At 42.6% G+C, this 59,172-nt stretch overlaps 4 protein-coding genes and 3 pseudogenes across 7 annotated transcripts; 4 read left to right on the top strand and 3 right to left on the bottom strand.

Annotated features, from left to right (window-relative positions):
• Positions 1 to 7,602: 7,602 nt before the first annotated feature.
• Positions 7,603 to 8,541, bottom strand: Or10c1 (olfactory receptor family 10 subfamily C member 1). The gene is given in 1 exon segment (NM_001001426.1): positions 7,603 to 8,541. A coding segment is annotated over 1 exon segment (939 nt).
• A 10,266-nt stretch (positions 8,542 to 18,807) lies between these two features.
• On the top strand, positions 18,808 to 25,140 carry Or11a4 (olfactory receptor family 11 subfamily A member 4). Of its 3 annotated transcripts, XM_087596987.1 has the most exons (3): positions 18,830 to 18,932; positions 19,593 to 19,729; positions 23,578 to 25,126. In XM_087596987.1, exon 3 carries the CDS (start codon positions 23,652 to 23,654, stop codon positions 24,591 to 24,593), a length of 942 nt encoding a protein of 313 aa, XP_087453113.1. In that variant the 5' UTR covers positions 18,830 to 18,932; positions 19,593 to 19,729; positions 23,578 to 23,651; the 3' UTR covers positions 24,594 to 25,126. The 3 variants fall into 3 exon arrangements, with proteins under 3 accessions (XP_087453114.1, XP_087453113.1, NP_001001425.1); XM_087596988.1 differs by lacking the exon at positions 19,593 to 19,729 and having other exon boundaries at positions 18,808 to 18,932; positions 23,578 to 25,140; NM_001001425.1 differs by lacking the exons at positions 18,830 to 18,932; positions 19,593 to 19,729 and having other exon boundaries at positions 23,652 to 24,593.
• A 5,692-nt stretch (positions 25,141 to 30,832) lies between these two features.
• Positions 30,833 to 31,762, bottom strand: Or1o2 (olfactory receptor family 1 subfamily O member 2). The gene has a single exon (NM_001001424.1). It carries the CDS (start codon positions 31,760 to 31,762, stop codon positions 30,833 to 30,835), a length of 930 nt encoding a protein of 309 aa, NP_001001424.1.
• RT1-M3-2-ps (RT1 class I, locus M3, gene 2, pseudogene) lies at positions 36,301 to 37,284 on the top strand (annotated as a pseudogene).
• Positions 39,630 to 40,339, top strand: Or11b1-ps1 (olfactory receptor family 11 subfamily B member 1, pseudogene 1; annotated as a pseudogene).
• Or1o2d-ps1 (olfactory receptor family 1 subfamily O member 2D, pseudogene 1) lies at positions 43,043 to 43,939 on the bottom strand (annotated as a pseudogene).
• RT1-M3-1 (RT1 class Ib, locus M3, gene 1) lies at positions 51,028 to 55,167 on the top strand. 2 transcript variants are annotated; one of them, NM_022921.2, is given in 7 exon segments: positions 51,028 to 51,127; positions 51,319 to 51,588; positions 51,791 to 52,066; positions 53,031 to 53,306; positions 53,411 to 53,524; positions 54,721 to 54,754; positions 54,916 to 55,167. In NM_022921.2, coding segments are annotated over 6 exon segments (1,020 nt in total). In that variant the 5' UTR covers positions 51,028 to 51,054; the 3' UTR covers positions 54,732 to 54,754; positions 54,916 to 55,167.
• Positions 55,168 to 59,172: the final 4,005 nt, after the last annotated feature.

Raw genomic sequence — 59,172 nt, 5'->3', positions numbered from 1 at the left:
TGTGACTGCGGAAAACCTCACAGACAGGATGGTCATTTTAACTTTACCCTGATAGCAGACTTTCAAAGGCAGGGGGAAAAGCCATTTGAATATGTTTATTCTGTATGGTATAGCTGTTTCTCAAGATGGCAATATCACATTATGGAGCATACCAGGAGATTTATGAGGCCCATGAAACTTACTAGCATCAGAAAGCACCCTCTGGAGAAGCAGCAGCAAGGAACTGGTGGATGACAAGAAACTTGTTTTATTTATTTTATATATGAGTACACTGTAGCTGTCTCCAGACACAACAGAAGAGGGCATCAGATCCCATTACAGATGGTTCTGAGCCACCATGTGGTTGCTGGGAATTGAACTCAGGACCTCTGGAAGAGGCTCTTAACCGCTGAGCCTTCTCTCCAGCCCCAAGAAATTCCTTGTGGATGCAGCTGCCTGAAAGTTGTACAGGGAATTCCAGTGAGGCAGCTTCAGTGTGTAAAAGAACAAAATAGAGACCAGATTCAGCAGTGTGGGAGTGATCTAGTCACCCTTCCCTGAAGTCCCAGGACCCTTTCTCTTTCTCACTCCTGCTTCAACAAGGGCAGCCCCTACTTTATGAGTAGCCTCGAGTTATAGCCCTGCTCCCTATTTTCTCTGCCTTCCTGACTTCTGGCGTACAGTAGCCCAAATCACATATGAGCCTGGAGCAAAGTTTTGGATCACCTGTTTTCTCTAGAAATGTATGGTAAAGAACTCTCTTTGGCTGGGATTCAGAACCAAACCCCTATTGTGCTGGCCAACGTTCTCATACTGTCTTTTTACCCGAAATAAATCTCAGCCAACGCGGTATAGAATCTTTTGCTCATTTGAAACATCTGAGTGATCGGAAAATTAAAACAAAAACCAGAAGCATTTCTTGTGTTTTGTGGGACCCGGGCAGACAAGAAACAGGACAGACTGATGATGAAGGAGAGAACTGTGAAGGCCACACCTTCTTTTTCATCAGAGCTTAATGAGTTTCAGTGGAGAGAGTCTCAGGGTCTGAATGAACTGTCGGTCTTTCTGCTGCTAGCCATTGGGGGAAGGGGCAGTGTTAAACGCGTGGTTGGTGGAGAGGGTCTTTTCTCTTAGATGATTTATTTGGACCAAACTGACTCTGTTATACCGTTTTGGGGGATGTACTTAAAGTTACTGTTTACAAAAAAATTTACCTCAATTTTCAAGTGTAACAATTTCGGAGCAGAGTCGGCTTCCTTTCTCAGCACTAACACAGCAGATATCACCTCCATTATGGTGGACGCATGCTGCCACCATGTGGCTAAACGATGCAATGATATCTTTTGTTCATGCTGCCACCTCGTGGCTAAACGATGCAGTTCTGGAGGACGCTCAGGTCTTGAGCTCATTGAAACTTAGGGAAGTAGTCCTTGGCGTTTTATCTGAGTTGTACCCACAGAATTCTTGATTCACAATTCACAAGATAATTTTCACATGTAGGTTCTCTGGTGCTGATGTGCCAGGAGCCAAGCGCGCTCTGTCTTAGGAATTTTCTTAGGCTCACTTTTATAGTCTTTTGTCTCCGGGAAACCTAGCCAGTTATCTGTTCTTATCACTTTTACAGCCTCTGTCTCTGGGAAACCTAGCCAGTTGTCTGTTCTTATCAGGGCACCCACAATTTACAGTTTAGGATTGCAGGAACCAAAAGAACGATGGGATGGCGGTGATGGTGATGAATTGGTCTTGGGCCCTGCATGGCCTTCCCGCTTGCCGCTGCCCTGAAATAAAGTTTGAGAGCTTGATCAGACAATCGACTCGCTCTCCTTCTTTGCGCCTTTTGTCTACCATTCTTCCACCCTCTCCCTAGGTCTCTGCTGAATCCTCTGCAGGTCGGGGCACTGATGTTGCTGACAGGTCGATAGTTCTGAGCTATTATTCATTTTATTACCATAGGCTCCTTCCTGTCTCAGTCCAGATGAGAGGTGACTATACAGTTGGAATATGTGCAATCTGTTGAAGAGGTGGCCTGTTTTAGTGCACAGCAAAAACTCAAACTGTCTATCTCCCATATAGATTATTAGGAAAGATCAAAAGAGCCTTGGGAAACAAGGAAAGAAGGTGAAGCCTCCGATGACAAGTTAGCTTGTTCACTGGGTAAATGGGGACAGAGTTGGACTTGGTAGACATCCAATGTTTTTATTTATTTATTTTTATTTTTAGCAGTCTGTTCGTTTTCCAGATCTTCCTGCTAAGCTAACGGCTTAGGCAATGGATCTTTTGAACAGTTTTAAGTAAAACACGATGTGTGATACAAAGGGAGAGATTTTTCACGAGTTTTTGGGAGAGGTGTTCCTCACTTGATCAGGTAGCCCAGCTGATGATTTAGTGCTCATGAGTGACTTGTAGACCCACTATGTCAGGAAGCTGCAGTCTAATAGCACTCATTCTGGGGAGCTACATTCTCTGAGGGTGGGGACACCCAGGCATTGATCTGAGACTGCTGTTTCCAAATTAGAGGTTGGGTGCTTAGGTGCAGCTCACAGGTGAGAGAGAGAGAGAGAGAGAGAGAGAGAGAGAGAGAGAGAGAGAGAGAGACTGCATTTCTGGAGGCATCATCTGATGCCTTTTTTCTTAATTCTGGTGGACCTTAATTGCTGTAAGACAGGTCCTCTCTGTGTCTTAACTTTCGAATGTCTATAGTCTGCTGGAAGTCTATGTGGACTCAAGAGACAGAAAGCTTTCTCCATGCCTTATTTCCTGGTTAGAATCAGAATGAATGAATTTAAAACCCTGTTACCTATCATGACTGGTGATTACCATGGAATCACGTGGACATACTTAGATGTGGCTCAGGACTGATGGAGTTCAAGTTCCTTTAGCAGTGATGGTGGAGAAGGAGGATTCACCACACTCTCTGAAATTGTTCTTTGTGAGATGTCCAGCTACGGGGAGCAGGGGATCCCCAGGAGGGTAAGCACAGAGCAGATCTCTAACCTAGCACAGCACATTTAATTCAGACTTCTGTTTGTTTATCATGGTGATAGGTGGCATTTGTTCTGGGTCATTGGAAATTTTGTAGCAGCAGAGCCTAGGGTTTCAGTCTATTATTATTATCATCATCATCACCATCATTATTATTGTTCTTCTTCTTATTATTATTAATTTTTTCAGAGACGGGGTTTTATGCAGCCTAAGCTGGCCTGGTATCAAAGACAATCCTCCTGCCTCAGTGTTCTGAATGCTGAAATTGTAAGTGTGAGTCATTGGATCTTAACTTCAAAGCATTATTTATTGTATGTGCATCTTGTTTGTTTGTTTGTTTATTTAACATCCCAATGGCTTCCCCCTCCTTGTCCTCCCTCACAGAGTCCCTTCCTGAATTCTCCCTCCCTTTCTCCTCTGAGAGGGTTTTCCCCTCCCCTCCCCGACCCTCCAGGTGTCTTCTCACCCTGATGAATCAAGTCTCTGCAGGGCTAGGCCCAACCTCTCCCACTGAGGCCAGACAAGGCAGCCCTGTTGGGAAGTGAATTCCACAGACAGGCAACAGCTTTAGGGAGAGCCCCTGCTTCAGCTCTTGGGGGACCTGCATGGAGACTGAGCTGTACATCTGCTACATGTGTGCTGGTGGGGGGGGTCTCCATCCAGCCTGTGTATGGTTTTTGGTTGATGGCTCAGTCTCTGAGAGTTCCCAGAGGTCCAGGTTAGATGACTCTGTTGATCTTCCTGTGGAGTTTCTATCCACTTCAGGGCCTTGAGTCCTTCCCCTAAGTCTTTCTAAGATTCCTTGACCTCTGTCCAATGTTTGGCGGCTATGGGTATCTGTTTAGTCAGCTGCTAGGTGGAGCCTCTAGAGGACAGTTATGCTAGGCTCCTCTCTGCAAGCATAACAGAGTATCATTTATCGTGTCAGGAATTGGGCTGGCTATTGGTTGGCCATTTCCTCAATCTCTGCTCAGTCTTTGTCCCTCCATTTCTTTTAGACAGTACAAATTTTGTGTTGAAACTTTTGGCTTCAACCTCTCTTCTACCCCACCACCCACCAGAGAGAGGTAAGGGAGGAAGATGGCTAATAGGACAAGAGGGATGTGGACCTGTTTAGAAATAGTTCTTTGGGGCGATTCCAATCTTCATCGTCAGAAGTCCAGTCTACTAGCAAAAACACCAACCAAGAATCAGCAGCAGTGGGTCAATTCAGAAGAACCATCAAGACTCAGCCAATCGGCACAAGTTGACCGAAGTGTCAAGAAGCAGCCAGAACACCACCAGAAGTTCTTGGGTGCTTTTCTCTCTATGAAGATCAGCCAAGAAGGCACGCAAACCAGTGTCAGAGCATCGTCAGCAAAGACTGGCAAGGTGAAGTCCAACGATGACCAGCAAGGTGAACCAATGCCAGAGGGTCCTACTGTCTGTTGGGTTATACTCACACTCTTTCCAAACATCACTTGCCCTCCCAAGTGTCTGCTCCAGTGAATCACATGCCCTTTCACTAGACACCTTCCAGAAAAAAACATCCTCTCAGGTGTCTGTTTCAGCAAAACATCCTCTCATAAGACAACTTCCAGAAAAACATCACATGGCACAACTGAGCCTTGACAATATTACCACTTCAAGGTTCTGCAACCCCTTTATTATGCATCTCAGCTAAGGTCATCTGCATTGACTCTTAGAAGCCTCCCTTATCCCAGGTCTTTAGCACTTCCTAGAGACCCCCTCACCCCAGTAGCTGAGTTTGCATTCATGCTCCTGTATCTCCCCACACTTGATCCTGACCCCTCCAGTCTCCTGTGTGTGCATTTTTGTGGTCATACGTGTGCTCATGAACCACATAGCACATGCGTTGAAATCAGAGGACAGCCTATGGGGGTTGGTTCTCTCATTCTATCTTGTGATCTCTGGGGATTCAAATCAGGTCCTTGTGCTTGGTGAATAGCCCTCATCTGCTGAGCCATTTCTTCAGTTCCCAGTCTCAACCCTTAACCCAGGGCTTTCCTCACTCAAAGCCAACTCCTGTTCTCATGTGATGTGACTATTTTTACATCTGTGTGTAACAAATACTTGGTATGTAAGAGTAAAAACCTGGACACATCCCATGTTTTCATCAGCAGATGGAGGCAAAAATTGAGGTCTTGTTTGATGGGCTACTACTCAGAAGTGAATATACTATACACCATAACATGGATGGATGGATCTGAAAACAATCGCATTGTTTGGAAGTAGTCAGACCAAAAAGTCCATTCATACAAACCTCCAGAAAAGGCAAACTGATCTGTAATGATAGGACGTAGGCGAAAGATTGTTTGCAAATATGTATTGTGGGCAGTGGGGCATTAGGAAAACTTTGGGGGATATGCATGTTGTTTAATGGTTGTGACAATGGTTTCATGGAGCGTACGTTTGTCAACATTTATCAGACTACTTAAATATATCCAATCCACTACAGGTTAATGATGCCTCCGTAAATGATTTAAAAAGTAATTGTTAGCAGGGCCTGGTGGCTTTGCCTTTAATCTCAGAACTAAAGAACTGAGAGGGCAAGACCAACCTTAGTTATACAGTAAGACCATGTCTCAAAAAAGAAGACATTTCCAATATGACAAGAAGAGTACTGTTGTACCTATCGTGGTGACGAGGGTTAAGTTTTCCTATGGGTTTCATAAAGCTCTTCCCCAAGGGAAACCAATGGCAAAATGCCAAAGCACCAGTTAGCTAGAGAGGCCTCTGAAGGACGTGTAGGTGGAGGAAACCAGGAGGTGGATATGTTGTATTTTAAATATTTAGTTCTGCAGGCACACTTCACTCTGGAATTCAAGTGACCAGGGGCAAAGCTATGCTGCAAATTCTTCAGGTAGCTCTTCTGTGATGTCATTCCTCTTGGTAGATGTTCTACAGCTATGAGACACCAAGGGCACTGAGGCTTTACTCACTGACAACATGGGGGAGGCCATGCCATCTTCCTGGGAACTGGCAGGGTAACCATCCATGTGTAATTTTTATTTCAGTTTTAGGGATTGAGCTCAGGGCCTTGGGCTTACTAGGGGAGAACTTTACCATGGAGCCAACACCCCAGTCCCACTGTAAAGGTTTGAATGCCATATTTCCCAAATTTACATTGTTTGATGACAGTTTCATGGGTGTTAGCATCTTCTCCCCAGACTGTCTGCATAAAATCACCACCCTGTGTTTACTCAGTTTTCACAGTGTCAAGCAGGGCAACAAGCACATAGAAGATGGTGAATGAGTGTCGGGAACAGTAAAAGTCACGTGGATTTTATTTTACATTTTTCTTCTTTTAAAATTAAATTTCTTTGACAACTTCATTCCTGTATATAACACATAACACTTAACATATAACACTCCTGCTCATCATATCTTAGGCATTTTAATTATAAGTAATTATTAATGTCCTCGTGATCCTCATGGAGACTCCTATTTCAGTGTCCTGGATGCTTTTGGTTTGTCTCACTGATAGGGGTCATTTTCCTGCAGCTTTGTGCGACATCTTTCTCTACTTCCCTCTCAGTTTTCTAATTACCAACCCCATCGACACAAAAATACCCTTATTCCCCGAGCAAAGGCACACACCGTGAGATGGACATTACTTCCTGTGCAAATCTATCTGACTTACTACTAGAAAATCTTTGTAGAGGTACCCATGTAGCGTGGGTTCTCACAGGCTCCCAGAGAAACTGACCTCCTTGTAATCTCAGCTTTATGGATGAGGAATTTAAAGTGCAGACAGATTATCTCATTTGTTTGCGATCACATAGCTAATTAGTTAAAAAAAATGAGGATTTAAATTCAAATCAGGTGTGGTAGTCCACACCTAAAATCTCAACACTTGGGAGGTAGAGGTGGGAGAATCAGGAGTTTAAGGCCAGGTTAGATGAGTTTGAGACCTGCCAGAGTTCTAGCAGCCTCTGTCTAAAAACAACCAAACCAAAAAAACAAAAATGAAAACAAACCCACCCCCAAACAACAACAAAACACAACAACAAAACAAAACAAAAAATTCCAAACAAACAAAATTTAAGTACAGTAATATTAATCCTTTCAAACTCTGTGCTGTATTAATTTGATAAGATCTAACTTCCATGATTCTTTCTGATCCCCTTTCACTTTTTAAGAATTTTGTTCTTACCAGGGACAGATTTATCCTTCTCCTCCTCTTCCTCCTCCTCCTCCTCCTCGATCGATGTGCTTACTTACGTGTGCTAGCTATGTACAACTATGTACTAATCCTGAGCTAGTATACAGTCTGGAAATAACCCTATGTTTCAGTGCCAGATAACTTCCAGGTCTATTGCTCTGTATATAGATGAAAACTTTTTCACCTCCATAGTCTGGTGTGTGTATGTGGTGGTGGTGGTGGTGGTGGTGGTGGTGGTGGTGGTGTGTGTGTGTGTAATTTTTCTCCAGCCTGTGCCTCCAGACTGCTGAAATTAAAGGCATGCATCACCACCAGCACTGGGCCAATTTGTTCTTGTAAAATCAACTCTTTGCAACAGAAGACAGATCCGTGGATGTTGAGAGAGTCAGTAGCTCTTTAAAGATAAGTCTGTGTTCCATGTCTCCTCTCCTTTGATCCTCGTTAATTTGGAACCCGGAGTCATCTCCCACCCTTCATCAAATCTCTGCGGGCCCCATTTTCTGGATGCTTCTTTTTAGGGCGGCCTTGACGTCCGCGTTCCTCAGGCTGTAGATGACAGGATTGAGGATGGGGGTGATCACAGCATAGAAGAGGGACAGCAGGGGGTCCGTGGTTGGATCATAGCTGGCCTTAGGGCGGATATAGATGAAGATGGCAGTGCCGTAGAAGAGAGACACCACAACCAGGTGGGAGGAACAGGTGGAGAAAGCCTTGCGGCGACCAGCAGCCGATGGGATGCGGAAGATGGTGACCAGGATCCTTCCGTAGGAACTAAGAATGAGGCCAAAGGGGCACAAGATGATAAGGGCAGCAGCGAGGATAATTTGCAGCTCGTTGAGCGAGGTGTCTCCACACACCAACTGCAGCACCGGCTGGATCTCACAGAAGAAGTGAGGGACCGCGTTGGGGCCACAGAAGGGCAAGGAGAAGATGAAGGATGTGTGGCCCAGCCCCACTAGAGCCCCGCAGGACCACGCGGCGCCCGCGAGCTGCACACACACCCTGCGGCTGAGCAGGACCTGGTAGCGCAGGGGCTCACAGATCGCCGCATAGCGGTCATAGGCCATGGCAGCCAGCAGGCAGCACTCGGTGGCACCAAAGAAGAGGAAAAAGAACATTTGCAGAGCGCAGCCGGAGCGCGGGATCTGGCGTCTGCCTGTGAGCAGATGGTGCAGCAACAAGGGAACTGTGACCGAAGTGTAGCAGATCTCCAGGGCTGAGAGGATGCGGAGGAAGAAGTACATGGGGGACTGCAATGCTGCGTCTGTTGAGACCAGCGCCACGATGAGGAGGTTGCCTGCCACCGTGAGCAGGTAGACGACCAAGAAGAGAGAGAAGAGGATGCTCTGCAGGTGGACCAAACGCGAGAAGCCCACCAGAACGAACTCAGTCACCAGGGAGGAGTTGGTGCCCATCTTGCCCTAGCCTTTGGTCAAGAGGGAGGGGCGGAGAGGAGCCGCCACTGTGTGTGCTTGGAAGGGGTAGAGATGACCTCTCTGCCTGGGGACTCCTTTTTCTTTAGTATATCAGGGCCTTAGAACTGAGACATCTAGGCACAAGCCCATGTTATACCCAGGTTACCCTAGGGACCTTGGGTGCATATTTGTTTCTGGTTTCTCTGCACTGTTTTCATCCTCAGAAGTACACACTGAATTTAGAGTCTTCTGCTCTTGCTCAGGATTTGTCTGCCCGGTCTCTCTCTCTCTCTCTCTCTCTCTCTCTCTCTCTCTCTCTCTCTCTCTCTCTCTCTCTCTCTCTCTCTTCCTTTTATTTTAGGTCTTAATTATATCCAGAAAGGCCCAGAATTCACCATATTTCAAACTGGTCTGCAATTCACCTCGATCCTCTTGCCTCAACTTCCAGAGCACAGAGATCACCATAAATCATTACACCCAGCCTTTCCATACTTTTTTCCCCCCCGTCGTGGTGGAGGTGGACATTTCTTTCCCCGATGAACCCAGAATTTGATTATGGTAAAAAAAAAAAATCCTATTCCAAGTCAAGGGAATTTCCTGTCCTGTTTTTCCTCTAAACTCGTTATCTTTTTTTCTCCTCTCTCTCTCTCTCTCTCTCTCTCTCTCTCTCTCTCTCTCTCTCTCTCTCTCTCTCTCTCTCTCTCTCCTCTCAGTGCTTCTCTTCTTTGATCCATTCTTTACCATCTTCCAGAAGCCTCTCTTTATTTGCTATTATCTTACCTCAGCTAGAGCTCACAGTCTCCATTTGGCAGGGAAGACGAAATAATCACCTCTCTCAGGCAGCTGCAGGAAATAAAGCTATTAGCTGATTAGAGGAGTGAAGAGCTCTCTCCTAAAAGTGCAATGGAATACAAGGTCTCTTTCAGTTGCTCATCTCTGCACCTTGGTGCTTCTCAGACTCATCCTTTTATATCACGATTCATACAGAGTGCCCAGACCCTGTCCACAAACCGTGTGGATGCAAACACCAACATGTTGCAGTCCTAAATCTACAGAAGAGTAAATTAATACTCTCAGAAGCCAGGTTCATTCAAGGTTACAAATGCATCATATATTATGTACATACACAAACGTCATTACAAATAACAGGAAAGTCACTACATATAATAAAATATACACAACTAAAAAGACAAACTTAAGCAGGTACAAAAATTTGAATTTATGCTATGCAAAAATATAAATGCCCATTAGAACCATGAGCCCACACATTGGTCCTGCTGCAGGTCGGTCTCTGATTTATTTTATCCTGGATCTCCCAGTGTTTTCCTGTGCATCTTCTGCATAACGCTTTCCTACTTGGGGAAATAGTCACTGATAAAGGCAGGTAGTACCTGATGACTGACTTATTTTTTCACCCTTCTGCAACATGGGTCCCTCAGCAGGAGGTTTTTCTTTATGTCTCTAAGGACCCGAGTCTCCCAGTACATTTTTGTTTTCCAATCGGGAGAGCCTCACACAACTAATTAACGTTATCTTGGAGTCTGTTCCTCAGGTGTCAAGAAGCGTAGGATGACCTGGGAGAACCTTCTGCAGACGACTTCAAGGGTTGTGGGTCTCTCTCTTAGCTCTCATATACTATTCTTGGTTATCCATTTTTATTTTTCCCCCTATTCTTTTCTTCTTTCCGTCATCGTAGATATCACTGCATCTACAAAACCAGCAATTCTACTTATCATCAATACATTATTTATTGCCATTGTTCGGTAATGACTTTACTGGGTGTGAGTGTACATGTGTACATGCGTTCAGGTGTCCACATAAGGAGGTCAGAAGTTGGTGTTGGGTGTTTTTGTATACTGTATTTTACCTTATTTTATTTTTTATTTATTTATTGAGACAGGATCTCACTGAGGTTCTGGCTAGCCTAGAGCTCATTATGTAGACGAGGCTATCCTTAACTCTTTTTTTTCCCTTTTTTTTTCTTTTTTTCGGAGCTGGGGACCGAACCCAGGGCCTTGCGCTTGCTAGGCAAGTGCTCTACCACTGAGCTAAATCCCCAACCCCTACCCTTAACTCTTTTAAGACCACCATTACGCCATTAAACAAGTCAAGAAGGGCAGGGAACCTCTTTGCCAGTGTTTGCTGCCCAGATTACAGACCTCCTCTTAAACTATACTTGCAGAATACTAGATTCCTCCAGCCATCTTTCTCTTCCTTGCTTTTCTCTCTTACTCCCTTCCTCTCATTTATCCCTAACTCCTTTTCTCTTTCTGTCTCATGTAGCCCAGGCTGCCTACATATTCTTTATGTAGCTGAGTGTGGTTCTGAACTCTTCTCTGGTCAAAGCCTCTACCTTCCAAACGTTGGGAATACAGGCATGCACCCTTACGCTGGGCTTTAGCAATTTTACTCTCTAACGTGATAAATATTGATCGATATAACCCACATAAAATTTTAGAGTGCCTTAACTCGTAAGAGCTGTGGAAGGCTTCCTAATTTGAAAGGAGAACGTGCTGGGAGAATCAACCCCCGAGAGACCTAAAGAAAATCCTCCTGCTGAGGGGTCCATTCTAAAGTATAAGCCAGTCATCAACACTACACAGGTGATGTCCAGTAAGGAGTTTGTATCCCTATGTCAAAAGACAGTTGTTTTGAATGTCATAATCACAAAAGTTTAACATCTCTAGAGTGTAATTTTGGAAATATTTTCAAAACCACTCTAAAGTCATTTATTTACATTTTCGAAGGAATATCTAGTTTAGGAACATAAAACATTGGAAAACAGGCTACTTTATTTCACAAGATAGGCAAAAGTGTACAAAATTTTGCATGTATAGCACTCAGCTCAAAAACCTTCATGAAGCTCACACAGGTATAACACTTATGAATGTATATTGATACAGACATTAGTCAACAAGCAAAGTATCTAAACATATTGCTATGGCTGGCAGCTGTGTGCACAGAGCTTTATACCTGTAAATATAATGGTTTTTGACTTTCAGGGATGTTAGGCTTTAGAGATTTTGATCTTTCAGGATTTTGGCACTAGAGTTTGTGCCATTCACAAGTTTCCAAGTTACAGTCCCCACCGATGGTGAGGCAGCACCTCACGCAGGTGCTCATAAGGCCTGGAGCCTTCTTGTTGACCCTTTAGTATAAAGCACATGGAAGATATAGCACACAGTTATCATTGTGCTAGTCTTGGAGATGAGGGCTCAAGTCTCAGATGCCGAAGGACACAGGGAGGTCCTGTTGAGGACACACTTCCTGGAGACTAAAAATAAACAATTATTTGCCTTGCTAGCATTTAACATTTTTGTTCAGTTAATAGGATAGGTTTGCTTCTGTATGTGGTTTGCTCCTTCTCACAGTTTTCCCATTCTCTCTCTCTCTCTCTCTCTCTCTCTCTCTCTCTCTCTCTCCCCCTCCCCCCTCCTTCCCTTCCCCCCTCTCCCTCTCTATCTGTTCTACATAGCGCTTTACATTCTTATAAAATTATTTGAGGAAATTCTTTCCTAAGCTTACCAGTTTTACATTCAAAATCCTCCCTTTCATAGTATAGTCGTCTGTCTCTGCATTTGAGAATTATTTTGTTGGACATAGTTTATCTGCCCTTACTTCTCACTTCTTCCCATCCCTCCATGCTCATAATTCATACATTTGGTGTTTTCCTGACAGGATCTTCTAGGTTCTGTCTGTGTTTTGTTACTGTTTCACGTTTGCCATGATCTACTGATGATCATGATGACTGTTCTAATTACTCCTCTTTGTCTTCAAGCTGTGACATTCTGCCTGACACTTCTTATTTGACTTATTGAGATTTTATTTCCAAAATTCTTATTTGCATTTTTTTGCAGTATTGGTGCCTCTTTGTTGAATATGTTTTATTGTTTCCCCTATTGTTCTTCTTATTTCATTCATCTGTTTATTTGTATATTCTTTTAATCCATTCAGGACTTTACCCATGCCCTCTTTGAAACAGGGTTTCTCTGTGTATCCCTAGCTGTCCAGGAGCTCCCTTTGTAGAACAGGCTGGCTTTGAACTTACAGAGACCCATCTGCCTCTGCCTCCTCAGGCCTGGGATTAAAGGCATGCACCACCTTTCCCCTTCTGAGTGAGATTCATGCATTCTCTGTTAGGACTTCCTTATTACTAAGCTTCTTTGGGTCTGTGTTTGTAGCATGTTTATCCTGAATTCTATGGCTACTGTCCACTTATAAGTGAGTACATACCATGCATGTCCTTTTGAGTCTGGGTTACCTCACCCAGAATGATATTATCTAGTTCTGTCCATTTGAAAAATTCATGGTGTTCTTGTTTTTAATAGCTGAAAAGTATTCCATTGTGTAAATGAACCATATTATCTGTATCATTCTTTGGTTGGGGGACATCTAGGTTGTTTCCAGTTTCTGGTTATCAAGAATAAAGCTATGAGTATAGTGAAGCAATGTCCTTGTGGTACGGTGGAAAGTCTTTTTGGTATATGCCCAGGTATAGCTGGGTCTTGGGGTAGGGCTATTCCCAGTTTTCTGAGAAACCACCAAATTGACTTCCAAAGTGGTTGTACAAGTTGCACTCCCACCAGCAAAGGATGCTCCTTGCCAGCATCTGCTATCACTTGATCTTAGCCATTCTGATTGTGTATTGACGGAGTTTCAGGATTGTTTTGATTTGCATTTCCCCGATGACAGGGGACCTTAAATACTTCTTTAATAGCTTCCCAGACATTAGGATTCTTTTGCTGAGAATTCTCTGTTAAGCTCTGAACCCCATCTTTCAAATCGGGTTATTGTTGGAGTCTAACTTCTTGAACTTTTTATATAGTTTGAATATTAGCCCTCTGTTGGATTTAGGGTTGATGAAGATCCTATTCTAATCTGTAGGCTGCCGTTTTGTCTGATTAACAGTGTCCTATGCCTTACACAAGCTTTTCAGTTTCATGAGGTCCCATTTGCTATTTGTTGATCTTAGAGCCTGAGCCATTGGTGTTCTGTTCAGAAAGTGGACTCATATGCCATTGAGTTCAAGGTTATTACCTATTTTCTCTTCTATTATATTTAGTGTATCCTGTTTTATATTGACATTCTTGATCCACTTGGACTCGATTTTTGATAAATATGTATCTATTTACATTCTTCTACATGCAGACATCCAGTTAGACCAACACCATTTGTTGGAGAAGCTTTCCTTTTACTATTGTATGGTTTTGGCTCCTTCGTAAAAAACTAATTGTCCATAGGTGTGTTGGTGTATTTCTGGAAATCTGATTCTATTCTGTTTATCAACCTGTCTGTTTCTGTATCAATACCATGAGGTTTTTATCACTATTGCTCTGTAGTACAGCTTGAGATCAGGTATGGTTATTCCTCCAGAAGTTCTTGTATTATTCAGGATTGTTTTAGCTGTCCTGGGTTTTATGTTTTTTTTTTTCTGTATGAAGTTGAGAATTTGTCTCCCAAGAACTGTAAAGAATTGTGTTGGAATTTTGGTCGGAATTGCACTGACTCTGTAGACTGCTTTTGGTAAGATGGACATTTTCACTATGCTAATCCTAAGGATCCATGAACATAAGAGATCTTTCCATCTTCTGAGATCTTCTTCAATTTCTTTCTTCATGGTTTTGAAGTTCTTGTCATAATGATCTTTCACTTGCTTAGTGAGGGTTACTGCAAGATATTATGTTATTTGTGGCAATTGTGAAGGGTGTTGCTTCCCTAAATTCTTTTTCAGTCCATTTATCACTTGAATAAAGGAGGGCCACTGATTTCTTTGAGTTAATTTTGTAACCAGCTACTTTACTGAAGTTGTTTACCATCAGGTAGAATTTTGGAGGTCACTTATGTATACTATCATATCATCTAGGAATAGTGATACCTTGATATATTGTCTTAATGCTCTGGCTAAAACTTCAAGAACTATACTGAAAAGATAGGGAGAGATTGGGCAGCCTTGTCTTGTCCATGACTTTAGTGGGATTGCTTCAACTTTTCCTCCATTTAATTTGATGTTGGCTACTGGTTGGCCTTGACTCCCTGATCCCTCTAACACTTTTAACACTAAGAGGTATTGGATTTTGTGGAAGACTTTTTCAGCATCTAATGAGATGATCGTGTGACTTTTTTCCCCTTTGAATTTATTTATAAGTGGATTACATTGATGGATTTTCATATATTGAACCATTCCTGAATCCCTGGGACGAAGCCGACTTGATCATGGTGAATGATGCTTTTGATGTGTTGTTGGGTTTGGTTTGCAAGAATTTTATTGAGTACTTTTTGCTCCTATTAGGATGATTCATTAAGTCCCATTTATAGGGTTCAAACACTTTTCTAGCCCAAAGTTCCAAAGTTCCATATTCCACCAAACAACAACATGGTCAGAAAAATCATAGCAATACTCCACTCCCTGGTACCAACTTCTGTTTTAGTTCTTTTTTTTTTTTTATTGTTGTGAAGAAACAGCATGACCGAAGCTACTTGTAAAAGAGAGCACTTAACTGGGAGTGTGCTTACAGTTTCAGAGGGTGAATTCATGACCATTGCAGCAGGAAGATAGACAGGCACAGTGAAAGAGCAGTAGCTTGGAGCTTACACCTGATCCATAAGCAGGAGACAGAGCAAGAAATAGAGATCTAGATAGATAGATAGATAGATAGATAGATAGATAGATAGATAGATAGATATAGAGGTCTGGTGTGGGGTTTTGAAACCTTAAAGCCCACCTCCCAGTGGCACACCTCCTCCAACAGGGCTACAGCCCGCAATGTTGCCAAAACTTCTATTAATTAGAGACAAAGCATCCAAATATATAAGCTAATGAGGGGGAGGGTCATTCTCATTCAAACCGCCACACTAGTAATTAGTGTGAGGGCAATAGAAGGAAAAGAAAGAGGGGTTGGGGATTTAGTTCAGTGCTCAGTGGTAGAATGCTTGCCGAGCAAGCACAAGGCCCTGGATTCGGCCCCCAGCTCAAAAAAAAAAAAAAAAAAAAAAAAAAAAAAAAAAAAAAGAAAAAAGAAAAAAAGAAAAGAAAAGTAAATGAAAGGGACAGTAAAGAGGAGATGAGGCAGCTATAGCTAAAGGTAGACATGGTCTTCTGTGGGTCAGCACCTGGCCATTGGTAGGATTGTGGCCAGGATTTCCAAGTAGGAATCCACAGTAAAAGCCCAGGAATTCTAGGATAATTACTCTGCTCAAAACATAGCCTACCACCTTGGCATGTGTGAGTACAGGAAAGTAAAACATCTAGTTAGCATTACAGAAGAAGTGATTGATTTAGCTTAATGTGCAGATGAGATTTTTATAAGAAGGAAATAGGGGAACATGGGGCATAGGAAACACACAGACCATCATATCCTATCCAGAGTGGTGCATGTCAGGGGACAGAGCAATAATGGCTAGCAGAGTAGGTAGTAAATGGCACCACGGCAGTCAAAAACCATGTAGTTGGGACTGAAGAGATGGTTCAGTGGTTAGAAGAATTAGCTGTTCTCACAGAAGACTCAGGTTCAATTTACAGCACCAAATGGCAGCTGACCACTGTCTGTAACTCTCGTTCCAGAGAATCTGATGCCCCCCTTCTGGATTCTTTGAACATTTGCACATGCACATACTCAGGCCCATACACATGCATAAAATAACAAAAATAAATCTTTTAAAAGAGTCATGACAGCCAGAGGAGAAAAAAAATAGTCCTGAGTGTGGGAGCTGGGAACTGTGCCAGGTCCTACGGGGATTTAGAAAGTTGGAATGGACACAGAATTGTATGGGGGGCTTAACTAAGGAGAGACTGCAGAAGAAAATGCATGCAAGAGTGTGAAGGCTTGCATCCAGGGCCACAAGGAACATGACAAAGACCTTGCCCTGGAATAGCAAGAAGGCAGCCAGTAGGAAGAGGGAGAAGAAAGTAGCTGGAGTTGTGGCAAATTGCAAAATCACAGAACGAGGAAGTCAGTAACTACTGTGTGGTTGACTTTCTCCATTCACCTTGAAGGTCTCGGATATTCTTAGATACATGAGCTCATGAAGCCATACATATATGAACTCACCTCTGTAGGCTTAGATTTCCCAAAACCTACTTTAATAAAGGTTCTTAAACACTTCAACCTCCCTTCTAGCCCACCACCCACCACAGGTAGTGGGAAAGAACAGTTAATAGGAAACGGGAGTTGTGGACCTGTTTAGATAGAGTTCTTTGGGAGTTGTGGACCTGTTTAGATAGAGTTCTTTGGGAGTTGTGGACCTGTTTAGATAGAGTTCTTTGGGAGTTGTGGACCTGTTTAGATAGAGTTCTTTGGGAGTTGTGGACCTGTTTAGATAGAGTTCTTTGGGAGTTATGGACCTGTTTAGATAGAACTCTTTGGGGGTGATTTCAATCTTTGTTGTTAGTAAAACACTAACACAAGTCAGCCGCCGCAGTCCATTCTACTTGGCAATTATCCGTCATGAATCAGCAATGGTGGTTTGATCCAGAAGAAAGAACGAAGCTCGGCCAATGGGCCTGAGTCAGAGGAAGTGGCAAGAAGTCACTGGAACATCATAAAAAGTTCTTTGGAGAGTTACTCTCCGTGAAGTCACAACAAGCAAAGACTATCGAGGTAGAGCAAGGCAAATCAATGCTCCTCCCACCCCCACTGTCTAGGGTCATATTTATATTCCTTCTAAACATTACATGTCCTCTCAAGTGTCTGCTTCAGCAAAACATCCTCTCACCTGGGTCTGCTTCAGCAAAACATCCCTTCACCTGTCCGACCCAGCAAAACGTCATTTGACATAACTTGAGCTTCCAAAGAAACCAGAAATTTCTGCTTCACATCTCTGCTCCTCCTCTTGGAACACACGTACGCTCAGAGTAGTTTTGCATTCCCCTTTAACCCACTTCTCAGCTCTCTCTCTATATTTCAAAATAGAGTACTCTAAAAGTAGAGTGTTGACTGTTCAGGGCCATTTCTTGCCATTCACTAGAATGCCAGTTTCCTGGTATTCTATTCAGATTGATTAGGGAAGACCACACCCACAGTTTACTAGCCTAGCCCACTCTTGGAGCATTTCCTGCTGACTTTTTCATTTCCTTTCCTCTCTTCTGTCCTCTCCATTCCTTCCTTCCAACCATTCTAACCTCTCAAAATAAGGGCATTATTCTGCTTTGAGCTATTAGAGGGCTCCCTAGCTCACAATCATTGCTTCAGGCACCGTTCCATTTCTGATCCGTTCTATGGGAGAAAGCCAGTGTCTTCCAGGCTCCAGGCAGGAGAAAAGAGATATGGATGCTTGGATGATGCTTAATTGGTTTTGTGTGACATCTATTGCCACCATCTCTTTCTCTCTCCCTCTGTCTTTCCCTATCTCTGTCTCCTCTACTTTCATGAAAAGGGAAAACATGCAAAGATTCACATCGGATTTTACATCAGTCAGATCGAGGAGACTGACAGACTAGAGGGGTGGTGGTTGATTTAGAGGCCATTACATTTTTGTCTCTTTTCCATTTGTTACATTGTATAAAATATATATGAACCCCAAGTGCTATGGGGCATGAGTTACAAGTGCCTTTGTTGGAGAATTACTGGAAGGAGTCTGGGAGTTGGTAGTCAGATGTCTTGGGGACTGCAGAGCATTTTTCCCTAATGGGACAGAAAGGAAAGTTTCTTGTAGCCATTTTAATTTCTGCTCCAGTTTTGGTCAAGCATACATTCAGGAATTCTTAAAAAAAAAAAAGTAATAACGCCTCAGTGGGGATGCTTCACTTTGTTCATTTAAGGCTGGTCTGCAGTAAATCTATAATTTGTTCTCAAGGGCCTCTTCTGCCAGCCTTCCCTTATGATAAAAAGCTCACAGTGAGAGGGCAGGATGGCTTGGGAGCAAGAAGAGGCCATGGAGGCTCAGAGACGGAGGGTGACAAGGGAAATGTCTCTAACCATGGCTCTCCATTATTCCAGGCCGAGTACAAAACGGAAGGAGCTGAAGTTGGGAAATTGAGCCATTCTGAAGTCTTCAAGCGAACCTTATCTCATCTTCTCCAGTTTTGTCTGTGGAGAGCAGGCTGCTTTCTAAGGCTTCCCAGGTGAAGTCCTATTCCTGTATAAAGTTTCACTGCCTAGTTCATAGACCCTTTAAAAAAGCTGAAAGGGTATTTCGACAGACATTTCCCTCAAATTAGTAACGCATTTCCATTAACCCAGAGAGCACAAAAGCCATTCTGTAGCAAGCGTTTTAGGAAATCCCCTTCGATTCCTTCAAGGTCCTGTTCCTGCTGGTTCCACCACAGAATCCTTCAAAGAAGATTCCAATCTTTCCTCTGCGTTCCTGGTCATGTAGAGAAGCGGGTAGGCACCCGTGCTCCTCTGGACACACAGCAACTGATCTCGCCTTGACTCTTGTTCTTCAATCTCACGGTATGGGAAAACTTGAGTATGCTTGAAACGACATGATTTTTCCATTTAAAGCCTTTGAAAGTTATTTATTGTTTGGCAATTTATAAAGATAACATGTGTTAGCAGATACTGTTAAGTATAATAAGAGAGTAAAATTTTCTTATGGTTTAAAGGCAAATTACAAAGTGTAATTTAGCATAGCTTCCTGTAAAATATGTGTTCTTAAGTGTCGCCTGAACTCCTTTGCCAGAGTGGTGGTGATTTTTGCTGAGGGCTCTCTGCTGTCCCAGAGTCACTGTTGGTGGGGTGAGTGCTGAAGCTCTAAGTTAGGGTTGTTTTGGTGTCCTTGCTCATTAGACAATTAGAGAGGTGCTTTTCAGTATTTTCACTTTCTGACAAGTTGATATGATCAAAGGCATGCTGATTCTAAAACTGGAATCCATCCACCCATCCTGGGAGTTTCACAACTGCAAATTCTTTAATATCTGCTTAAGCCTATGCTAGCAACACACTTCTCTTTCCCCATTGCCTCTGCTATATCTTCCTCATTTTCCTGCAGTTTTTAAATCTCACTACTTCTCTTCTTCCTCTTTTTCCTAACTCCCCTACTCTTTGGACAGTAGGACTGGTTACGTCATGTTCTGAAAACCCTAAGTTTCTTCCTTTTCTATATGAAAACAGACTCTGTGTTGGGAACTTAAAACATGCTGAAGACCAGGACCATGAGAGCTTTTCAGGACTGATTAGTATACTTCCTGTCTGAAGAGTACAGACTGCAGATTTGATCTCGAGCAGATCAAGAAGTCATCATGGAGTGAGTGAGTGCACAATTCATACCACACAGGGCTACCGACGGAACAGTGGGCAGAGGGGACCAGGGAAAGAGCTAGAGACGGCAGTAGACTCTGTAAATCATAGAACCCCAGTCTAGTGAAGGCACATAGATTTGGATTAGAGGAGAAGTTATTTTACACATGAGGTATTTGTTGTAAGACTTTGTTCTTCGCTGTTGCAGACTGAAATTTTATTTCCTGTGATGCACGCCTTTAATCCCAGCACTTGGGAAGCAGAGGCCAGCCTGATCCACATAGCAAGTTCCAGGGCAGCCTGTGCTGAATGAACTTGGTCTTGCTTCTAAGAGGGGGGATATTGTAAAAAGAAAACCTGTGACTGTGTCTTATCATACCATCTCAGTGCGTTCTCTGTCTGTCTGTCTCTGTCTCTCTGTGTCTCTGTCTGTCTGACTCTGTCTCTCTCTGCTTCCCTCTGTCTCTCTGTTCTCTGTGACTCTGTCTCTGTGCCTCTCTCTGTCTCTCTTTGTCTCTGTCTCTCTCTGCCTTTGTGTGTCTGTCTCCTCTCTGTTTCTTTCTTTTTCTCATAGACTCTGTCTCTTTGTTTCTGCCTTTTTGTCTGTCTGTCTGTCTGTCTGTCTGTCTGTCTGTCTGTCTGTCTGCCTGCCTGCCTGCCTGCCTGCCTGCCTGCCTGCCTGCCTGCCTGCCACTCTGTTATGTTATCTTGGCTCTGGGCTTTCCTAATGTTTAGTTTCATCCTGGATATTCCACTATGCTGTCTGTCTAGAAGTCCCCAGCCAGGCTTTGAAGCCAACAGGGTAAAGTTGTAGATACAATTTGTTACCAGCAGAGGGGGGCCATGCTCCATTAGTGGCCACCTCTCTGATTCACCTGATTCTTGGTCAGTGTGATTCTCAAACTCCCTAATGCTGTGCATGACCCTGTCACCAACCTTAAAATCACTTCATTGCTACTTTATAACGATGATTTTTGTTAGTGTTATGGATGTCTGATACGAAAAAGAGTTGTTCACCCCGAGGGGTCGCGACCCAGAGGTTGAGAACCATTGCACTTTCATTTCCGTTAGAGATGAACTTCCCTGGGAAGCTCCCCTGTGACATTTCATGCCTCAGAATGTAGCCATAGTTTTCTCCTATCTGGCATACTCTTCTCCTTTTCCATTTCACACAACTGTAGCGGGCTACTCAGTACCCCGATCCCAGAACTATTTCATTCAGGTTTAATTCATCAGTATGTTACAATTATCTGCTGATGTGTGTATCTGTAATATAATGCACCTTAAGCAATGGTCTAGTTTTTTCCTTTTGTTTTTGTTTTTCTTAAGGTTTATTTATTTATTTATGTATTTGGGTATTTTGCATGCATGTATATCTGCACACCAGAGGACAACATCAGACGGGTGTGGGCTGCCATGCGGGTGCTGGGAATTGAACTCAGGACCTTTTAGAAGAGCAGTCAGTGCTCTTAACCACTAAGCCATCTCTCAAGCCCCCAAGGGTCCATTTTTATTTGAATGGGAATCCTCAAGTTTAAAATAATATCCTCTATACACTCAGTTTTACATTGCTAAAGAAACAAGCTTAGTCAAGGAGACCTAAGGGGTGGCATGCAAGTTAGGCTTTTTGATGATTACTTATCGTCATTAGTGTTATCAATTATTACATCTCTGAGGATGTAGCACTGGTGCTATAAAGGAGTGGAAATTACAATTCCATGCAATATATAGATGCAGCCTGTGGCCGAGGGTTGAATCTGTATGTTTTCTCCTGAGACTCTTGCCTCTGAGCCATTCAGTTTCACCTTCTTAGGCAGCCTTTGTAGGGCGTTTGTGTTAGACAACTTGAATTCCATGCTATACGTGATATATACTTTCATTACTATTATGGGGTAGAAACAGTTTAAATTTTATGAGAATGTGTGCATGGTTTGCTCTTGCTTTCTCCTTAATTCTCCGTGCTCAGCCAGCTTATTTAGTCTCTCTGCAGTACAAACCATTCATCACTTGGTCAGTGTGTGAAGTCCCACCCAGCTATACAAGGATTGCTTCAGCTGTTCAGAAGTGCTGTGCGCCACCAAACCTCTGCATCAGGGTCACAGCACCCAGTTCACTGTCTTCTGCCTGGCCTACTGTTATCCAGCCTTTACAATTTAGCTTAGTATAGGCTTAAAAGCTACTGCCTAAGGGAAGCTTCCTGGAGCTAGATTCCCTCACCCTCTTCCCCACAACCCGAGTCTGGGTTTCTTTTCCTTCTGATCCCACAGCTCCTACACTCCCCTTCTCACCTTTACTTATCGCATATTAACTAAAACCTCTAGTGAGCTAAAGAAATGGTAGTTGTAGAAGGTTATTTTGATAAAAGATTCTAAATAATAGAGACAAGAAGGCTACATAGGAGTGGAATATAGAAGAAGAAATGATTCAAAATCAAAGGAATTGGCAGGACTTGCCAAGGATCAGCCTTGGCGCAGAGAGGGGTTCTGAGAGAATGTGTGTCTGGGAGTGGCAACAAGAAACAACTCATGGATCTAAGCTGATCATGGATTCAAGCTGACGACCGGTGTTGTGCTTAATACAGTGTTTCCAGTCTGCTTCCCTCTGTTTTGCTTTCTCTCTGGAGACTTCTCTGTCTATATTCTGCCTGCTTGCTATTCTAAGAGATCTCTGTGTCCATGTCCTGCTTGCTTGTGAGTGTGTGTGTGTGTGTGTGTGTGTGTGTGTGTGTGTGTGTGTATGTCCTCTAAACAGCTCTCTTTTCATCCTAAAAAAATTCTCTGGATAGCTCATCTCCTGTAGAGTACAGATTCATTCAGCCTTTTATTTTACATAGCAACCCAGTCATTTACTCCAGGTTTTCCTTTTGATTATCTTATGAATCAGCATCCTGTGATCCCAGCCCTTCGACTCTTGGGAGACAGCAAGCATACATTCCCCCCCCCCCTTAACATTGCAAAAGAATTCTGAGATCTGTCTGCCTTTGTTAAGCACAGATGATAAACTAGTTGGGTGGGACCTTGCCTTGAAATTTCCATTTCTGCTGCACCTGGGCCTGAACCTGCTTTGTCCCAGGCTGACCTTGAACTCAGGAATCTGCCTGCATTTGTATCTATCTGCCTGTCTTTCTATCTTTCTGACAAGCTGGCTCATAGTGTATGTATCTCTGTTCCTTTAGATTCATAAAGCCTCTCATAATTCATATTGCATAGTTGAGAAGTTATATATTTTCAAATTCATATTTTTTAGAGTGCTTTTCCGTAGTCTTAAGGGTCCTGAAGGGACTGAAGGTCCTAGCATTTACCATTTTGCTGTGACATAGTCACACCCTTGACTCCTGGACTCCAGTTCTTTGTAATTATCATGGAGTCATTAATATTAACAAGGAGGACATTCCCTTCATTGCTAATTGGCCCAGAAAATCAACAGTCCTGAGGCTTACACCTGAACCAGGGTCAGGAGCCATATGACTGTATCCCCACAAGGGCCATCTCAGGCTCAGCAGGGACTTCAGAGACTGCATAATGGAGACCATAATGGGCTGTTCAGGTAAAGATGACTAACAGTGATCATGGAATCCCTACATAATTCCTCCGTAATTTTTAATTCTTTTATAGCATTGATGGCTGTGGTTATAGAACATAAACGTTTCTTGTCAAGGGACACACAAGATGGTCACCACAAAAAGTTTTGCTTTCTATTGAAATCTTGAATGTGGATAAACTCTCCTAGGCCATTAGGTGTATGCTACCTTAAAAAGCACGGAGAAAGTGGAGATGAAGTGGTGATAGTTAAGAGAAGAAAGATAAAGCCTATTTCAATCCATCCTCATGTTGAATACCCTGCCGTCATTTTGTTTTAGCCCCATCGATCTTAGAATTGCAACAGAAAACAGAGACAAACTACTGCCAAGCCAAGCAGAAAACCGAATATCCCATGGAAATTGTCTCCACAGGAAACCGAACTGTCTCTGAGTTTGTACTTCTTGGCTTCCATGAAATCCCTGGGCTGCACCTCCTGTTTTTTTCTGTGTTCATTATCCTCTACGTCTCCATCATCACAGGGAACATGCTCATTGCCGTGGTGGTTGTGAGCTCCCAGAGGCTTCACACACCCATGTATTTCTTTCTGGTGAACCTGTCCTTCATAGAGGTGGTCTATACTTCTACAGTGGTGCCCAAAATGTTGGAAGGCTTCGTACAGGAGGCCACCATATCTGTGGCTGGCTGCTTGCTCCAGTTCTTCGTCTTTGGCTCTCTTGCTACAGATGAGTGTTTCCTGCTGGCTGTCATGGCATATGATCGATATCTTGCAATCTGTCACCCCCTACGATACCCACTCCTGATGGGGCCTCAGTGGTGCCTGGGATTGGTGCTCACAGTCTGGCTGTCTGGCTTCATGGTAGACGGACTAGTGGTTGCTCTCATGGCCCAGCTGAGGTTCTGTGGCCCCAATCTAATTGATCACTTCTACTGCGACTTCTCACCTTTGATGATCCTGGCTTGCTCAGATACTGGAGTGGCCCAGGTGACTACATTTGTTCTCTCTGTTGTCTTCCTGACTGTCCCCTTTGGGCTGGTTCTGATGTCCTATGCTCAGATTGTGGTGACTGTGCTGAGAGTTCCTTCTGGGACCAGAAGGACCAAGGCCTTCTCCACGTGCTCCTCTCACCTGGCTGTGGTGTCCACATTCTATGGAACACTCATGGTCTTGTACATTGTGCCTTCTGCTGTTCATTCCCAGCTCCTCTCCAAGATCATTGCCCTGCTCTACACAGTGGTCACCCCCATCTTTAACCCTGTCATCTATACCTTGAAGAACCAGGAGGTACAGCAGGCACTAAGAAGGCTTTTCTACTGCAAACCGACTGAAATGTGAGCTAAGAAGAAAGGCAGTAAAGATTTTCTATTGGTCTGTCAGTGTCTTGATTAAAAAGTCTTCCACAATGCGCTGGAAATGAGTAACCATGCTTTTTCTCAAATTCCCCTTTTGGTCTTCTGAAGCATGCCCAGGGGGAAAGATAATAGTTAAACAGTTTTCTAATGTTAGTTTAAAAGATTGTGTAAATCATCGTGAGTTGTTTTCTGAATGCACCGTAAATAGTGCTCTTGTTTGATCATCACACAGTGAACACATATACTGGATTGCCACTCTGTAGCCTGTTGCTGTATGCAGCACTGATGCTAATAACTAATGAAAACAAAGTTATAGAAACAAGGCACCATTACAAACACAAATCTAGAACAATGTTCATCTATGTTATTGTAGTATGACATTTGAAGAGTTCTTTCCTATTGTGTGTATTTGGATTGAACATACAAATTAGACAGTTGAGCTTGCAGTTTGCTTTCCCACAAAATGATATGTCATATGTATCATACATGTACACAAACAACAATAATAAATTATTTTAAAAGGAGACCTATAATATACTTTCTGAAGGATAGAATAAAATTATATTCTTTCTCATCCTGCTCCTATTGACCTGGGTTATTGTCAGACTTATCAACTTCCTGACCTCTTACTTGTTATTTAACTTCTGTGAACTCCAAAGCTCCCTTAACATGATTTGTCAGTGGCTTCTAGGTTCAGTTAGAGGAAAGATATCAGAAAAATACAGGAATGCTTTAATTCACGAGATCTCCAGAATAAACAATGCAGTAAAACCTATAAGGAAATCAGGGGCTGTTGTTACTAAACCACTGGTAGGAATTCTAACAATAATCACATGAGTGTAGTGCTAATCCCCCAAGACTGGAAGTCTATGGCAAAAGCAATACTAGAACCTGTGTTCCATTTACAATGGCTTTCATGGTGAGAAAAGAGGCAAAGGAGACAGCAAGACAAAATAGAGCCAGTGGTAGAGATATTTCCAAAGATCAGCTGCTTGGTGAAACTCGATTTGCTAAGATATGAGATAGAGGTGCAGGCTGTATATGATGAAGAAACCCTGGCATCTTGTCCCTTGGCAGCCTTAAATGCCTAAGACAAACTCTCAGAACCAGGGAAAAGAATTGAACCATTTCCTCAAGTCATGCAAAGTCCAAAGGAAACATTTCCTGACTTTTTGCAGAGGTCAACTTCTGCTGTAGAAAGAAGTATATCAGATCCATCAGTAAGAAAGGCAACAGTAGAATCCTTCGCCTTTGAAAATGTGAATGCTGAAAGCAAGGAAGTAATCAGACCGTTGGGGGCAAGGTCAACATCAATAGATGAGTGGATTAGATATACAGCTGATGTTAGGCCTCGTTTGCCTGATAGGACCTTACTAGGAGAAGCTGCCACTAGAGGCCTTGAGATGACCCAAAATTTCAAATGTTTTAATTGTGGTAAGTAGGGTCATCTCAGAATAAATTGCAGAGAAAGCCAAATTAATCCCAAAAGGGAGCCTATGCCTTTTGGAATATGTAAAAGATGTAGCAAAGGCTGGCATTTGACTAGGGAGTGTAGAATAACAATAGACAAATGGGCGATACCTTGCTAAAAAACAAAACAAAACAAAACAAAACAAAACAAAACAAAACAAAACAACCCCAACAAACTCCCAGGGGGGGCCTATTGCAGGTCCTAACACCAGACAGGAAGCATTCTCTTCCTCAGGACAATTAAACACCACTGCTCTAAAAAACAGATGTTGTGAGATCAGATAATGAAGCTGAGGCAAATTCTATAGACAGTTCAAAAAAACCTAGAAGGGGGCCAAAACCAAATATTTTAGCAAACTTCTATAGAGGATCAAAGGCCCATGCTAAGAATACTAGTATACAATATTGAGATTGAAGGAATGGTTGACACTGGAGCAAATGTCACCATTTTCTCTTCAAAATCTTGGCCTGCAAGTTGGCCACTTCAAGAAGTAGAAATCCAATTTCAAGGAACTGGAACTTTTTCCCAAATAAAACAAAGCACCAGATGGCTTAAATATATAGGACCTGAAGGTCAGATAGGAAAATTAAGGCCATATGTGGCTTATATAGCCATTAGCTAATGGGCAAGAGATCTGTTACAGGAGTGGAAAACACAAATTAATATCCCCTCAGTTTCAGAGGCTGGCCACAAAACTGGTCAGGCTCCTAAAAAATAAATTAAAGTAGTTAAGGAATGTTATCAAAGGCAGTTACAGACTGTCCAGGATGTCTATAAACAAGATACAGCAGGAGTTGACAATTTAGCTTTACCTCATGGAGACACTGCTAAGACACCAATGGTCTTACCATTAAGGTGGTTGATGACTAACCCATTTGGATTGATAAATGATGTATGACAAAACAAACAAACAAACAAACAAACAAACAAACAACAAACCTACAGGCATATAAAACAGCTAGTCAGGAGCAGCTGGAGGCTCAGCATGTAGAGTTCATCAGCCCTTGGAATTCTCCGGTATTGGTCATTAAAAAAAAAAAATCTGGCGCCCTTCAACAGAGGAATGGATACAGAAAATGTGGTACATCTACACAATGGAATATTACTCAGCTATCAAAAACAATGAGTTTATGAAATTCGTAGGCAAATGGTTGGAACTGGAAAATATCATCCTGAGTGAGCTAACCCAATCACAGAAAGACATACATGGTATGCACTCATTGATAAGTGGCTATTAGCCCAAATGCTTGAATTACCCTAGATCCCTAGAACAAACGAAACTCAAGACGGATGATCAAAATGTGAATGCTTCACTCCTTCTTTAAATGAGGAAAAAGAATACCCTTGGCAGGGAAGGGAGAGGCAAAGATTAAAACAGAGACTGAAGGAACACCCATTCAGAGCCTGCCCCACATGTGGCCCATACATATACAGCCACCCAATTAGACAAGATGGATGAAGCAAAGAAGTGCAGACCGACAGGAGCCGGATGTAGATCGCTCCTGAGAGACACAGCCAGAATACAGCAAATGCAGAGGCGAATGCCAGCAGCAAACCACTGAACTGAGAATAGGTCCCCCGTTGAAGGAATCAGAGAAAGAACTGGAAGAGCTTGAAGGGGCTCGAGACCCCATATGTACAACAATGCCAAGCAACCAGAGCTTCCAGGGACTAAGCCACTACCTAAAGACTATACATGGACTGACCCTGGACTCTGACCCCATAGGTAGCAATGAATATTCTAGTAAGAGCACCAGTGGAAGGGGAAGCCCTGGGTCCTGCTAAGACTGAACCCCCAGTGAACTAGACTATGGGGGGGAGGGCGGCAATGGGGGGAGGGTTGGGAGGGGAACACCCATAAGGAAGGGGAGGGGGAGGGGGATGTTTGCCCGGAAACCGGGAAAGGGAATAACACTCGAAATGTATATAAGAAATACTCAAGTTAATAAAAAAAAATAGAAAAAAAATCTGGCAAATGGAGAATATTGACAGATCTCCAGGCAATTAAAAGATTATTCAGCTAATGGGTTCCTTGCAGCCTGGAATCCCATTGCATTCCTCGTTGCCTAAGGAATGGCCTATCGTAGTGATTGATTTAAAAGATTGCTTTTTCACAATTCCTCTATGTGGACAAGATAAGGAAAGGTTTGCTTTCTCAGTACTTACCTTCAGTAGAAGTTGTCCAATAAAAAGATATCACTGGAAAGTCCTGTTACTAAAGAATGTTAAATAGCCCTGTCTTGTGTCTATATTATACAACAGCCATTGGAGATGATTCAAAATTTCCCGAATTCATTATTCATCATTATATGGATGATATCCTATTAGATGATTCAGATATAAATATCCTGGAAAGAATGTCTGATGAAATAAAGAAAAAATTGCCTTGCTGGGGATTGTAAATTGTCCCTGAAAAAAAATACAAAGAGGCAATTCTATTAATTATATAGGATATAGAATAAGTCTGCAAAAGTTTAGACTACAAAAAGTGCAAATTAGAAGAAGCCAATTAAAGACTCTTAATGATTTTCAGAAGTTACTGGGAGATACTAACTGGTTTCGGCCTGTGATAGTCTTGGCTTCTCAAGAGCTAAGCAATTTATTTTAAGCCTTACAAAGTGATAAAGATTTAAATAGTCTGAGGAAATTATCAGCTGAGGCCTGGTAGAAAGGAAATTGCAAGATACATATCTAGATTGTACTGATCCAAAGTTGGCCTGCATCTTAGTTATCTTACCTCTACTCATTCCCCTACAGGAATTCTCATGCAAAGGGAAGATTATATCTTAGAATAGATAAACAGAGTTTTTTTTTTTAAAAGATTTATTTATTATATGTAAGTACACTGTAGCTGTCTTCACACAAACCAGAAGAGGGCATCGGGTCTCATTACAGATGGTTGTGAGCCACTATGTGGTTGCTGGGAATTGAACTCAGGACCTCAGGAAGAACAGTCGGTGTTCTTAACCACTGAGCCACCTCTCCAGCCCAACAGAGTTTTTAAGAAATTAAAAACCTACATAGAGAAGGTCTCTGAATTGATACTAAAAGGAAAAATGAGACACTGACAATTAGCTGAATTGGATCCAGCTGAAATAGTGGTACCTTTTACTAACACAGAGATTGCCTCATTATGGGCACAAGATGAACAGTGGCAAAGAGTATGCAGTAATTTCTTGGGAGAGATTAGCAACAGATATCCTAAAAGCAAGTGACTTCAATTCATAAAAAGAACTAACTTGATTCTCTTATAATAAAGAGTTCCAACTTCTGAGCCCCAATATTTTCCAATGATGCTAATAAATCAGGAAGGGTGGCTAAGAGTCCCTATAAGTTGGTTCGAAAATCTGAATTATATGCAATGCTCATGGTGTTATCATATTTTTCAAGAGTCTCTTAATATAGTAACTGACTCTCAATATGCAGAAAGGGTTGTTTTACACATAGAGACTGCTGACCTTACTCAGGATGATTCTGAATTGACTTCACTATTTACTCAGCTACAACAAATGATTAGAAACAGGAGTCATCCACTACATATAACACACATAAGATCCCACACAAGTCTGCCAGGCCCTCTGGTGCAAGGTAATAATGACATTGACCAGATATTGATAGGAAGTGCACTAGAGGCTTCAGATTTCCATAAAAAAATCACATTAACAGTAAAGGTTTAGAGAAAATTCTCTATTGCTTGGCAGCCAGCCAAGGAAATTGTGAGGCAATGTCCTACTTGCTCATTCTATAACCAAATTCCATTAGCTTTCAATTGGACAAAAAGGAGGAAATGTTGTGAATTGCCCTGGTGTTGTTTGTATTCTGATATTAATTTTGTTTCCTCAAGAGGGTTGTCCCAACCAGTAGTGCATCACTTACTCAGGTGATTTCATGTGAAGCTTCTCCCCATTCTAACTGGTCAAATGAAGGCTAGAGCCTGTGATTGGGCAGTAGAAGGGAAAGGTGGGGTTGGAGGTTTTAGAGAATAGAGGAAGGGTAGGGGATGATGGAGGAGAAGGACAGAGGAGGAAGAGGTGGAAGAAAGATGGGACAGAACCACCTGGCCTGGAGAAGCCTTGCAGCTGGGGAACAGATTAGGGTAGTGATAGACCCAATCTAGATGTACAGCTTATAAATATGAAAATTGAGTTGTGTGTTTTTGCATGGGCTTATTGGGGTTGGATGCTTACTTCAACAAATTGCAACAGATGTTCATGCATCAGGAATATGAGTCTAAGAAGACCAATTAAAGAATATCAAACCCAACATAGTATTCCTTCCAATAGATCATTTTATATGTTACTTGTCTTGCTGCTGTGGCAAAACACATGGCAAGCAATTTAGGAATGAAAGTTTCATTTTAATCATGGTTTAAAGAATACATATAACACATCAGGATGTGGAAAGCATAGAAGGAGGATGGGGTCACTGGTCACACTGCAGGTATGATCAACAAGCAAATAAAAGATGAATAATGATAGTAAGCTAGGTTTTTCCTTTTTCCCTTCCTCAGACTAGGATGATTCTATGGAATGGGTGGTGCACCCACATTCAAAGTGGATCCTTCCTCCTCGGTGAAATCTCTCAAGAGACATGCTCACAGACATGTCCTTAGGTGTGCATTGAAGGTGATTCCAAATCAAGTCCAGTTAACACTGAAGATTAGCCATAGCAGTCATGTAGTTCTCCCATGAGCCGTGGTGGTAACTGACTCACGTTGCATGTGTGTTAGTGATGTGGGCTGTGATCCTTCCTTAGTCTGGAGACTTCACCATGTTCAAAATCCTTCTCAAAGAACTCTTAACATCCTTATTTCTCAGACTGTAAATGAAGGGGTTCAGAGTGGGAGTTACCAAGGTATACATGACAGCAGCTACCACCTCCCCAGAGGAATAAGAGCTAGATGGGGGCTTCAGGTAGGTGGTAAAGACTGTGCTGTAGAAAAGGAGGACTACAGAGAGGTGGGAACTGCATGTGGCCAAGGCTTTCCGTTTCCCCTGTGCTGATGGAACCCTAGCCACGGCATAAAAAATACAACTATAAGAACTTACAATGCAGAGAAGTGCACTGATTCCGAAAACTCCAGCCAAAGCCATCATTAGACCCTCATTGAGGTGAGCATCAGAGCAGGAAAGCAATAAGAGAGGCCCAAAATCACAGAAAAAATGAGGAATCATTTGATTGGTGTGAAAATATAACTGAGAGAGCAGCAAAGTATGGGTCAGAGACACACAATGAGCTACTCCCCATGACCCACTGACCAGAACCCCACATCTACAAGGAGTCATGAGAAGTGGGTAGAGTAGTGGGTGGCAGATAGCAGCATAGCGGTCAATAGCCATGACTGCTAGAAGCAGGTTATCCATGTCCGCAAAAACAGCAAAGAAGTACAACTGAGTCAGGCATCCAGAGAATGAGATTGATCCATCTCCAGTCCACAGAGTCTGCAGAATTTTGGGAGCTGTGGTGGTGATGAAGCAAAGATCCACGAGTGAGAGCTGACTGAGGAAGAAATACATGGGGGTGTGGAGGTGGACATCAGCACCAATAGCTAACAGAAGGAGCAGGTTCCCTGAAAGTCCCAACAAGTAGAGAACAAGGAAGACGCTAAAGAAGAGTTGCCATTTCTCTGGATCCCTGGACAGTCCCAAGAGGATAAAGCCAGGAGCTTGACTGCAATTCATCCTTGGTCTTTTGCTTCAAGAAGAAATTGGTGTGAAGACAATTCACTAGCTTCAAGGAAGAATTGGCATCAACCTAGACCTGGTCCCTTGGCAATTTGTCTCCCTCACAGCATTGAGCAGTGGAAACTAGAATAGGAAAGGGAGGGACAAGACTTGGAGTTCATCAAAAATAGCTCCTCAAGAAACAAAGTCAATATTTTGAATGGCTTCCAGGAATTCTGTGGGTGAACGCGCTGCTATTTAACCATTCTTTCACAGGATAGAGTAAGCAGTTTCCTGTGAATCTTTTTGACTGCGATTCCTTTGAAGATAGAGCCTGCATCTTAGTACTTAGTGCTTTGCTGACAGTGAGATTTCAATAAATGTTCCTTTCCAACCATAGAGTCTCCAGTCTGGTTGCAGCTCTAGGGGACTAAGTAGAGTATGGCTGTCTCCTGGGTGACCTACTGTACCACTGTTGCCTCAATGAATGCGTTGTTCACAGTGCTGCCAAGGGAGTTCCTTCAAAAACCATAATCCTGTTACTTATTTGTTTAAAGGAAGTTACATGGATAAGCATAATTTTAATGAAACTGTATAAGATGCCTGGTTTGGCATCTAAGGCTCTTATTGGTTTGATCCGGCAATGCCTCATAAACAATATTGTGCCTCACGGCCCACATTCAAGGAGTTATCAGCAAGATTCACATTTCTCAGTACTAATTTTGTGTCTTGGTCAGTTTCTCCTGGTAGCATAATACTACAAGCTAAGTAATGAAAAAAAAAAGATTTATTTTGGAACAAAGATCAAGTAAAGGAAGAGCTCCCTTTTGACCGGTTCTGAGACAGCAGAGAACAACACTCAGGATGATGTCGGAAGTGTGTGTCTGTTTCTTCTGGTAACTCTTCTAAAGTCACTAGTATCTAATCTTTGTGTGTTTATCTAACCCAAAAGACAGCCAAAGGTTCCACCACAGTCAGACTCAGTTTCTCTAATCTCAGTACCTCACTGAGCTGTGTTATGACCCTCAGAGATAGTACGTGGTTTCAAATCATAGGATTTACCCTTGCCTTCTCAGTTTCTCTCCTAGGAAGTCTTATGCTTCTTTGATTAGCAGATGTACCTTGTATCTTCCTAGATTACCACACTTGTGATATGGAGGATGTTACCATATATATTTTGTTTAAATGTTTAGTAAAGTTTTTAGTATTTGCTTCCTTCACAAGGAAATGAGACATACTATGATAGAGCAAAGCAGAATCTAATTCTCCTCTTCAAAGTATGCCTAGGGCTTGGCATTAAAAAAAAAGAAATACTTGTCATGAAATGGATAATTGCCTAGTAGTGATTGGAGGCAGGAGTGGGCACTGCATTGTCCCCTTCTGTGGTTCATTTTAATAGTTCAGCAAAGAAACACTTTTGCTCCAGGCATTGTCCTGCGGGTGTGACTTGAACACATGGTGCATCCATATCTTTCATTGCCACATCTGTAAATGGTGTTATAACATTGTTCCCCACAAACTGTTTTACATTTCAGCCCCTTGATCACGTTTTCTTTTCTTACCTTAACTGGACACTTTCTCATCAGTTCAATCAAAGCTTATTCCATCGACAGTGTAACTGGCTACACTCATTGTATTCTAATTACTATAATTCCAGGTGCAAACATTTCAGGTTTGCCTTGACTCTATTGCTCAAATACCTCTAGTGTCTCTTCTTTCCAATTAATTACATGTACTGCTGTACTGTGCCTGGTTACTGTGAACTACTAGGTGTGCCTCTGCCCACCTCTTCCACCCCTTGCTGGGCAGTCTTCTCTTTCTAGCTGGTCACCCATAGTTTTTCTAATTCTCACTCCTGACATCATGCAATTCATAAATATTTCAATCGTATAGCATTCATCAAAGTCATCTAGGAACCATATTTAACTGTTTGAGATCACCAAGACAGCACGCGAAACTAGTAAAAGACCATTTAACTCTCTAATAAAGATGTGAAGAGGTTGGTAATATAGAGAAGAACTGGTGCATTCCCAAGATCACGAGAAAATAATATTTCTGTGTCTCTGGATATATATAGGTACCTGCTAGAACTGTGAAGTTCCAGTAATTATATTTCACCCTTGATCTTAGGGACCTGACTGAACTTGAGAATCAAGTTGGCCTGATTAACAGGAAGAAAATGTGTAAGTCTTTTCTAATGTACAGCTTAAGAGGCCTCCTAGGGAAGCAATGAACCATAGAAGGTCATGAAGTAGAAATCTCACAATTCTACTCTCAGTTATTCTAAGTATAGGTTCACATTTGTCTCCTTTGCCACAGCATAAAAATCATTGGAGATTTTTAAAAATTACAGTATATTTTTTTTCAAGTCTTTGCAATTCCTATACTATACAAAGGTTGGGTGGAATTAAAATGGTCAATCTTTTAGCCATAGGCAGCTGGTAGAAAAGTAATGTTCCTAATGCATTTGCTAATAAGTATAAAATACATATGGAGTCTTAAAATGATTTTATTTCCATTCATGTCCAAGTAAAAGTCATCTTAAAACCCACCTAGGATTACAGTTACCTGTGTCTAAAGTTCCAAGCTCTCCAGTGCCTCCCATAATATTGGAAGATCTAACATGCTGTGGTGAACTAGAAGATGCTGAACCACCTTCCCCCTCTTTCCTTGTGTATTTCTCTCTGCTCTTCAACTTCTTGTGTCAATGATACTGACCTCCAAGGCAGCACCAGTTCTCCACTGGGGTGAATATTCTGACACTTGATAAACTAACATGGTTAATTCCTTTGTTTTTGTTCTAAACTCTGTTTTTCTGACTCTCCCATGTAAAAACACTCACTCAAAGACACACACACACACACACACACACACACACACACACACGCTGCCATATATTTACAACGTATCACATACTTGATCACACAACTTATCCTGAGGTCTGAAAATTCCAAACACACCATGAGTGCATGCCAAAAAATAATAATCTATTAACAAATTAGGAAAAGAAAAGATTTCCAGATAGTGAGCCTTCTCTGGCTATGGTGTAATTTTCACAAACTGCAGTCAAAGGTGGCCCCCAGTTACCCTCACTCACCCATTGCTGTGGTCTGAACTTCCTTTCATCAGAATGGGGGAAAAGACCCTAAAAGTCCATGTGAAGGCACATTCCACACAAGCCAAGCTCTCAGGAGGTGGGTGAACTAGGCTCTCTGCACATATGTAACAGCTACTCAGCTTGGTCTTCCTGTGGGGTTCCTAACAGCGAGAATGGGCTGTCTGTGACTGTTACCTGCCTTTGGATCCCTTTCCCCTCACTGGGCTGCCTTGTCTATCTTCAGTAGGGGAGATGTTCTTAGTCTTCAGTGCAACTTGAAATGCCTAGGCAGGTTGATATCCAGTGGAGACCTCCCCTTTTCTGAGAAAGGCAGGGGAGGGGTGAGGGAGGGACTAGGAGGAAAGGAGGGAGGGGAACCTGTGATAGGGATGTAAAGCAAACAAGTAACTGAAACAATAGTTTCTTAGAAAAAAATAGTTCAAAATGTTCACATGGACTACATCGAGGTTTTCACACTAGCTTGGGCTTCAGCACACCTTGTCTGAGGAAGGGTGGGAATGAGGGAGTGGGAGAAGGGAGGGAAGAAGGGGGAGGAGAGAAAGACAAAAAGAGGAAATGAAAGGAAAATTTCTGCCGATATCATATTTGCTGTTAGTCTAAACAGCTGTGCATACTTTAGAATGGATATATGAACCTACTTATAATTACGATACTTAATCTCAGCAGGTCTCACTTTGTGTTGTGCCAGAGGGAAAGGCAGAGTGAACCCTCTCATACTTCCCCAGCAGCATCTTGGGCATTAACATCTTGGGCACTAACATCATGGGGTTTTCTCTCCAAGGAATCATTCTGTCCAAATTTCATTCCCATAAGAATCAATTTATTTATTTTCTTTTTGTTCTAGTCATTCTGTTGATGTTAAAAATAATAAAATTTTGGTAAAACCCTTTGCCAACTGGAAGGGAGAAAAGTGTGGTAATAGTGTCAAAGATTGGGCAGCACCTCAGCAGTCACTGAGAAACCCATCATTTATTAAGTGCAAAAGGCCAGGAAACTTAGAGCAATATACTGCAAGTTGAAAGGATGAGCTTTATGCTGAGTTCTACAGACCCTGTGGATCATTTATGATCAAACATGGAGATGGAGCCAGGCACAGTGGCACACACCTTTGATCCCATCTCTTGGGAGGCAGAGGTTGGAGAATCTCTGTGAGTTCAAGGCCTTCCTCATCTACAAAGTGAGTCCAGGACAGTTAGGGCCGAGAAACCCTGTCTCTAAAAACCAAAGAAGACAAAACCACATGGAGACTGAGCGATGTGGGTGAGAGTTTGGCTAACGTAACCTTGGGGACTGCTGTCTTTATACACGCAGGGCAGAAGTGGCAAGTGGGCCTATTGAAATACTGCAAACCATCTAATTCAATTGTGACATTGTGATTAATATTATTTCTGAGTGCAATATTGAGTAATGCTATATTTTATATCCACTTACCAAACTGCTGCTGCTGCTGGTGGTGGTCAATCTGGTTGTTACCCAAACAGGTGCTAGTGAGTTTAGGGGTCCAGAAGGAGATAAGCTCTGAGGGGAGGAGCAAGGGCATCGGGACCAGACCCGCTGGATCCCTTTTCTACAGTGTGCTGTGATGTGCTTCCTGCCCCATCCCCACCCCATTGCTTGCATACTGGCCTGGGGTTATCAGTGAAGGGTTTGGATGTAACCCTGCACCACCCCCAGGCCCACATTCACTGTGCTATTTCCACACTGCCCTGTCACAGCCGGGCTGCGGGGAGCCTCATTACATCTCGGTCTGCTAAGTGTACGACGTGCAGTTTCAGCACTGTGATAGCATTGCCAAGATACCAAGGATGGAGCCACCATGTGTACCTTGAATGGAGAAGGAAGGACCAGAGCATTGGGAGGAGCTGAAACTCAAGGTTGAGAACACTGCACAAAGAGCATGAGCAGGCCTTCAGACCCTGATCTGCTACTCCAACCAGAGTGAAGGCGGTGAGTGAGGTCTGGGTTGGACTCCTCTATGTCCCTACTGCCAAGCCAGATTAGCCCTGTGTCCCAGGTTTGAAGTTTGGAGTTGGGCTTCAGAGAACTCAGTAACCCTTAACTGGTTTCACTCTCAGTTTAGGCCAAATTCCTAAGTGTGGGCAGATTGCGATGGGGTGGCCCAGGCTGACAGCTTGGTTGTGGCTAGGTTCTCACATCCTGGCAGTGGATGGTTGCCTGCGAGGTGGGGCCAGACATGAGACTTCTTGGAGCACACTATCAGGAAGCATATGATGGCTTGGATTACAACACCCAGAATGAGGACCTGAGCTCCTGGACTGCAGCAGACATGATGGCTCAGATCACAAAGAGCAAGTTATGTCAGAAGGTAGAGCAGAATACTTCAGAACCTATGTGGAGGGAGAGTGCCTGGAGCTGCTCCACAGATTCCTGCAGAATGGAAAGGAGACTCTGCAGGGAGCAGGTATGGGGAACAACTAGGAACCATTTTTAGTAAGCAAAGATATTCTCTCAACCATACAAGTGAGGTCCTTGTCTGTGGAGGGAGGAAATACTGGATCAGCTGGAATACTGCATAAAGAAGAGAAAGAGCGCTACTGGTTTTCCTTTGATTTTGAAATTTTTTATTTATTTATGTTTTTGGATATTTTATGTATTTAAATTTCAAATGTTATCCTCCTATTCCTCCCCCATCCCCTATCCACTCCCTGTCCACCTGCTTGTTCCCACTCCCACCTACCCACTCCTGGGTCCTATAAGAATGCAAGCTGAGCAGGCCATAGGGTGCAAGCCAAGAAGCAGCACTCCTGTATGCCCTGTAGATCAACAGTTTGAGTTTCTGTCCTGATTGCCTTCAATGATGAACAGTGCTGGAAGGGTAAGCCAAATAAACCCTGTCTTCCCCAACTTGCTTTTGGTCATGGTGTTTCTTTATAGCAATAGAAACCCTAAGACAGCATCAAGTAGGAGTCTTCAGATTTCCCATCTCTAGTCCTGATTGGGTTGAGCTGAGAGACTCAGCATCAGTGGAGTGTGTCCTCCAAAGACATTGGGGGTGAGCAGAGAACCAGGCTTAAGGGAGGCCATGGTTCACAATGAGTTGCAGACTGGATGGAAGGGTTTTCTCTTTCCATCTGGGACAGATTTAACTATTCTTCAAGGAGGGTCAGTCCTGGGGATAGACACTCTCTCATGTTGGATCAGGAAAGCCAGTAGCACTCTTTCTCCTCCTTATGCAGTATTCTAGCTGATCCAGTATTTCCTCCCTCCGCAGACAATAAGCCTCACTTGTATGGTTGAGGGGACATCTTGGCTCATGTAAAGACCTTTAGTTACATTTTGAAGAGGTGTTTACTTAAGGTGTATAAAGTATCACGGAGGCCACCTTATCCCATAAAATAGCATATAAGTTTGCATCCACAAGATCTCGGATACACTAATGAAAGTCATATTGATGTAGCATTGTGAGCAACATAAACTAAGAAGCAGAATCACAAACAAATGCTCACCTTGCCTGAGTCTATCTATCTATTGTGCATGGGGCCATGGAAAAGAAAAGCTGTAATCAGAGTGGAAGGTCCCTGCTGAGACAGATTCCAGAAGGCTTTATTACACTTCTTTTGTATCTCATGTGTTTTGCATTCTTCCCTGAGTCTGCAGTCCTAGTTCTAGTAGCTTCTTTGGGCTAGGATTAAGACTTTTCAGAGACCTTCATTGCTCTGCTGCCTTTCTGGCCTCTTGCCCACTGTTTTTTTCCACAGGAGAAAGATGAGCAGTTTATACTCAGACTGTCAGTGAGTATGGTGGGATATGGTCCCTGATACGTGATAGAGTAGACAGGAGTGCATGGGGCAACACTGTCAGCTCATTTTGTGGAGTTTGACAAAGTCTCATTTGTTCTGTTTCAGGGAAGAACAGTGATTATGGTTCTGATGCTTCTCTGACCATTTAGAAAGATAAGACCTTGCAGGGCCGAACCTGTAGAATGTGATAGAACAGAAGATAGCCTCCTGTGTTATGGGGACTCTAAACATTGGGACATTTTGAGTTTAGTTCTTAGAGTATCACCATTTCCAGAGAATAGGCTGAATATCTTGTTTTCTTCCCTGGTATGAAAGCACTGCTTTGTGAAGGACTAGAAGGCAAATAGGACCTGTCTCACAGGCAGCCAGAAGGAGTGTCTCAAGGGCAACCCCCACAGTGACACAGTTCCTCTGGCAAGTTCACACCTCCTCCAACTAGGCCACACCTATTCTAACCAGGCCACACCTCCTAGTAGGGCCACTGCCTGAGCCAAGCATATTGAAACTACCACAGAGATTCTCACAGAAAACAACTGAACCTAGAACAAAATCAACCAGTCACAGGGATCCCGGCTCCAATGGATACACCTACATCCCAGCTCCTGTGTCTATGGTCCAGGGAACATCTCAGAAGGAGGTAAGAAGATTGTAAGAGCCAGGCTATCAGGTGGTCTGTTCTGAAAAAGTGTCTGCTAGAAATGGCTCCATAAAAAGACAGGAACATTGGCAATATCTACATGCAAGGGTGAAACTTGTGTGGGCTCCCACCCCTACACAAAGAACTATGGACAGCTGATAACTTCTGGAGGAAGAAGAATTCGACTCTCCAGGAATAAATCCACACTGGTTTTCCAATGCAGGGTGGCCAGCCCTGAAACTATATATAATAAAGAACAGAATGGACTCAGCAGATTATATATATGTGTGTGTATAGTCATGCATACATATTTGCACATAAATACACATGTATGTATGTAACAATAACATTCAAAGAAAAAATGGTTAGCAAGTTGATCTATATCTTGAAATCTGACACCCCCTATGATACCCACTCCTGATGGGACCTCAATGATGCCTGGGATTGGTGCTCACAGTCTGGCTGTACAGCATCGTGGTAGATGGACTAGTGGTTCTGATGGTCCAGCTGATGTTCCGTGGCCCCAACCTAATTGATTACCTTTTTTTTTTGAGCTAGGGACCAAACCCAGGGCCTTGTGCTTGCTAGGCAAGTGCTCTACCACTGAGCTAAATCCCCAACCCCCTAATTGATTACTTTTACTATGATTTCTTACCCTTGATGGTCCTGGCTTGCTCAGATACTGGATCCAGATGACTACTTTTCTTCTTTTTAATCTTCTTGACTGTCACCTTCGGACTGGTTTGATGTCCTATGCTCAGATTGTGGTGACTTTGCTGATTGTTCTATCTGGGAGCAGAAGGACCAAGGACCTTCAGCACATGCTCCTCTCACCTGGCTATGGAACACTCATGGTCTTGTACACTGCGCCATCTGCTGTCCATTTCCAGCTCCTCTCCAAGGTCATTGCCCTGCTCTACACAGTAGTCACCTCCATCTTCAACCCTGTCATCTATGCCTTGAGGAACCAGAAGGTGCAGTAGGCGATAAGAATGCTTCTCTACTCCAAACCAAATGAAATGCAACCCAAGAAGGAAGGCAGTGAAGTTTTTCTATTGGACTGTCAGTGTCTTGATTGAAAAGTCTCACACAATGGGCTGGAGATGAAGTAACTGCGTTCTTTCTCAGAATTTCACTTTAGGTCTTAATTGCTATGCCCAGGGGAAGACGATAATTAAACAATTTTCTCAAGTTAGTTTAAAAGAATATGAAAATTACCGTGAGCTGTTTACTGCATACAACATAAACAGATTGATCATCACACAGTGAAAAATACATGTACTGGATTGCCATACTGTATAGCCCACTGCTGTCTGTAACATTGCTGTGAATGATTAATTAAAAGAAAATTATAGAAATAAGACACCAATACAAACAGAACTCTAGAACAATGTTCACGTGTGTTATTGCAGTATGACATTGGAAGGGCTCTTTCCTATTGTGTATATTGGTTTGAGCATGCAAATTTTATGGTGGAACTTGCAATTTGATTTCCCACAAAATGAAATGTCATAAGTAATTTTATAAACATACACACAATAACAGCAATAATAAATTACTTTAAAGGGAATCCTGTAATATACTCTCCATTAGAAGATAGAATAGAATCATATTCTTTCTCATCATGTTCCTATTGTCCTGGGTTATTGTCAGACCAGCTTCTTGACTTCTTACTTGTGATTTGAGTTCTGTGAACACTAAAGATCCCTTTAACATGATTTGTCAGTGGTATCCAGGTTCAGCTGGAGGAAAGATATTAGAAAACGTCAGGAATACTTTAATTCACTACATCTCCAGAACAGGACATGCAGTAAAATCTATAAGGTTATCAGGGGGCTGTTTTTACTAAGCCACTGGTAAAAATTTTTAAAATTATCCCATGATTGTAGTGATTGCTGTAGATATTCACGCGTCAGGAATGTGAGTCTAAGAAGACAAATTAAAGAATATCAAACCCAACACAGTATTCTTTCCAATAGATCACTGTATTTAGTACTTGTTTTGTTGCTGTTGCAAACCACCTGACAAGCAATTTAAGAATGAAAGTTTCATTTTATTCATGGTTTGAAGAATACAATACATCAGGACGAGAAAAGCAAGGCAGGAGGGTGGGGTGGAAGCTAACATTGTATCTGTGGTCAACAATCAAAAGCAGATGCATAATGATGGTAAGCTAGGTTTTTCCTTTTTCCACTCAACAGTCTAGGATAATTCTATGGAATAGAAGGTGCCAGGCACATTCAAATGGATCTATCCTTTTTGGTGAAATCCCTCTAGAGAGACCTTCACAGAAATGCCCAAAGTGTGTTTAGGGTGCTTCCAGATCCAGTCAAGTCAACACTAAAGATTAGTCACAAGAATCACATAATTCTGGTCCTTGCTCACTACAGTGTAAATTGCATGGGATTCCTCCTTCTGTGCTCCATGTGATGTCTACATTCCTGAGAATGGTTTGGAGCAGCTAAAAGATGCCCAATAGTTTTTGAATGATACATAAATGAATTAGTATTTAAAATAATGTTTTATTACTTGATTTTCGGTATAGAGAGCTCATAGGAAAACTTGTAGTCATTTTTCGCCTTTGACATTTTAGTTCATGGTAACTGCACTCAGGTAGTTTAGCAAACACTTCGACTTGCTGAGTTATAGCTTTTTTTTTTTTAGTTTCTTTTTTATTATTATTATTATTTTTTTATTAACTTGAATATTTCTTTCTTTTTTTTTATTAACTTGAGTATTTCTTATATACATTTCGAGTGTTATTCCCTTTCCCGGTTTCCGGGCAAACATCCCCCTCCCCCCTCCCCTTCCTTATGGGTGTCCCCCTCCCAACCCTCCCCCCATTGCCGCCCTCCCCCCATAGTCTAGTTCACTGGGGGTTCAGTCTTAGCAGGACCCAGGGCTTCCCCTTCCACTGGTGCTCTTACTAGGATATTCATTGCTACCTATGGGGTCAGAGTCCAGGGTCAGTCCATGTATAGTATTTAGGTAGTGGCTTGAGTTATAGCTTTTTAACCCGTTTCTTTAACACTAGTTCTACTAGATTTGAACAATAATAAAAGCTGTTTCTATGAGAACAAATTTTGCTTATGCTAGTAGTACTTTCATACACATATTTTAAAGTTACAAGACATTTGTTAAAATATATAATAATATACTAATTGCTTAACATTAATTGCAATGTACAAATTTATCTATTGTTACTTGCTTTGATGTTTCATGGATTGTCTGCTATCCCAATATAGTTCTTAACCTCCACCTATGCAAATAATAATCAATGATTAAATATATGTGCTATTCTATTTTGAGAATAATAGTTCATTAAAAATGCTACTTGTAGGATGTAAGGCTTACAGGAGTTAATTCAATAATTCCTTAGACATCTGAAAACAGATCATTTCCTGTTTCTATAACTCTGATATCAATGACACAATTAATGACATGTCAAAGTTTCAATGACATACTTTACTTAGTAAATGAAAAATGATGATGTGTTTATAGTAAGGTGGTATCTCACATTAAATTTGAAAAGACAAAAAAAAATCATGTAATTCTCCCCTGAGCCTGGTGTTAACTGACTCACTTTGCATGTATAGTAGTGATGTGTGGGTGTTATATTTCCTGAGTGATCCTTACTCCCGAGACTTCTCCATGTTCAGGATCTTTCTCAAGGAACTCTTTTTTTTTTTTTTGTTCTTTTTTTTTTTCGGAGCTGGGGACCGAACCCAGGGCCTTGCGCTTCCTAGGTAAGCGCTCTACCACTGAGCTAAATCCCCAGCCCCTCTCAAGGAACTCTTAACATCCTTATTTCTCAGACTATAAATGAAGGGGTTCAGAGTGGGAGTTACCAAGGTATACATGACAGCAGCTACCACCTCCCCAGAGGAACTTGAACTAGATGAGGGCTTCAGGTAGGCGGCAAAGATTGTGCTGTAGAAAAGGAGGACTACAGAGAGGTGGGAACTGCATGTAGCCAAGGCTTTCCTTTTCCCCTGTGCTGATGGAACTCTAGCTACAGCATAAAAAATATAACCATAAGAACTTACAATGCAGAGAACTGCACTGATTCCTAAAACTCCAACCAGAGCTGTCAACAGGACCTCATTAAGGTGAGTGTCTGAACAGGAAAGTGTTAAGAGAGGCCCAAGTTCACAGAAAAATTGAGGAATCCCTTGATTGGTATGAAAAATTAACTGAGAGAGCATCAAGGTTTGGGTCAGAGACACACAATGAGCTACTCCCCATGACCCACTGACCAGAACCTCACATCTACAAGGAGTCATGAGAAGTGGGTAGAGCAGTGGGTGGCAGATAGCAGCATAGCGGTCAATAGCCATGACTGCCAGAAGCAGGTTATCCATATCTGCAAAAACACCAAAGAAATACAACTGAGTCAGGCATCCAGAGAATGAGATTGACCCATCTCTAGTCCACAGAGTCTCTAGCATTTTAGGGGCTGTGGTGGTGATGAAGCAAAGATCCACGAGTGAGAGCTGACTGAGGAAGAAATACATGGGGGTGTGGAGGTGGACATCAGCACCAATAGCTAACAGAAGGAGCAGGTTCCCTAAAAGGCCCAACAAGTAGAGAGCAAGGAAGATGCAAAGGAAGAGTTGCCATTTCTCTGTATCACTGGATAATCCCAAGAGGGTAAAGCCAGGAGCCTGAGTGCAGTTCATCTTGAGTCTTTTCAATAAAGAAGAAATGGTATGAAGAAAATTCTCTCACTGCAGGCAAGACTTGGCCTCAACCCAGACTTGGTCCCTTGCCAATGGGTCTTCCTCACAGCATCGACTGAGCAATGGAATCTAGAATAGCAAAAGGAGGGACAAGATTTGGAGTTCATTAAAACTAGCTCCCTGGAAAATATCATCCTGAGTGAGCTAACCCAATCACAGAAAGACATACATGGTATGCACTCACTGATAAGTGGCTATTAGCCCAAATGCTTGAATTACCCTATATGCCTAGAACAAATGAAACTCAAGACGGATGATCAAAATGTGAATGCTTCACTCCTTCTCTAAAAGGGGAACAAGAATACCCTTGGCAGGGAAGAGAGAGGCAAAGATTAAAACAGAGACTGAAGGAACACCCATTCAGAGCCTGCCCCACATGTGGCCCATACATATACAGCCACCCAATTAGACAAGATGGATGAAGCAAAGAAGTGCAGACCGACAGGAGCCGGATGTAGATCGCTCCTGAGAGACACAGCCAGAATACAGCAAATACAGAGGCGAATGCCAGCAGCAAACCACTGAACTGAGAATAGGTCCCCCGTTGAAGGAATCAGAGAAAGAACTGGAAGAGCTTGAAGGGGCTCGAGACCCCATATGTACAACAATGCCAAGCAACCAGAGCTTCCAGGGACTAAGCCACTACCTAAAGACTATACATGGACTGACCCTGGACTCCAACCTCATAGGTAGCAATGAATATCCTAGTAAGAGCACCAGTGGAAGGGGAAGCCCTGGGTCCTGCTAAGACTGAACCCCCAGTGAACTAGACTGTTGGGGGGAGGGCGGCAATGGGGGGAGGGTTGGGAGGGGAACACCCATAAGGAAGGGGAGGGGGAGGGGGATGTTTGCCTGGAAACCAAAGAATTATTATTAAGTATCAAATAAATTAAAAAAAAATAAAAAAAAATAGCTCCCTGGGAAGACATAGAGTCAATTCATTGAATGTCTTCTGAGAATTCTCTAGGTGAAAGCTATGCTATTTATCAGGTTTTTTTTCCCCCACAGAATAGAATAGCCAGTTTCCTGTGAATCTTTTTTACTTCAATTCCTTTGAAGACAGACGCTGCATCTTAGTTAACTTAGTGCTTTCTTACAGTGGGATTTCAGTAAATGTTCCTGTTCATCCAGAGAGTCTCCACTCAGCTCTAGGAGACCAAGTAGAGTACTGCTGTTTCCTGGGTGACTTACTGTGACCGTTGTTGCCTCAATGAATGGGTTGTTCACAGTGCTGCCAAGGGAGTTCCTTCAAAAAACATGTTACTCATTTGTTTAAAGGAAGTTACATGGACAAGCATAATTCTTATGAAATAGAATAAGTCCTTGTGTCTTCTAAGGCTTTTATTATTTTGATCTGAGAATGCCCCGTGCGGTCTATTGTGCCTCAGTGCGCACATTCAGTGAGTTATCAGCAAGACTCACATTTCTTAGAACTAATTTTGGGTCTTGTTCAGTTTCTGTTGCTAGCATAAGATTACAAGCTAAGTAATGAAAACAGGTTTATTTTGGATCAAAGATCAAATATAAGACAGATGAACTCCCCTTTCGATGGAGTCTGGGACAGGAGAGGCCAACATACAGGACGATATAGGAAGTGAGTAGTTGTTTAATCTGGTAACTCTTTTTTTTTTAGGTTTACAAAATACATTTACTAATCATTCAGTTGATCATCAGAACACAACATTAGCACAGTGTGTACAGGTCCAGGCTCCTCTAATCTGGCAAAGGAAGATATTCAAAAAGGTTATGCCAAAGTGAGGAGTGAAAGACTGTTAATACTGTGTGTTTGTATTTAACCCCATATATATATATACATATATATATATTCACAAGTATTCTACTCTGTTTAACAATCTTAAGTATTCTGTGCACACTAATTTTGCATCAAATGATCATGTGAAGGTAAAAGCAAAGCGATGTTACACGCTTGCAGGTGCAAATAAAAAATTTCCGCCAAACAGACCCAAATACCGTTCTCTAACGTGAAAAATTGGGGCAGCCTCTTGCAAAGGCAATACCTTCTACATAAATGAAACAAACAGAGAAGAGCTGTTACATTCCTACGATCATGAGGGAATAATGTTTCTGTGTATCCGGGTATATACAGGCACCTGCTGGAACTGTGATGTTCCAGTAATTATGTTATTTCTTCCATTCTCTTAGGAACACGACTGAGTCCAAGAGTCAAATAGTCTAATCAGATTAACAAGAAGAAAATCTGTAACTATTTTCTAATGTATGGCAGAGGAGGCATCCTAGGGTAGCAATGAACCATTGAAAGTTGTGAAGTAGAAATTTTACCAATCCCACAGCCAGTATTTCTAAGTATAGATCCACATTTCTCTCTTTAGCCAGCGCATAAGATCATTGGAGAGTTTTTGAATTACAGGAAAAATTTTCAAGTCTTTGCAATTTCTATACTATACAAAGGTTGGGTGGAATTAAAATGCTCAATCTTTTTAGCCACTCATTGGTATCGTAGGGGACTGGTAGAAAAACAGTGTTCCTAATGCATTTGCTAATAAGTATAAAATGCATATGGAGTCTTAGAATGATTTTATTTCCATTCTTGTCCAAGTAAAAGTCATCTTCACGCCCACCGAGGATTACAGTTAACTGTGTCTAAAGCTCTGAGCTCTTCAGTGCCTCCCATATTATGTGAAGATCTAACACGCTGTGGTGAACTAGAAGATGCTGAACCACCTTCCCCCTCTTTCCTTGTGCATTTCTCTCTGCTCTTCAACTTCTTGTCTCAACCATACTGACTTCCAAGGCAGCACCAGTTCTCCACTGGGGTGAATATTCTGACACTTGATAAACCAACATGGAAAATGCCTTTTTTTTTTGTTTTTTGTTTTGTCCTAAACTCTGTTTTTCTGACTCTCCCATGTAAAAACACTCACTCAAAGACACACACACACACACACACACACACACACACACACACACTCACACACACACAATTATTGCCCTTCCCTGTTATCAAAGGACTGTATCTTAATTTGGTGTATGAAGTCTTACAACATATCTTCAACTTAAATGCAAGTTCTAGGAAGAAACAAAAATGCTTTCTAATTTTTTTTAATACTGTAACCCCAGAATCCAAAAAATACCTATCACTTTTACCTGCCCTCTGTGCATTTACTGGTCTTGCCATCAGCTTAATAGAACCTATTCAGTGTTTGTTAACAAACTTCCTGAGGTCATATTTATCTTTTATTACAGTTTGCATCTCCATTTTATCCATAAGATTCCCCTGACTATGATGCTAAATTTAATGATCATCAGAAGACATAACAGACAATCACACCAGTTCAGCAAAGCAATAATTAACCCAATAATCTGGGGGAAGAAATGTTGCTATTAGTTATTTTCATCCTATCCTTGGGCCCACTATCCTCAGACACAAGTGATCTATGTCCTGGATTGAGTAAAAGACTTCAGCAACAGTGGAACAATGGTTTTGGCATTCTGTTTTTCCTGCAATGATGCATTCAGATTAGTTAGCATCAGAAGCACTGTGGAAATTTCATTACATTATCAGTTCGTCAAGCCAGACAGCAAGGAGATGCTTTCCATGAACACATGCGGAGCAGAAATGTTGGAAATGTAACTGTTGATGGTGGGGCATTTCAAGAATCGTACTAACAGGCATACATGGCCAAGGATTTGGGATTGTGTACAGGAAATGATGCAAGACGAATATCCTACTCTAGTTCACAGACTTTTTTCATTTTTCTGATAATAAAATCATCCTTCTTCCTTTAAAAACACTCCCACAGAGTCAAGTGTTTGTTTAACATCAAATATAACCTAACTTGATACCAACCCTGGAACAAAACTTGCTTCTCTGATAGACAAGACTTTAACAGATAATTCAGAGAAGAGATAAATGCTCTAGTTCTTTGCTCTCTCTCTCATTCTTGCATAACACATGTACCCATATTTATCACCAGATCACTAAAGTCACACACACACACACACGCACGCGCACACACACACACGCACACACACATACACACACGCACACACACACACACACACACTTCCATATATTTATCTTGAGATCTGAAAATTCCAAACACACCATGAGTGCATGCCACAAAATTAAAATCTATTAACAAATTAGGAAAAGAAAAGATTTCCAGATAGTGAGCCTTCTCTGGCTATGGTGTAATTTTCACAAACTGCAGTCAAAGGTGGCCCCCAGTTACCCTCACTCACCCATTGCTGTGGTCTGAACTTCCCTTCATCAGAGTAGGGGAAAAGACCCTAAAAGTCCATGTGAAGGCACTTTCCACATAAGCTAAGCTCTCAGGAGGTGGGTGAACTGGGCTCTCTGCACATATGTAACAGCTACTCAGCTTCGTCTTCCTGTGGGGTTCCTAACAGTGAGAATGGACTGTCTGTGACTCTGTTACCTGCCTTTGGATCCCTTTCCCCTCACTGGGCTGCCTTGTCTATCTTCAGTAGGGGAGATGTTCTTAGTCTTCAGTGCAACTTGAAATGCCTAGGCAGGTTGATATCCATTGGAGACCTCCCCTTTTCTGAGGGGAAAGGGAGGGGAGGGTAGAGGGAGGGACTAGGAGGAAAGGAGGGAGGGGACCTGTGATAGGGATGTAAAGCAAACAAGTAACTGAAACAATAGTTTCTTAGAAAAAAATAGTTCAAAATGTTCACATGGACTACATCGAGGTTTTCACACTAGCTTGGGCTTCAGCACACCTTGCCTGAGGAAGGGTGGGAATGAGGGAGTGGGAGAAGGGAGGGAAGAAGGGGGAGAAGAGAGAGACAAAAAGGGGAAATGAAAGGAAATTTTCTGCCGATATCATATTTGCTGTTAGTCTAAACAGCTGTGCATACTTTAGAATGGATATATAAACCTACTTATAATTACGATACTTAATCTCAGCAGGTCTCACTTTGTGTTGTGACACAGGGAAAGGCAGAGTGAACCCTCTCATACTTCCCCAGCAGCATCTTGGGCACTAACATCATGGGGTTTTCTCTCCAAGGAATCAATCTGTCCAAATTTCATTCCCATAAGAATCAATTTATTTATTTATTTTCTCTTTGTTCTAGTCATTCCATTGATGTTAAAAATAATAAAATTTTGGTAAAATCTTTTGCCACTTAGGAGGGAGAAAAGCGTGGTAATAGTGTCAAAGATGGGGCAGCACCCCAGCAGTCACTGAGAAACCTATCATTTACTAAGTGCAAAAGGCCAGGACACTTAGAGCAATATACTGCAAGTGGAAAGGACGAGCTTTACGCTGCGTTCTACAGACCCTGTGGATCATTTATGATCAAACATGGAGACAGAGCCAGGCGTGGTGGCACACACGTTTGATCCCATCTCTTGGGAGGCAGAGGTAGGAGAATCTCTGTGAGTTCAAGGCCTTCCTCATCTACAAAGTGAGTCCAGGACAGTTAGGGCCGAGAAACCCTGTCTCTAAAAACCAAAGAAGACAAAACCACATGGAGACTGAGCGATGTGGGTGAGAGTTTGGCTAACGTACCCTTGGGGACAGCTGTTTTTATACACACAGGGCAGGAGTGGCAAGTGGGCCTATTGAAATACTGCAATCCATCTAAAGAATTCATTTGTGACACTGTGATTAATATTATTTCTGTGTGCAATATTGAGTAATGGCATATTTTATGTCCAGTCATCAAAGTGCTAACATCAATAGATTCATTAGACCGCATCTCAATATTTTTGTTTTAAGACTGCCTTTATTTTCTACCTGCCAGAGCTGTTTTCCCTACGGTGCAGCCAAATTGCCAACTGTGTTAATGAATCTGCATCCAAGTCAGTGTCCTGTCCCTACACTGACTTCAAGAACAGTCTCTTGTATCCCCAGTGGGATGGGAGGACTTTATAGCTTGCACATAAGTAAAACTCAAGGGCTTCCACTCTTTACAACCAAAAGGTTTGACTGTAAGTGCTCTTGGAAGATTTCTCACCAGAGCACCAATGAGCACTTAAGAGAGGAACAGAGGATCCCCTTTCTAGTGTGTTTAGTGACCAGATTGCAGACTTCCCATCTTAAAACTATGTTTTGCAGAGGTGAAAACTCTTCTCTGACTCTGGTATCAACAATATTTCCTTTTCTTTGTTAGTCAAAGCCATACATAGAACTTTCCTCTTTTAATTCATTTTCATTCTCATTTTCATATCCTCTCTCTCTCTCTCCCTCTCTCCCTCTCTCTCTCTTCCTCTCTCTCTCCCTCTCTTCCTCTGTAGCTCTCTGTCTCTCTCTTTCTCACCTCCCCTCTCTCCTTCTTTTTTCTCCCCCTTTCCTTCTCTCTTCCTCCTTCCCCTCTCCTTCCCTTCCTCTTTCCCTCCTTTTCTTCCTATCTCACCCTCTCTTTTCCCGTTCATTTTTTCTTCCTTCCTTATCCCACAGTGGTATTGACGCCTTCGCTGAAGACAACCTTGAACTCCTTCCAAAGCCTCTCTGGCCACGTGTCCTGGAGACTGGGTTTACAAGTGTGTGCTCCCAAGTAGAACCTTAACACTTCTAATTTCCAAATGTGATCATTATTTGCAGACCTAACCCATAAAAGTCACCAGAGGACCTGGGTTTTACTTCCAGCACTCATGTGGCAATCAATAGAACCAGTAACACCAGTTCCAGGCTGTCAGATACCCACTTCCTTCTAACCTCTGCTGGCACTAGGCACTCACGAGGTGCACATACAGAAATATAAGCAAAACATCAGCACACATACATTTTTTTTTGTTTGCTTGTTTTAGAGAACATACTGATCCTGGAATATTAGAAATGTTCTAGGAAACATGACATTAAGTACTCAGTGTAGGAGAACAGAGGTCAAGTCCAAGGCTAGGTTTCAGGTTTGATCCTTCCTGGTAGGAGTCAAAGGAGGGGGAAACCCAGCATCAGAAATTCCCCCATTTCCTCTGAGGTTTCACTTTTGTTAGTCAAACTTTGTTGGGTAGTTTTGCATGGATACTGATGACGCTTCCCCGCTTCTCATTGTAATTGGGTGGAGTGTACCTAGAGCATCCAATCAGGGCTACCACGGGAAGGATGGCGACCTCAAACAAGTTCTCTCTCCTGCTGATGGTGGTGGTCGCTCTGGCTGTTAGCCGAACAGGTGCTGGTGAGTTCAAGGGTCTGGAAGGAAATAAGCTCTGAGGGGAGGAGCATGGGTGTCAGGACCAGACCCTCCGGATCCCTTCCTCACCTGTTCCCTAGCGCCGCTCCCTGCCCCACCCCCACCCCACCCTACCGCTCGTGCACTCTCTGGGGTTATCAGTGAAGGGTTCTAATGTAACCCTGCGCCACCTCCAGGCACACATTCACTGCGTTATTTCCACACTGCCCTGTCACGGCCGGGCCGTGGGGAGCCTCAATATATTTCTGTCGGCTATGTGGATGACAAGCTGTTTCAGCGCTGTGATAGCGTTGAGGAGATTCCGAGGATGGAGGCCCGTGCACCTTGGATGGAGAAGGAAGGACCAGAGTATTGGGAGGAGCTGAAACTCAAAGTAAAAAGCATTGCACAAAGAGCCAGAGCAAGACTTCGGACCTTGATCCGCTACTACAACCAGAGTGAAGGCGGTGAGTGACCCCAGGTCTGGGTTGGACTCTTATATGTCCCTACTGCTAAGCTAGATTAGCCCTGTGTCTCAGGTTTAAAGTTTGGTTGGACTTCAGAACCCTCATAAACCTTTAGTTGGTTTCACTTTCAGTTTTAGCCTAAATCTTGCTAGTGGGCAGATTGCGATGGGGTGGCCCAGACTGACAGCTTGGTTGTGGCTAGGTTCTCACATCCTGCAGTGGATGGTTGCCTGCGAGGTGGGGCCAGACATGAGACTTCTTGGAGCACACTATCAGGCTGCATATGACGGCTCGGATTACATCACCCTGAATGAGGACCTGAGCTCCTGGACTGCAGCAGACATGGTGGCTCAGATCACGAAGAGCGAGTTAGAGTCAGAAGGTAGAGCAGAATACTTCAGAGCCTATGTGGATGGAGAGTGCCTGGAGCTGCTCCATAGATTCCTGCAGAATGGAAAAGAGATTCTTCAGAGAGCAGGTATGGGGAACAACTAAGAACCACTTTTAGAAGCCAAGATATCCCCTCTACCGTACAAGTGAGGCTTGTTGTCTGGGGAGGGATCAGCTAGAATACTGCATAAGGAGGAGAATGAGTGCTAGTGGCTTTCCTGATCCAACATGAGAGAGTGACTGTCCTCAGGGCTGACCCTGCTTGCAGAATAGTTGAATCTGTCCCGGATGGAAGGAGAAAACACCCTGAAATAAACAAACGCACACACTTCCATCCAGTCTGCAACTCATTGTGAACCATGGCCTCCCTCAGGCCTGGTTCTCTGCTCACTCACCCCCAATGTCTTTGGAGGTCACCCTCCACTGATGCTGAGTCTCTCAGCTCAACCCAATTAGGACTAGAGATGGGAAATCTGAAGACTCCTACTTGATGCTGTCTTAGGGTTTCTATTGCTATAAAGAAACACCATGACCAAAAGCAAGTTGGGGAAAGACAGGGTTTATTTGGCTTACCCTTCCAGCACTGTTCATCGTTGAAGGCAATCAGGACAGAAACTCAAACTGTTGATCTACAGGGCATACAGGAGTGCTGCTTCTTGGCTTGCACCCTATGGCCTGCTCAGCTTGCATTTTTATAGGACCCAGGACCTCCCGTCCAGCCATGGCACCATCTACAATGAGTTGGGCCCTGAAGCATCAATCACTAATTAGGAAAATGACCTATAGACTTGCCTACAATCTGATCTTTTATTAATGGAGGTACCCTCCTCTCATATAACTTTAGCTTGTGTCAAGTTGACATAAAAACTATTTAGTACATTAACCCTGATTTTAGAACATTCCAAGGAATGGATTATGCTAGGTACCAGAATCGGTTCCTGTATGGTGCTTACATTCCTTTTGTAGCCTAATTCTGACCATCCCAAGGATGCTCACATGAGCTCCAATGACTCCCTTAAAATGCTTTTTTCTCCCAACACTTCCCCACCCAGATCCCCCAAAGGCACATGTGACCCTTCACCCAAGACCTGAAGGTGATGTCACCCTGAGGTGTTGGGCCCTGGGCTTCTACCCTGCTGACATCACCCTAACCTGGCAGTTGAATGGGGAGGACCTGACCCAGGACATGGAGCTTGTGGAGACCAGGCCTTCAGGGGATGGAACCTTCCAGAAGTGGGCATCTGTGGTGGTGCCTTCTGGAGAGGAGCAGAAATACACATGCCATGTGGAGCATGAGGGGCTGCCTGAGCCTCTTGTCCTGAAATGGGGTAAGGATGGGTAAGGGTAACAGAACTAAGGAAAGAAGGAGCCTAGATTAAGATCAGGGATGAGAACTGGGGATCGGGACCCTCACCCTCCACTTCTTTCCCAGGAGGATCGTCTCAGTCCTTTGTCGTCATCATGGTCATCATAGTAATCATTGTTATTCTGGCTCTCCTGGGAGGTGTGCTCACTGTTGTTTTGGTGTACAGGAGGAGGGGTGCAGGTAAGCAAAAGGGTAGCCTGAGTTATCTTCCTCACTTGTGGACTTCAGGTCTTAGGTGGAATTGGCCCTGCCTTTTCTGTAGGAAGACCTTTGACCCACCACCTCAAATGACACAATGGTTTATTTTACTTAATCATTGTATTTTATTGTGTATTTATGAGTGTATGATATAGGTACTTGTGTGTATAATGTAGTTATGTGTTCAGTGCATGTATGTATGTGTGTATATGTATGTTTGTGTGTGTACATGTGTACATGTGTGTATGTGTGTGTGCTTGTGTGTATGTTTGTGTGTGTATGTGTATATATGTGGGTGTATGTGTGTGTTTACGTGTATGGATGTGTAAGCTAGAGGTCAATACTGTGTCTTCCTCTATCCTTTCTGACTTTTCTTGAGATGGGATCTTACTAATTTGATTAGAACAGCTAGCCAAAAAAACTCCAGGGATTCTCCTATTTCTGTTTCCCTGCACTGAGATTATAGATGATAGATGTGAATCAACCAGTTGCAGACAGACTGGATATACACACAGTTTAAACAGTTTACATCTAAATCCAAAATAATTTAATCTTAAAAGATCAAAATTCTGGGGACTATTTTTTGACTCATGTAAAGACCTTCAGTTACACTTTGAAGAGGCGTTTACTTAAGGTGTGTAAAGTATCACAGGGGCCACTTTATCCCATAAAATAGCATATACATTTGCATCCACAAGCACTTAGGTGCACTAATGAAAGTCACACTGATGTAGCGTTGTGAGCAACGTCAACTAGGAAGCAGTATCACAAACAAACGCTCACCTTGCCTGAGTCTCTGTGGTGACAGTCTACTATGCAGGGGGCCATGTGAAAGAAAAGCTGTAATCAGAGTGGAAGCTCCCTGCTGAGAACAGAGTCCAGAAGGCTTTATTATACTTCCTGCATATCACCAGATTTTCAAATCCTTCCCTAAGTCTGCAGTCCTAGTTCTAGTAGCTTCCTTTGGGCCAGGATTAAGCCTTTTCATAGATCTTCACGGCACTGCTGCCTTCCTGGCCCCTTGCTCATTGCTTTCTTTCCATAGGGGAAAGATGAGCAGTTATACTCAGACTAGTGGGATACGGTTCCTGATATGAAATAGAGTAGACAGGAGCCATGGGGCAACACAGCCCGCTCATCTTGTGGAGTCTGACCATGTCTTATTTATTCTGCTATAGGCATGCTCTGATGCTTCTCTCACCATTTAGAAAGGTAAGACCTTGCAGGGCCTAACCTGCAGTATGTGGTAGAACAGAGGATAGCCTTTTGGGTTATGGGGACTCTTAAGGGTTGGGACATTTGAGTTTGGATCTTAGAGCATTACCGCTTCCAGAGGATAGGCTGAATATCTTCTGGTTTTTTTTTTCCCCCAGTATGAAAGCACTGAGTGTGTGGGACTGAGTCTGTTCCCCATAACCGTGTTACCTCCCTTTTCACCAGTACCACAGTGGAATCTGGGACTTCTTCATGCCTTGTGGAACTTTAGTTTTCTATGAGCGGCTTCTTCCCTGGTCAAAATAAGAATGTATATATAACTTTATTTTTTTTTACCTTCTTGTTATAAGAAGTTGGTTGTGTTATTAAAATTTGTAAATTTGAAAGGGAATAAAAGTGAACTTACAAACCCCTTGTGTTTAATGCACTCAGTCTGTTGTGGGTGGTTCAGAGGGCAGCTAGAGTGCAAACTGTGGCTGGGATTTAACAGTGGAGAGTCTTCCACGGACTTGGATGTTTTTATGTCCTCTACCATTGATCTTCAGGGTAGGAAATGGATTTGGACCAGGATGCCATGTGAGTTATGTATTCAGCATTGATGAAATTGCTTAGGGAATGACTAAAATGAGAAACGGAACAAAGACTGAGCCTTACAGACTAACAGTTTTATATCAGCAGTTATCTGAAATACAGTGATGGGTTATATTCTATTTTGTATGGATTTGGTTTTTATTTTTAAATTTAGTAATTTTAGTGCTTCGAGATTTAATGTAATTTGCTATTTAGTTCTGGTTTTCCTGCAGGTTACAAATAGATTGCCTTAAGTCTCATAGGAGACTTTGGACTTGGGTATTTTAAACTGTGTCAAGAGTGTGATAGAGGGCTGGAGAGATGGCTCAGTGGTTAAGAGCACTGACTGCTCTTCCTGAGGTCCTGAGTTCAAATCCCAGCAACCACATGGTGGCTCACAACCATCTGTAATGAAATCTGATGCCCTCTTCCAGTGTGTCTGAAGACAGCATCAGTGTACTTATATATAATAAATGAATAAATCTTAAAAAAGAGTGTGATAGATTATGGAAACTTTTGAAAATAGACTAAATGCATTTTACATTAGGATATGGCCACAAGGATATGGGCCCCATGGTGTAGAATGGGTGATTTGAATGAGAATGGCCCATCTATGCTTGAATATTTGAACATTGGTCCACAGATGATAGAACTTGATAGGTGTCTTCACCTACAAAATAAATTGAATTGAGCCAAATTAAAGTATAAAGGCAGGTTCATTGGGAGCAGCTCTCAGGTGGGTTCCCTCGGTTCGTAGCTGGGCTTATTAGGGTCTTTTTGTAGGGGAGGGGAGGGAGGTGATGACATGCTGGCTAGGTACTGGGCTTATTGCCTTATCAGGTGAGTTTTTAGGGCCCTATAGGGTGGTCTTAAGTCCAGTTGACCACTTTGGAATCCAGAACTTGGAGCTGGCTTTATCTAGTATTCTATGAGGGCTTTTGCAAGCATGGGCTCCTGGTCGAAAGAGAAGGGAGGGGACCCCTTGGCCCCTACTATCTTGGCATTGTTCCCAAACTCCAGTGTATTAGAACTATTTGAGAAGGATTCAGAGAGTAGGCCTTGTCCAGGTGGTGGCACTACATCTCTTTAATCCCAGCGCTCAGTAGGTAGAGGCAGGTAGATGTCCCAAATGAAGGCCAGCTTTGTGTGGACAGCAAGTTCCAAGGTAGCCAGGGCCACACAGAGAAATTCTGTCTTGGATAGAAGGTGTAGAGGAGGACGGGGAGGAGGAGGAGGAGGAGGAGGAAGAGGAGGGTGAGGAAGAAGAGGAAGAGGAAGGTGAGGAGGAGGAGGAGGAGGAAGAAGAAGAGGAGGAGAAGGAATCCTTGTTGGAGGAGGTGTGTTATTGGGGGCAGGTTTTGAAATGCTCAAATGTCCATTCCTCCACTGGCATTAGAACCTACTTCTTCAGGATTCTGGCACATATTGAACACCAGCTGAGACAGCCAGCCTCCATTCTCCTGTACTGAGGGTTTTTTTTTTAAAGGGAGTGAGGGTCGTGGTTGGGTTTTAAAAAAATGAGACATGGAGACATTTGTATAATATAAGGTTTTAGCATTTTCTTTGGGGCAGTCTCCTGAGATAATCATCCCAACTCATCCCTTCTCCCATCCACCTCCTGTCAAGCATGTAGCTCTCAGATGGCCTTCCTGTTCTGCTTCTCTTCCAGCTCCAGCCTCCAGTTCTTCTTATTGTTGCACAGCAGTGGCTAACAGGGAAAGACTAAGGTGCCATAAGTGTGGTACTCACATATTGGTGGCAACCAAATGCTGTCTAATTGGACTTAAAGTCTGCTCATCAGGAAGAATGTCATACCTTGTACTGGAAACCTATCCAGCTTACCAGGGCTAGTGAGGTCATAGATCTTAGTAAGAATCTACTGTGGCCACTTTGGTAAACCAACATAATTCACGTTGGTAAACCAACATAATTCCTTACTACATTCGAAATTTTATCCTTATACCTATAGATAAGTGTAGCTACTACCCTTCATCAAAAAACCCTTTTTTTACAGTAAATGGAGACTTAGTTATGGTTTCTACTGCTGTGAAGAGACACCATGACCAAGACAACTTTTATAAAGGGCAATGTTTAACTGGGGCTGGCATACAGGGTCAGAGGTTTAGTCCATTTTCATCATGGCAGGAAGCATGACTGTCCAGACAGGCATGGTGCTGGAGGACCTGAGGGTTCTACATCTTGATCTGAATACAGATAGGAGCTGCCTCACACTCAGCTAGAAGGAGGGTCTCAAAGCCCACCCCACATTGACACAGTTCCTCCAGCAAGGCCAAACCTATTGCAACTTGGTCATATCTGCTTTAACAAGGCCACACTTCCTAATAGTGCCACCCTCTGGCCCAAACATATTTAAACCACTAGAGACCATTACAGAAAATCACAACTGAACATAGAATAGAAATCAACTGACTACAGGGATCCCAGCTCCAATGGATAAATCTACATTACAGCTCCTGCCTCTAAGGTTCAGGGAGCATCTCAGAAGGAGGTGGAATACCAGGTAGTACATTGTGAAAACATGTCCCCTAGAAATGACTCCATAAATAAGACAGGAACGGTGACAATATCAACATACAAGGGGGAAATTTGTGTGGGTTCTCACCACTAGACAAAGAACTATAGACAGCTGATAACTGTTGGAGGAAGAAGAATTAGAGGTCTCCAGGAATAAGTCCACTCACTGGTTTTCCAATACATGGTGGTCAGCCCAGAAACCATATACACATAAACAACAAAAATGCACTTGGATGATATTATATATGTGACTTTATAAACTCACATATACACACATACACACATATATACATACATACTTATTTAACAATAATAGTCAAAGAAAAATGGTTGTCGAATTGAGAGTCAAGAAAGGACCAGGGAGGGTAAATTGGAAAGGGCTGAAGCAGTGATTTTCATCCTTCCTAAAGCTGAAAAAATTTTTTTCTTTTCTTTTTCTTTTTTTTTGGAGCTGGGGACCGAACCCAGGGCCTTGCACTTGCTAGACAAGCGCTCTACCACTGAGCTAAATCCCCAACCCCGGAAATTCTTTAATATAGTTCCTCATGTGGGTTTTTGACTGCCAACCATAAAATAGCTTTGTTGCTACTTCATAACTGTGATTTTGCTATTGTTATGAATCATAGTATAAATATATGATATGGGGGATGTTAGTTTAAAAGATTATGTGAACTACTGTGTGTCCTTTCCTACATACAGTGTAGTGCTCTGAGATGATCATCACACTAAAGACATGTACTGAATTGTCATTCTGTAGCCTGTTGCTGTATATAGCACTGGTGCTAATGACTAACGAAAACAAAATTATACCGTCAAAACACTGATACTTAAATCTCTCCTATTGTGTGTGTTTGGTTTGAGCATGCAAACTTGATGGTTGAACGTGCAATTTGCTTTCCCAACAAATGATGTGTCATAAGTAACTCCACACACACACACACACACACACACACACACACACACACACACACACACCAATAAATTATTTAAAAGGAAATCTACATTGTACTCGTCATTAAAAGATAGAATAAAATTATACTCTTTCTCATCCTGCTCCTATTGACCTGGATTGTTGTTAGATTCACCAGCTTCCTGACCTCTTACTTGTGATTTAACTTCTATGAACTCTAAATCTCCCTTTACCGTGATTTGTCAGTGGCATCCAAGTTCAACTGGAAGAAGGATATTGGAGAAAGACTGAAATACTCAACTTCACTAGATCTCCAGAAGGAGATGCAGTAAAGCCTCTGAGGATATCGGGGGGCTGTTGTTACTAAGCCACTGGTAGGAATTTCAATAATTATCACACG

This window comes from Rattus norvegicus, chromosome 20 (genome assembly GCF_021556685.1).
Source record: "Rattus norvegicus strain SHRSP/BbbUtx chromosome 20, alternate assembly SHRSP_T2T, whole genome shotgun sequence".
Lineage (NCBI taxonomy): Eukaryota > Metazoa > Chordata > Mammalia > Rodentia > Muridae > Rattus > Rattus norvegicus.
Note: the sequence above shows the minus strand (reverse complement) of the source record. Positions and strands in the feature narration are given on the sequence as shown.

Excerpts from the sequence above, each read along its gene's own strand:
- Or11a4 (XM_087596988.1), top strand. The coding sequence starts at position 23,652 with ATGGAAATTGTCTCCACAGGAAACCGAACTGTCTCTGAGTTTGTACTT.
- RT1-M3-1 (XM_087596839.1), top strand. The coding sequence starts at position 51,450 with ATGGAGGCCCGTGCACCTTGGATGGAGAAGGAAGGACCAGAGTATTGG. Across the intron at positions 51,589-51,790 it reads CTACAACCAGAGTGAAGGCG|GTTCTCACATCCTGCAGTGG; the intron begins GTGAGTGACCCC and ends GGTTGTGGCTAG. Across the intron at positions 53,307-53,410 it reads GCCTCTTGTCCTGAAATGGG|GAGGATCGTCTCAGTCCTTT; the intron begins GTAAGGATGGGT and ends CTTCTTTCCCAG.
- Or1o2 (NM_001001424.1), bottom strand. The coding sequence starts at position 31,762 with ATGAATTGCAGTCAAGCTCCTGGCTTTATCCTCTTGGGACTGTCCAGG.